The following is a 72089-nucleotide window of genomic DNA, read 5'->3' on the forward strand; positions in this document are numbered from 1 at the left end:
AGTTGAAATGACCATGGCAACAAGAAGGGGGAATTGCATTAATACAAAGAGGGTGATAGGAATACTAGCCAAGCAAATGACAGGTTTGAAAATCCATGATTGTTCATGTAGCATAAGTAAAAGTGCAGCACAAAAGGTTGTCATCATGGCTACAATAGAGAAGAAAAGGGTGGAAAGTCCTATTATCATCTTTCTAGGCAATGACTTGAGGAAATCTTCTTTTGCGTAACAAGATGTGAGGATTCCCAAAAACATCAAGACTGAAGTTGAGGAAGAAAATAGTGAGAGAGCATCGGATACTATAAAGACCATAAATAATTTTTTATTTAAGAAAATTGGGAAGCCATTATTTTGGTCCTTACCACCTGGAACAGTAAATACTGCAGCAAACATAATGGTAACAATGAGAGCACTCACCACGGTACAAGAAGATGCTGTGTCCTTCATCCATTTTTCTCCCTTGCTCATCATGTCCTCATGGTTCTTTGTAAACAATTGTCGAGGAGTCAAACCCATTATGTTTAGTTGTCCATGAACCCTAGAAGGGACAATGCTCTCCACCTCCTGCATTTGTTGCACAAAGTCTTAGAAACCAAAATATCGCAATATTAGAAAAGACAAAAATTTGCCTCATAGTATAGGAAAAGTAAATATTAACATTAATGTTTAATATTTCCATAAATATCATTAAGGCGAAAATCACATTTTAGTCCCTACATTTTTAGGCTATTCTCATTTTAGTCCCTAAATTTTATTTTTACCGCTTTTAGTCCATATTCTGAAAAACGCTTCCGTTTTAATCCTTGCCGTTACATCAGAAATGGAAAAAGCTGACGTGGCAAACGGCAGAATAAATAATACCTAATTAATGTCCACGTGGCTTAAATTAATAATAAAAAATGCCACGTCAGCATTTAAATTAAAAAAATTAATTTATTAATTTTAACTAAATAAAAAAAAATAAAAATAGAATTAAAAACTAAAAATAATAGGAATTAAGATCTAAGTGTGTCTTAACAAGAACACAAACTCAGATCCAAGAAGAACACAAACCCAGAAATTAAAAAAAAAAAAAAAAAAAAAAAAAAAAAAAAAAAAAAAAAAAAAAAAAAAAAAAAAAAAAAAAAAAAAAAAAAAAAAACAANTAAGATATGAGTTAATTAATAATCTCACAAGTAAAGAGATATACATTTGGTTAAATTTTGGAGGGTTTTTTTTTTTTTTTTTTTTTTACTTGGTGGCCTTAGGCAATTGCTTAAGTTGCACATAGCTTCAGTCGGCCTTCTTTTCATAATATGATAATCGCATGGGAGAGGGGGGGGGGGGTGGTTGTTCACTTAAGAGTTGAGACTAACAGATGTTTTACACTTGCCCTAATGGTTTAGAGACCGGTTTTACTTCTCACTTTGGGCCTATTAAATGAGAGTAATACATTTGTCAATCTCAACTCTCAAGAGACACCCCCCCCCCCCTCTCTCCCAAGTTATTGTATCACCAAAACTTCCAAGATGATGAAGTTATCCTTAAAATTATCAAAATCACCAAATACCCTTTTAATCTTCAAAATAATCAAAATACCCCTACACCCTTTGAATGATTCAAATATCCCCTTAAAATCTCCAAAATGACAAAATTCCTCTAAAATTTCCAAAATTATTAAATTACCCTCTCAAACGAGTCAAAACCTTCAAAATGTCTCTGAAACTTTCAAAATAACGAAAATACCAGTAAAACCACTAACATGATGAGAAAAAATATACCCATTGAAATCCTCTAGAATAAGACCTAGTAAACTTATAAAAAGACAAACATACCTCTAAGATTTTCAAAATAACCAAATAATAATAATAGAAACATCCAAAATAATGAAAGTAACTTACAAAGTGACCAAAATATTCTTGAAGCCTCCAAATGACCAAAAAATACTTTCAAAAACCTCTAAAATCGCTTAATTTCCCCTACAATCACCCAAAAAAAAAAAAAAAAAAAACCAAAAAAACCCTCAAAAACCATTGAATGACAAAAATGCCTTATGAAATCTCCAAATTATCATGCTATTCCTCAAAACTTAAAGAATCGCCCCCAAAACTTTAAAAGTAGCTCAAAAACAACTTTCAAGTGTCCTTTTATAGGTTTGAAATGTTTGTAATTTTGCATGTGGATGTATAAGTTTATTTGATAGTTTTTATTTTAGCATTTCTTTGTTGTTGTACTCTTATTTTGATTGTTGTTATTTTAGTTGTGTTTTTTTACGTTGATTTTAGTTTTCTGTATTACTATTTTAAAGTAATGAATTAAAACTTATTATCTAATATTCACATAAAAATATAGAATTTTTTTGTAAATTTCTGTACCAGCGAAAGTAGTGCAACCAAACACCAAAAAAATATTCAAAATGGCCACAGTAACATTTTGTAGCCTAATGTACGTTACTTCTTGATTGAAGACTTTAATAATTAATAGTTTAGGTGTAACATATAGCCAATAGATAAAGACCAAGAAATTGAAAGTGAGAAAGATAACCTTAAACCATTGTAGTTCTCTTTGCATTTGTAAAGCTGCACCTGCGATGTGATCAAGTGATGTAGAAGATGCTGACATCCCTGCCATATGTAATAAGGGATTGCCGTAGGAGGAATCTGAAGCACCCGCCAAAGCGTTTTTCATATTAAAACCATAGATAAGGCCAAAGATTTTGGCTCGACGATATTGGACAGCAGCCGAAAAAATGTTGCTTGATTCTGCATCATGGCTGAACACAAATATGGGATCCGCTTTCACCATTTCAAATATAAACTCAAAAATCCCTTCCTTGGTTGCACGGACGATGGCATCTCGAACGCGACCAGTCCGCATTTGTTGAATATTTGAAATTGAAAACTGTTCCTTCATGCGACCCAGGAGTTCATTGGATTGGAAGTGTCAAGTGGGTCAACTTCATTTCATATAGATGCTTGATACCTTGGTGAATAATCAAAACATTGAAAAATTAACTATTATAAAACCCAAAAAAAGAAAAGAAAAAAAAGTCACAATCTCTTTTGCTCGTACTTATCTAAGCGACCTTAAATATTAGAGTACTCCATTTAAGGTGCGCTTGAGATTAATATCTACAAGTCTCATTTACTTGTTTCCTTCATTTACTTAGCAAAAAGAAAACAATTTCCGATCCCATGGACTTAGTTTAATAGTGTTAAGAAGTGAGTAAGCACGTGTGCTTATAATAAGTAACAAAATTACCCAATAAGTTAAGAGTATTATTTTTGAGGTGAGCTTTTAAGACTAAAACCTATAAATCCTATCCACTTGTATTCTTCATTTTCATTAGGTGATAATAAGCAAGTGAAAAACTGAAAATATAAAAGAAAAAAAAATTTGGAGGGAATGTAATAAAGAACCAATTGAAGTGAATGTGATGTTAATATTTTTAAAATGGGAGGAATATGAAAGTTAGAAACAAATTTTAAGTTTCCATTATGACGGGAATGTAACTTTGAAAAAAAAAAAAACAATTTAAAAAAAAAATAATTTTTTAATAAAAAATAATTAAATTAGAAAACAATTAAAAATTAGTCATATTATTCTTAGTTGATGTCAGTCTTTGAATTTTGAATCTTCAAACACACAGAAAAATTAAACTTAGATACAGTTTTTTAAGTTTAGTACATTAGGGTTTCTAATTAAATTTAAGCACATAGTAATTAACAAATAAAACATAAACAGTGTTATTATTTCAAAAAAAATATAACCCAATACAATTATATGTTTGAATTTAATTATGTAATTTAATTATTGTACCTAAGGAATTATAATAAATTGAGTTCTAAAGTACAATACTCAAGAGAGTTTGGAGATTTGAAACTAGTCAGTTCAACGAAGATAGCCCTGCAATGTAAAAACCTTGCTAAATTGTAAATTTGAAAATTATTCTCATAAAAAGAATAGACAAGATAAGCATTATATATGTAAAATCATAAATTTTAATCCTAATTTCAAATTAAATACTAAAATTTAAATTTCATTATTTTCCATCTTATAATTTCACATTGTTATGAATGCTTTCATTACAGTTTTTTATGATGAAAGGGAATCATGGAGTGGTAATTATTGAAAAAAAAAAAACTCACAATGTCTTCCCAACACATCACCTAAATAAACATTTTGTTAGCATTTACACTAGCTTATGCAAAAATTACTATATATTTTAGAATAAAAACCATTTTTAACTGTTTTGGCTAACTATTTCTAAAGCACTCTGATATTTTATTCTATACTTTATTTCATTGAAATATCATTTTTCTTGATTTTTAAAATTTTTTTCTCTTTGTTTACACACAACAGCCACCATCCACTTTGTCTCTCTTCACCACTGGAAAAGGCCCAAAATGTATATATATATATGTGTGTGTGTGTGTTTTGTATAAGCTACAGTTGTTTGTATATTTGCCCAAGCACATTTTGGCAAGATCATATTTTGCATAATCGGTTCATGATATGATGTGGGTGATTTTTGGACTTCATTGAGAACTTTATGCTATTTTACATGAACTGGTACAAATGCAATACTTCTCTATATTCAGGAGAGCATTGTTTATTCCCAAACTCTTATATATTATTTTTTGTGTCTTATAACAGGAAAAAAAAAAGGGTGCTTTGCATAGCTTTAAAAACTGGAATGGTCAAAGAACAAAAAAAAAAAGTACCAGTACTTGGTTTTTTTACTAGTTTTGGAGGTTTTGATTGGACCGAATTATAGTTCGATTCTCAGTTGAACTTGCCAGTTTAGTTCGGTCCGGTCTTGTTTTTAAAACAGTGGTATGATATTTTGAAAAGTGGGTTGAATAAAAAAAATTAAATAAGTAATCTTTTTATAAAATAAAGTATAAAATAGGGATTCTGATGTGGATGTTTTAAAAAATTGTTAGCTAAAACAAGAAAAATAAATTTTTATATAAAATTTGGAGAAAAATTTAGAGACACAAGATGACTGCTCTTTCACCACCCAAATCTTGAGAAAATGAACTTTGGACAATGACATACCTGATCCACTAGTTTCGTTATCATTGCTTCGATTTCCCACTAGTTTTTGAATGTTCAAACAAGTTTCATTGATCGGACCCGCTGATTGAATATGAATACCTTTAAAGCAAAAAAAAAAAGCACAAAATTATATAATTCAAGCTTCACTATATCTGTTTCTAAAATAATAATTAAAAAAAAGCTTCACTATATCCTAGGATAAATTGATATTTTGAAAAAAGAAATAATTACAATTTGGCTATATCTTAGGAACAGTATTTATTACATACAAACTATTTTATATACTTTTACACACACCCCAAAAAGTTATTGAAATCGTGACATGAAATCATGATTTCCAACTTACAAGATATATGTAAAACTATAAAATAGTTTGTGTACAACAAATTAACTCTTATTCTTCTCACAAAAATAAAATAAAATAAAACTCTTATCCTAAATTATTAACTGCAACGTTCAAAAGGAAACATATATAGAATCAAGACAGCTATAGATTATATTAGGGGATGATTTCTTCAAACAATTGATTGCCACAATTTAAATCTTGAAAATTTGGAATCCAAAGTAATACGGTGAAAAATATTAAAATCTTTAAGTAAGGGACAAAAATTATAGTTGTGGTGTTTTTCATAGAAATAAAGTTATAGTTGTGGTAGGAACGTCCCATTAACAATTCTGGGTGCTACCTATTTTATGTTTTTTTTTTTTTTTTTTTGATAATTCAATAGCTTGAAAGAAAGTTTAAATTTGGAATGTCTTTTTAAAAATATAAAAATGTACGAGTCACAAGACTTTTGGCCAAAATGTTATCCATCTTAACACGTACTTTTAACTGCCTTAATAAATTTATAAATAACATAAACATCTCTTAAATTCGGTTAAAATTATTAGTCCAAAGGCTCTCCCCACCCTCCATTTACATTCAAAGTAGCCATGCATATATGGGCAAATTAATATAGAGAGGACCTATTTTTTGTGTCAAAATTTTTTACACATTTTTTGGCAAATAATCTAAATTTTAGTTCAAGAAAACAAAAGAGATTTTAATGTCTGTTTTTAACTGTTTATCTAGTTTTTTGCTAAAAGGTTTTTGTTGAAAGTACCATAGATAAAAGCCAAAATCTAAATAAAACAAGCTGATCAATTTTTTGCTAAAAGTATTGTAGCAGAAAGTGGAGTGGGACACCGGGATCTACAATAAACAAAAAGAAGAAAAAAAAAAAAAACTTGGTATTTTGAGCAAAAATCATAAAATGAGACCTACAAAAAGTTAATTGGAGCTGACTTTTTGGCCAAAACTTTGCTGTAGAATACGTGTAACGTGGAACGCTAAATGTGAAACGAAATAAGCTTGGGTTTTTGTGGGACTCACTTGGAGCCAATAAATAGTAAATAAGTTTTAGCGAAAAGCTAGTAAAAATCGGGTGCCAACATATCCTCATCCTTTTATATCACATTTGATATAAAAGTTACCAAAAACTATATCTTTTGATAAACACTATACAAATAAGCTACTAAAATAAGTAAATTCCAAACGGACATATTAATATAAGGACAAAATTTAGTTATAAAATTGGTTGTAACTTTAATCTTACTCAATATCATTAACATTGCTACATATTTTAAAAATCTAATAATTGGATTGTATGTTCTTTACGCTCTTAATACACATGTCAAATTTTGTGCCAATCGAATATTATTTACTAAACGATCTATAAAATTATATTTTATGCATAATTTTAAACTATAGAAACTTGCAATTTAAACAATCTATTGATGACATAGCTATTAATCTTTAATTTTCTAGAAATTTTGCAAGCATGAAAAATATAAGAAAAAAATGTAATCCAATGGTGAATTTGTCAAAATTCACCTCTAATAAAAAGATATTAAGTAAGGTAGCTACAACAAATTTTGTAACTAAATTTTGTGCTTTATATAATTTGCTAAGTGATTATTATTTTTTTTTTTTAGAATCAACTTTTTAAGCAATATACTTATACAAAAAAAAACCTTTTTAAGTAATATAATTATGTGGTTAAGATATAAACAAGTTATTAATATTAAATCTTAGTTATATTCTGTATGTGCCGACTCACATTTTTTATCACTTTCCTTTTCATGTATAAAAATAATATATTATTAGAATGTTATATATGAGTATAAGTCCTTTTTTTACATTGATTTAAGTTGGGTCTCTTTTTTTTTTTCCATTGATTTAAGTTGGGTCTTACACATTATGCTTATGCAATATGATTTTGGATTAATGTCAGTGTTACACATCATAAAATATAAAAATATTATTTTGGACACACTATAAGCACATTAAAAGTATAGACACTCTATAACCAAAGTTATAAGAGATTTTCCCTAAAAAAAGTTATAAGAGGTTTAAAAATGCTTTTTTTAAAATTAAAATTCGATTATAAAAAATTTCTATATATCTAAAAAACTTATTTATTTTAAAATATTTTGATCATTTATCATAATTGTTTGTATTAATAATAAAAATTGGGTATTGTGCTTGTGCTATGCAACTTGACTTAAGTATTATCCATTGTAAACGTGCTTTTTCAATGTATTGCACTGTAAATATTAAAACTATTAAGTTAGTTTGTTATAAATTGAACTCTACTTAAATTTTTCAAGAAATTTAAAATACAATTCCAATTAAAATTCAATTACTAAAACTATCAAGAATTTTAAAGAAGTTTCACTATTTACTATAAATTATAATCTACACTAATTATTGGTTTTGATAAAGCAAAATTTACACAATTTACTATTTAAATAATTTAGGTAAATTACATTTATACCCAATAATTCTATTATCTATTTAATGTTTTAATTTTAAATATTTTATTAAAATATTTTCTTTAATTTTCATATAAGTTTGGATTAACCAGTACTTTGCATACAAATGCTATAATAATTAAAATGAAGTCATTTCACTTGTCTTTTTTTAACTGCAACGAGTTTCTAAGAATTCTAACAAATTTAAAATGACTCACATGCCAAAAGCCTTTTAACTCAATTAGTTAGTATTTTGGTGTTTTCAACACATCTAGGATTCAAATTTTTCCTCCCTGTTCTAACTATCAAATTATTCCCCCAAGAAAAAATTCACGTTACAAATTCACATTACATTCAAATTCTCAAAAAAAAAAATATATATATATATATATATTAATTTAAATAAATTAACATCATTCCTAAAAAATTAAATTAGGATTTCTATTTCAAAATAGATACACACAATTATTGACTATCGAAATAATTTCTTAAAAAAAATCCTCTTAATTTTTCTAATTCTTGCATGTTTTTTCCATAAGCATGTCAAAATTCATTCTTTGAAATGCTTATTTTCAATTATAATGCTATCAAAGAGATCAACAATTTATTAACATAAAATCTTACTTTTTAATTTCAAGTAATGTTTAAGATTGTTAATACTACTTGATTTTTTAGAATTTTTATTTTATATTTTGGCTTATGAATCATATGGATAGTCTAAAATATATTCGTATTTCAATTGATTTATCAATATATATATATATATATATTCATATTTCAATTGATAAAAATCATTTTCATTAGATCAAAATGGCAGTATAGTACCACTACATGTGTTACCTAATGCAGTATTAATAATGTTGGGTGTTACAACCTATTAGATATGCTGTTTAACATTCAAGATTTTTGTAACTCAATTGGCATCTCTTTATTTATTTATTTATTTTCCTAATTAATTTGATAGTTACAATAGGGATGGAGGGTTTGAACCCTAGTGTAATTAGGTGCCAAGGTGCCAACTTGTTAAGCTATAAGGCTCTTGGAAGCACCTCTTTATATATTTTTTTAAAACCATGCATCTGTAGTTCAAATCTCTCTTCCCTTAGTGTAACTATCGCTTTATAAATAGGGGGGCGGGGGGGGGGGGGGGGGGGGAGAAATGGGATTTGTAAATTTAGATATGAAGAATGAAAAGATATGATATTCCCAGTTTCAACCAATTATTTGATGATTTAAAGTTGAAACACTTTTACCAAAAAAAAAAATCAAACACACCTCCTCCCTCTCTTTCCCTCTCAAATAGGCCTCTTGTAATGCCTGGAGCATTGCACCATCTCTTCTCTTCTCCTCTATTTTGGCCTAGATTGGATCTACAGATAGAAGAGATGGGCTTGGTCCTTAAGGGCCCCTCTTTTCATAGGTTTTTATTTATTTCTCTATTTGTCGGGACATGTGGTGGCTCTATTTCTTCATGACGTTTATTATCTATGTTTACTAGGGACACTAGCTTATGTTCCGGCTCTATTACCTTTGTTCAGGAGTGGAATTGTCAATGACAGCATGTGTCGGTGACTGTACAGTACACCAGCCAAGGCAAACATGAGTGCTGACCTAGCTAAATCCATACCTTACACGTGGACAAGCTGTGAGGAAAGAAAATGGGACGTTAGCGAAGAGAGGGTATCCATGGATCAGCCAATGGCATGATTACCCTTGGGGAGAGAGAAGTCGTGCCTAGCATGGACACCTAGCACTAGCGTAAAAGGGAGATAACGACTTCCTATGGTCAACAGCTATAGAACACTCCTCATTGACTGAAGCTATGTTGGACCACTGATAAGAACACGTGTATCACTCCTGACCTCCTTGATGTCCCTTTCCTTGTCTATTACTTGTCCTTCACAGTGTCACAGAGCCACCCTTCATCCCACTACACTGACATCGGTGAATTTTCTCTCTCTTCCAGCCATAGTATAGTAAAGCAGTTGTATTAGGGTTTGAACGGAGGAATGAGAGCTTGACACCCGTTTTTATGTACCTAACAATATTCCTCGTACTATAAGAGGAACATGTTGCTGAGCAATTAGGGCAAGAGACAGAAACAACCACAACCACAACAACCACTACCACTATCACCACCCCCCAAAACTACAACTTCCAATTACCAAAATCACAACCAAATCACAAACCCATAACTGCATCACCACCATCATCTGGAAAAAGAAAAACAAAAACGGAAATCAATTGGACCACAAAGCCCCACTGAAGCACATATCAAACCACCATAAATATGATCGGACCACCGTAAATCCAATCGAAACCCAACCCAACTGCTACAAGCCAACCTAAGAAAGGAGAGTGGAACAAGATAAAGTGAGAAAGTTGATTTCAGTTGAGAGGGAGAAGGGGAGAGGCTGGGCATGAAGGCGTGGGTGATAGAAAATCAGAAACAGGGGAGAAGCAAAAAGAGAGAAAAGAAAAATAGCCACAACAACCATTGCCACTGTCACCACCATCCAAAACCACAACCCCCAACCACCAAAATCACAACCAAATCACAAACCCAAACCCACATTCGCATCACCACCATCAACCGGGAAAAGAAAAACAAAAATGAAAATTAATCAGACCCATGAAGCCCCATCGAAGCACATTTCAAACCATCATAAATCCGATCGGACCATCGAAGCACACATCGAACCACCGTAAATCCAAACAGAACCCAACCCAATTGCCATAAGCAAACCCAAGAAAGGAGAGAGTGAGAAGATAGAGTGAGAAAATTGATTTCAGTGGAGAGGGAGAAGGGGAGAGGCTGGGCATGAAGGCATGGGTGATAGAAAATTAGAAATAGAAGAGAAGCAAAAAGAGAGAAAAGACAGGAGAGAGAAGTAGCACGTGAGCCAAATAAACAACATTATTTGAGTTTAACTTCCAGCTACAGTCAGTTGCTAAAGATGGCAATTTACTGTAGCTAAGAGTTGAATTTTTTTTAAGTATAATATCTTTGATGTTGTGGGTATTTTTAGCACCACTACTATGAATGCTCTTACAACCCAAATCTTGAGAAAATGAACTTTGTACAGTGGCATACTTGATCCAATAATTTCTTTACCATTGCTTCAGCTTCCATTTCCCACAGGTTTTTGAATGTTCAAACGAATATCATTAATGAGACCACCCGATTGAATATGAATACCTAGAAAAAAAAAATATATACACACATGCACAATTATATAATTCAAGCTTCATTAACTATTGCAATTTGGCTTTATCTAAGAGTAATGTTTATTCCATACAAACTATTTTACACAGTTTTATACACCCCCAAAATTAACTACAATCATGACTTGAGTTTGTGTACAACAAATTTAACCCTTATCTTAGATTAACAACAATATTCAATAGGCAACACATACAGAATCAAGAAAATTACGGATTGGATTAATGGGAAATGATTTCTTCAAACAATTGATTGACACACTTTAAATATTGGAAATTTGGAAACAAAAGTAAAACTGTAAAAAATATTAAAATCTTTAAGTAAGGGACTTACATTATAGTTGCGGAACTAGTAGGAGCGTCCCATTAACATTTGTGGGGTGTTACCCATTTTTTGTTTAATTTTTATCTGTTTTTGTATAATTTAATAGTTTGAAAGGAAGTTTAAATCCTAATTGTATTTTTTGGAAATATAAGAAGGTATGAGTCAAAACTATAAAATTTTTGGCCAAGACGTTACCCATTTTAACATGTACAATTGGAATTGTTTTTGGTTCAAAATTAATTCAATAAATTTATAGATAAGACAGACATCTCTTAAAATCAGTTAAAATTAATACAATCCAATGACGTTACCCATTTACATATATGGGCAAATATAGACAAACTATTTTTTGTTTCAAATTTTTTGCAAATAATCTAACTTTCATCTTTTTTTGAAATAAAGAAGTTTTTAGTGTCTGTTTTATAAGAACAACTTATCTAGTTTTTCGTTAAAAGATTTTTGGTGAAAGTTTTGCAGCTAAAAGCTAAAACCTAAAAAAACAAAAGTTGATGTTGAAAGATTTTTACCGAAAGAATTGTAATTAAAAGCTAAAAAATTTATTTTGAAAAAAAAAAAAAAAAAAACCTAAAGCCCAAGCTGTTCCCAATCTGGTTTCTCAAAAAAATAAAATAAAATAAAATAAAATAAAAAAGTTAATTGATTTTTTGTTGAAAATACTATAGCAAAAGTGTAAAGTGGAACACTCGACTCGCAATAAGCAAAAAAGACTAGGTATTTTGAGAAAAAATCATAAAATGTGACCCATAAATACTTGATTGTTGTTAACTTTTTGACCAAAACTTTGCAGTAGAATACATATAACATGGAATCCTAAACTTAAGCCAAAATAAGCTTGGGTTTTTTGTGGGACTTGCATTGGCAAAAAGCAATAAGTTTTAGCAAAAAGCCAATAAAAAGCTGGTGCTAAAAGCAGCCTTAGCCTTTTACAACACATTTGATAAATACTATGAAAATAAGCTATTAGGAATAAGCAAATCAAACGGACATATTAATATAACTTTCTAAGTGAGTATTGTTGTTGTTATTATTATTATTATTATTATTGTTATTATTTTGAGAATCAACTTTTTAAGTATTGTATTGATCCAAAATTTTTTAAGTAATATAATTACAAGGTTAAGATATAAACAAGCTAATTTATAATAAATCTTAGTTATATTCTATATGTGCTGACTCACATTTTCTGTCACTTTCTTTTCCATGTCTAAAAATAGTAAATTATTAGAATGTTATAAGTAGAAGTTTATTTTTTTTCAACATTGATTTAAGTTGTTCTTGTGCAATATGATTTTGGTTTGATGTAAGTGTTACACGTCATAAAATATACTTTCACTGTGGACACACTATAAGCACATTAAAATTATAGAAACCCTATAATCAAAGCTTTAAGAGGTTTAGAAATGCTTTTCTTATTAAAATTCTATTATAAAAAATTATATATATATATATATCTAAAAAAATCATTATTTATTTTTAATTTATTTTGATCATTTCTAATGATTTTTTGTATTAATAATAAAAATTGGGCATTGTGCTTGTGCTATGCAACTTGACTTAAGTATTATCCTTTGTAGGGCGTGCTTTCTCAATGTACCGCACTATAAAATTAAATTTATTAAGGTAGATTTTTATAAATTAAACTCCATTTAAATTTAAATAAATTTAAATATAAAAAAAAGACTTCAATTTAAATTTTATTATCAAAATCTATCAAAAATTTTAAAGAAGAGCTTCACCATTTATTATAAATTATAATCTACAATAATTTTGGTTTTGATAAAAGCAAACTTACACAATATTTATTTAAATAATTTGGAAAATTATTTTAAACCTATAATTCTATTATCTATTTAATTTTTAATTTAAATATTTTATTAAAATATTTTCTATAGTTTCATATAATGATTAACCAGTACTTTGTCATAAGCATACTATACTATAATAACGAAAATTGCATCATTTCACTTGTATTCCTTTTAGCTACAATGATTTCTAAGAATTCTAACAATTTAAAATATGACTATCATATGCCAAAGTTTATTTAGTTAATTGGTCATTCCTAAAATATTAATTCAGGATTATCTATTTCAAAAATAGATATCATGCAATTACCGACTATAGAATATCTCGAAATAATTTCTTCCAAAAATCCTCTTAATTTTTCTAATTCTTGCATGTTTTTTCCATAAGCATGTCAAAATTCATTTTTGAATACTTATTTTCATTATAATGCTATCAAAGAAATCATTTATCAAGTAAAATCTTACATTTTAAAAAAAAAAAAAAAAAAAAACAATCACAAATACATAAAATGTTACAATATCCTTCTATGAGTTTTCATATTTTGAAATCATTACATGATAATTCATTATCAATTGTTATTATTTATTGTCAATGAGGGTAGATATGACCATTTTATTTTTATGCAATTGTCACTATCTATTTGTCATTGTTTTTATAAAAATATTTTAAACTAAATGACAAAACTCATCTCACTTGCATTGTATGAATTATTAACTAACACAATCACACACATCCATACATCAAAAATACACAAAGTGTCTACTTAACTAATCAAATGCTTGAATCTCTCTCTCTCATGAATCTCATCTCATCTCTTTTCTCTATTTGACTATCTCAATATCTCTAATTCTAAGAGTAAAGAATGAGTGTTTGTTAGTTATGCGTATGTGTATGATTTGTGCATTATTATTATTATTTTTTTGTTATAAAGTAATTTGTGTGAATTGTGATGTGTATGAGTATGATATATACATATATAGTGTAAATATAATATAACTTAATATAATCTAATATTCAGGAAATACAGAGAGTTTGATACATGTATGTGTATTGTTATCATGTTATAATAATTTTTTCTTATAAAGTTAGTGATTTGAGGAAAAAAAATAGTAACGTTGATATGTGATTAGGGTGTGCAAGATTTAAGCCACGGTGTGCAAAAATGTTTTTAATGATAAATTAAACCGGGACCTAAAAAAATACAAAAAATACAAAACTAATTTTAATGATTTTTATGTTAAAAAGAAAAATGTTTCAAAAAAATATGTTAACCAAAAATCTGGAAAAGGTAAATGTTTTAACTGTGGAAAACCTGGTCATTTTAGTAAAGATTGTAAACAAAAACCTGGTAAGTTGGAAAACAAGTTTAACATGTTAAACATTGGAAATAATGATCAAGAAGAATTATTCAGAATCCTTGAATCAAACAATTCGTCTGATTCCTTGGAAGATAATTTTTCTTCTTCAACTAATTCTTGCTATCAATCCGCTGACGAATCTTCTGATATTAAACTTAGTTGTAGAAATTTATGTTGTAATGCTACTAAAACTATTAATGTTCTCACTAGAAGTGAAGAAAAAACTTTGGAAAGATTTAATAAAAAGAAACCGAAAGATTTAACAGTTAATGATTTCCAACATGAAATTAATGTTGTTAAACAAGAGATAAGTGAATTGAAACATGTGTTTAAAAAGAAAAATGATAAAAATAGTGATCAAAATAAGTCTAATAATGAACAAAATGAGCACAAGGATAGAGATGAATCCTGTCAACAAACTCTTCTTTCTGATAAAGGTAATATTGATAATTCTCAACTTGCTCCTGTTAATAAAACACTTCCTCCGAAATGGTTTACTAAAGTGAGAATTGTTGTTTCTCATGATTATCATTTTTTTGTTATTGCTATGATTGATTATGGTGCGGATATAAACTGTATCCAAGAAGGATTGATTCCTTCAAAATATTTTGAAAAATCAACTGAGAAATTGGTTTCTGCTAATGGTTCTCATATGAAGATTAAATATGAATTAAACAATGCTCATGTTTGCCATGATAATATATGTTTCAAGATTCCCTCTGTTTTAGTAAAAAATATGACTGATAAAGTGATTCTTGGTTTGCCTTTTACAAATGCTTTGTATCCTTTTCTTGTTGAACATGATGGTATTACTACTGACCTTTTTGGTCAAAAAGTAAAATTCAAATTTGTTTCAAAATCTGAGATTATACTGATAATGCTTCCAATCTGCTTTATGCTAAAATCAAACATCTTAACTTCCTTCAACAAGAAGTTAAATACAAAAAAATTGCTGAACAACTTTCCAATAAATTGTTGCAGTGAAAAATTGATAATTTTCAAAAATTGTTAGTTGATGATGTTTGCTCTGATATTCCTAATGCCTTTTGGCATAGGAAGAAACATATCGTTGACTTGCCTTATGTTAAAGATTTTGACGAGAAAAACATTCCCACTAAGGCTCGTCCAATTCAAATGAATGCTGAAACTGTTGAGTTTTGCAAAAAAGAAATCCATGATTTGTTGAAGAAAAAACTTATTAGGAATAGCAAGTCCCCTTGGTCTTGCTCTGCTTTCTATGTTCAAAAGAATGCTGAAATAGAGAGAGGAACTCCTCGTCTAGTTATTAACTATAAACCTTTAAACAAGGTTTTGGAATGGATTCGGTATCCTATTCCCAACAAGAATGACCTGGTCCATAGATTGTGTGAGGCTGTTGTATTCTCAAAATTTGATATGAAATTAGGATTCTGGCAAATCCAGATTAGTGAGAATGATAGGTACAAAACTGCTTTTACCACTCCTTTTGGACATTATGAGTGGAATGTTATGCCTTTTGGTCTTAAGAATGCCCCCAGTGAGTTCCAAAACATTATGAATGATATTTTCAACATCTTTAGCCACTTCACCATTGTTTATATTGATGATGTTCTTGTTTACTCCAATTTCATTGATGAACACTGGAAACATTTGTATTCGTTTCTAGATACTATTAAAAGAAATGGTCTCGTTGTCTCTTCTAAGAAAATCAAACTGTTTCGAACAAAAGTTCGTTTCCTTGGCTATGATATCTCTGAAGGACAAATTCGTCCTATTGATAGAGCCATTCAATTTGCTGATAAATTTCCTGATGTTATAACTGATAAAACTCAGCTCCAAAGATTTCTTGGGTCGTTAAATTATGTTGCTAATTTCTACAAAGATATGAGAAAACAATGTAAACCTCTCTTTGATCGATTAAAGAGCAATCCTTCACCTTGATCTGATGTCCATACCTCTATTGTTAAACAAATCAAGTCTCATGTTAAGACACTCCCATGTCTTGGTATTCCAACTGTTGATGCTTTCAAAATTGTTGAAACTGATGCCTCTGATATTGGTTATGGTGGTATTTTAAAACAAAGAGTCTCTCCAGAGTCACCTGAACAAATTGTCCGATTCTATTCTAGAATATGGAATAATGCACAGTTAAATTATAGTACTATTAAAAAGGAGATTTTATCTATAGTACTATGTATTTCAAAATTTCAAAGTGATTTGTTAAACCAAAGATTTTTGCTACGTATTGATTGCAAAAGTGCTAAATATGTTATTGAGAAAGATGTTGAAAATATTGCTTCAAAACATATTATTGCCAGATGGCAAGCTATTTTAAGTGTTTTTGACTTTGATATTGAATATATTAAAGGATCTCAAAACTCCATCCCTGATTTCCTTACCCGTGAATTTCTGCAGTGTCCCAATGGCAAGTAGAAGGTCTAAGGACAAGACACCTGCCACTCCTAATCCAACTGTTAAAACAGAACCTGTTTCCTCTTTGGACATTGTTAACCGTTTCACTCCACTAGGTACTATCCCTAAGCCCAATTACTCCTCTGTTCTTGCCTCATGTTATGATCCTTATGCTATTACCCCTGTTAACCGACCTATTAAGACTGTTTACCCAAAAAGCTCCAACATCCCTCAATACATTAAGAAACAATATTTTCAAAACATGTTTTATATTGAACCCAATAAAGCCTCAATTTCTGATCCTCTCAAACTTGCTAAAAGCTATTTTCCTCCAAGATTTCACTGGATCCCTAAGCATAAAGATAAGAATTTGAATTATTATTCTGATCTCTTGCGCAGTGAGAAATCTATCATTATTAACACCATTTCTGACAAAACTGATGCCTCCAAAATTATTTACCACAATGTTTACATTGTCAATGTTATAACTGAAGAAGAATGGGGTCATTCCCCTAGTATTACCAGAACAATGTCTTCTTCTCCCATCCCCTATTCTTACTTTGATTACATCAATGCTTGGTCAAGATTTATGCTTCACCAGAATGAAAACATGTCTCATTCTTGGTTTGTTAACTTTGATAAAAATTTCACTGAATCTCTGCCCCTTTGGTTCATCCATTGGTGGTTTCAACATGACCCTCTTGATGAAATATTTCCTGAACCATTACTTAATGTTTTTGAATGTTTCAAGAAATTTTATAAGGTTAATGCTCATGATGCTAAGTTCCCTCCTTTGCTTCACTTTGTTAAACGCTTCAAGATACCTTGGATATTAAAATGGCAGTATGAAAAAGATGGTGATATTCTCTCTAGACATTGGTATGTGAAATGGTGGGGTAAATTCCCTCATGTTCAGAGAATTATTGCTACTGTCTCCAGAGATTATTCATCCCCGGATGTTCTCCCCATTGCTAAGGATTGTTCACTTGGTCAATCCCCTGTCCTTGAGGCACCTGATTCCTCTTCTAAAACTGTTAAATCATCAGCTAAGCCTAGAAGAGTGAGTTCTCCGTTGGATGAAATCCGTAAGGACCCTGAAGCTCTCAATGCTCTCATCAAAATGTTAAAAGCAGAAAAAGCTAGTTTGGATGATGAAAGGTCCTCTGAAGGTTCTGTTACAAAAGATCCTTACTACCCTTACAACGAAGAGTGGTTTGGACATGATGAAGATGGTGATGATGACTTGGCACAAAATTGATTGATTTACCCTATTGGTCTGGCCTGCCTAATGGCCAACATGTTACTGTTCCTTCCCATGCTAAAACGCTACTCCTGAAAAAAAGATTCTTCATGTTTCCAAGACTGCTTTCAGATATTCCGAAGTTCACTTTCGGCATGCGTTTTACTGGCTATTATTCAATTTCACTATTCACCTGTCACTGTTCACTTTTTACTGTTCACTTTTACTGTTCATGACACTGTTTACTCCGAATTTTGCCTATTTAAGGGGGCTGTCCCTTAAGTTAAACTCAAAAGTTTTTTGAGAAGTTTTTTGTTAAAGAAAAGTTTTTGTTAGAATTCTTCCTAGAGAGAGCTTTCTTTCCTAGAAGCCTTCTTTGAGAGAGTTCTTTGTTCACTATAACCTTGTTCACCTACTACCTTGTTCCTACAAACCTTGTAACTAGGACTAGTTCAAGCTTTGTAACTGTTGATCTGTTCTGAGATCTTGTATTCACTACTACTACTGTAAGTGTTTAACTCTACTTTCAATAAAGAAGTATTTTCAGTTAACTTTATGTTCATTATACTACTTGTTGCTACCGCCACCTTGGACGAATTACCGCCATACCGGACGGTTCTAAATTGCTAAATTGCTTTCATTATTTACTTTGAATTATTTTGTTATATTGCTTGGCTGGTTCTACCACCTTATTATTGCTTTCATCTATTTTGCTTAACACTACTTTCAGGCTATATATTACTGTGTTTCCGTCTCCATGTCTCTTCCCTTCAGCTGTGCGTCCCCTTCCCCCTTTATGGTACATATATATATATATATATTACTAGGAAAAAAATTGGAGTTTATGTATAAAAAAATGCATGCTAAATTTTAACTTAAAAGTGGGGAAAGAAAGAAAAAAAGTATGTGGAAAATAGTGGGGAAAGGAGTGTAGGGCAAAATGGTATTTGGTATTTACCATTTGCCCTTTCTTTTCTCTCCTATTTTTTGGGGGTTGAAATTTGGTGAGCCCAAAGAGAAAATCGCTAGGCCTCACCATTTTCTCCCCCCTTTTCCCTTCTCATCTAAACACTCCTCTCTCCCATTTTTTTCTCTCTCTTTGTTTTCGACTCAACCAAATGGACTGTAAGCATTTTTTTTTTTTTCACAATGTACCACTAACCTCCATTCTTGTATTAGACTTAGCAATGGGCTTGAGGCTAAATGACTAAGGTTTGAGTCACCCTTGTCTATGAGTTTCATCTTATCAAACCTAACCTTTTTTTTTTCATTTAATAACTAACTCATTCAAAGAATTGGTCTATCTTATATAAGCAATTGATGAATATTTATGGTTATATGATCATCAAGTTTGGTAGACTTGGATATGAACTAGACCCATTTAGATGATTATACATGTCCAAAAATGAATACATGGCATCATTTGGATGAGTTTAAGGCAACTGAACACTAAACTCAATCCTTAACCCTTGTGTTGACATGGATTGATTGGGATTGGTTAAATCACAATCTTTAGGTTGTAATATTGTGGGCCTTGATGGGTATGTGACCCAAGCCCACATGGAAAAGTAACTATTCCTACACACATGGAATGATGAAAAAGGCCTAGTAGTAGTTGGGCCACCCTTTTCTCCATTTTCTGGCCAAAATGGCCCTTTACCATCAATTTTCGAAATATTTGGCAAAAAAACACTCTTTCGGAAATAAACAGGAATCTACCACTTTTTCAAGTACTCGAGTTTGGTGAACTCGAGTACCCTATTTTATAGTTCCACTGTGGCTGTTGAGCTGGAAATTGGTGATTAAAAAAAATTAAGTGGTACTCGAGCTTGGAAAACTCGAGTACCATGCAACACAATACTCGAGTATACCAGGCTCGAGTACCTTTTATAAAACAAATACAGAAATTTTTTTTTCTATCGTACTCAAACTCGAGTACTGTGTAAATTTTTTTTTTTTTTTTTTTTTTTTTTTTTTGTTTTTGTTTTTTTTTGCTTGAGGATAATTGACAAATAAACATAAGGTAAAAATAAGTAGCTTTTCTATCTTTTTATTTATTTAAATGAAGCATTGTAAGATATAGAGATTTTAATTTCGAAATATGAATTTAATTTCTACATTGATTAAAATTGTTCATTTTTTCTCATAAAAATTGTTCACTATTTTCTGTATAAACTATTTCTACGATTTTACATAAAATTATTTTCTGTTTAGCATTATTTAAGAAATTGTTCGCTCTCTTTTTTGCATAAATTATTTTCTGTTCACTATTTAAAAAATTGTTCATTGTTTTCTCATAAAACACCTAGTGAAATTGTGTTTTTAAATTTAAACCCAAATCTGAATGCTTTTTCATGTTTGAATTTCACAATAATCGAATATATTTTTCTCATTATAAAATTGTTTCTACATTTATAAATTTTCTCTCTGAACATCATATTTACTGTATATTCAAATTTGTTATTGCATTCATAAAATCTGTTTTTTGCATTAATTAAAACTGTTCACTGTTTTGTCATAAAAATTGTTCATTGTTTTTTGCATTAACTATTTCTAGCATTGGCGCAGTTATTGCACTTAAATGGTTTTTGTGTTTTTCTAAATTTGTAACCATATGAATAATGGACAAACTCCATGAAAGAAAAATGAATGATTCGTATAAATCACCTAATGGTAAATGCCTCGAAAAATTGAATTAGTTGAATGTAGAAATTTGAGAAAAATCAATGGAAAATCAATGAACGTAGCAAATCGTGAATGTGTAAATAAGATGTACAGATAGTCTAGACTTGTTGAGAAATTTGATTTCGTTGAAAGTACAAAATAATGAAAATTCAAAGGAAAAGTATGTATGTTAGATGTATAGATCGTATGAATTTGTTTAAAAATTTGAATTCATTGAATGTACAAAACTGTGAAAACTCAAGGAAAAATTGTATACATTAGAGGTACAGATAGTACGAATATGTTGAAAAATTTGAATTCATTGAGTGTGTAAAATCGTGAAAATTCAAATGAAAATTGAAGAGCATACCAAATTGAGTAAACTTAATGGAAAATTAATTACATTAGATGTACAGATCATCTATTTTTTTGCATTGATAAAATCTGTTTCTACATTAATAAAATTTGCTCTCTGCACACCATCTTCACTGTTTTCTTATAAAAATTGTTCACTATTTTCTGCATAAACTATTTCTAGCATTTTGCATAAAATTATTTTCTGTTCAGCATTATTTAAAAAATTGTTCACTCTCTTTTCTGCGTAAATTATTTTCTTTCACTATTTAAAAAAAATTGTTCACTGTTTCCTCGTAAAACACCTAGTGAAATCGTGTTTTCTAAATTTAAACGTCAAATCTGAATGCTTTTTTATATTTAAATTTCACAATAATTGAATTTGAAAAAGCATTCCGATTTGGCATTTAAATTTAGAAAACACGATTTCACTAGGTGTTTTATGAGAAAACAGTGAACAATTTTTTAAATAGTGAACAAAAAATAATTTATGCAAAAAAGAGAGCGAACAATTTCTTAAATAATGCTGAACAGAAAACACAATTTCACTAGGTGTTTTATGAGAAAACAACAAACAATTTTTTAAACAGTGAACAGAGAATACTTTACGCAGAAAAGTATATAACAAATATAGATTCTATTCTCTCTCAGCCCCTAGATAGAGGGAAAGTATATGACAAATCTGATATTGAAAGGCTTTAAAGAAACAAAATATTCGGTCAAGAACCTACTTCGAAGTTGTATGTGAAAACTGAAAACCAACCTACCACCTTTATTTGATCAGGTGGATGTAGTTTCTGTTTTTTTTTTTTTTTTTTGGTTGGTTGGTAATTTATGCTACTTATGACAACTTATTTAAGTACAGCAACAATGCCGTTCAATTTTTTATTTTGGCAGTTCTTTGGTCTTGATTTCCTACAATGTATTTTGTGGCATAGATTTTTGGATAAACCCAAAAATGTTTAACTTTTTAGATAAACTAAATAAGGAGTAATAATAATAATAATAATAAATGTAATAAAGGGAAATTTTCAATACATTATGATTCATTGTATTCAAATCATCTCTAATTTCTACTCATTTTGTCACACTTGTTCTATACTTCTACATGGTAGACTGTAGGTGAAGTAGAAAAAATAGTGAGTTTATTAGAAAGAGATAAACAACCAATCACAATCTATCATTGTTGGATAATTTTGACAAAGTGTGTATCAAAATAGATTTTATCAATGCAGAAAAATAGATTCGATTATTATGAAATTTGAACATGAAAAAACATACAGATTTGGATTTTCAATTTAGAAAACACAATTTCACTAGGTGTTTTACGAGAAAACAGTGAACAATTTTTTTAAATAGTGAACAGGAAATAATTTATGCAGAAAAGAGAATGAACAATTTTTTAAATAATGCTGAACAAAAAATAATTTTATGCAAAATCGTAGAAATAGTTTATGCAAAAAACAGTGAACAATTTTTATGAGAAAACAATGAACAGTTTTAATTAATGTAGGAAACAGGTTTTATGAATGTAGTAATCAGATTCGAATATAGAGTAAACATGATGTGCATAGAGCAAATTTTATTAACGTAGAAACAGATTTTATCAATGCAGAAAAACAAATTCAATTATTGTGAAATTTAAATATAAAAAGCATTCAGATTTGAAGTTTAAATTTAGAAAACACGATTTCACTAGGTGTTTTACGAGGAAACAGTGAACAATTTTTTTAAATAGTGAACAGAAAATAATTTACGCAGAAAAGAGAGTGAACAAATTTTTAAATAATGCTGAACAGAAAATAATTTATGCAAAATGCTAGAAATAGTTTATGCAGAAAATAGTGAACAATTTTTATGAGAAAACAGTGAAGATGGTGTGCAGAGAGCAAATTTTATTAATGTAGAAACAGATTTTATTAATGCAAAAAAATAGATGATCTGTACATCTAATGTAATTAATTTTCCATTAAGTTTACTCAATTTGGTATGCTCTTCAATTTTCATTTGAATTTTCACGATTTTACACACTCAACGAATTCAAATTTTTCAACATATTCGTACTATCTGTACCTCTAATGTATACAATTTTTCCTTGAGTTTTCACAGTTTTGTACATTCAATGAATTCAAATTTTTAAACAAATTCATACGATCTATACATCTAACGTACATACTTTTCCTTTGAATTTTCATTATTTTGTACTTTCAACGAAATCAAATTTCTCAACAAGTCTAGACTATCTGTACATCTTATTTACACATTCACGATTTGCTACGTTCATTGATTTTCTATTGATTTTTCTCAAATTTCTACATTCAACTAATTCGAATTTTTCGAGGCATTTACCATTAGGTGATTTATACGAATCATTCATTTTTCTTTCATGGAGTTTGTCCATTATTCATATGGTTACAAATTTAGAAAAACACAAAAACCATTTAAGTGCAATAACTGCGCCAATGCTAGAAATAGTTAATGCAAAAAACAATGAACAATTTTTATGACAAAACAGTGAACAGTTTTAATTAATGCAAAAAACAGATTTTATGAATGCAATAACAAATTTGAATATACAGTAAATATGATGTGCAGAGAGAAAATTTTATAAATGTAGAAACAGATTTTATTAATGCAGAAAAATATATTCGATTATTGTGAAATTCAAACATGAAAAAGCATTCAGATTTGGTGTTTAAATTTAAAAAACACGATTTCACTAGGTGTTTTATGAGAAAACAGTGAACAATTTTTTAAATAGTGAACAGAAAATAATTTATGCAAAAAAGAGAGCGAACAATTTCTTAAATAATGCTAAACAGAAAATAATTTTATGTAAAATCGTAGAAATAGTTTATACAGAAAATAGTGAACAATTTTTATGAGAAAACAATGAACAATTTTAATCAATGTAGAAATTAAATTCATATTTCGAAATTAAAATCTCTATATCTTACAATGCTTCTATTTAAATAAATAAAAAGATAGAAAAGCTACTTATTTTTATCCTTATGTTTATTTGTCAATTATCCTCAAGCAAAAAAAACAAAAACAAAAAAAAAAAAAAATTTACACAGTACTCGAGTTTTGGTAAACTCGAGTACTGTAGAAAAAAAATTTCTGTATTTTTTTTTATAAAAGGTACTCGAGCTTGGTATACTCGAGTATTGTGTTGCAAGGTACTCGAGTTTTCAAAGCTCGAGTACCACTTAATTTTTTTTAATCACCATTTTCCAGCTCAGCAGCCACGGTGGAACTATAAAATAGGGTACTTGAGTTCACCAAACTCGAGGACTTGAAAAAGTGATAGATTCCTGTTTATTTTCGAAACATTGTTTTTTTGCCAAATATTTCAAAAATTGATGGTAAAGGGCCATTTTGGCCCCATTTTCTAACTGAACTAGAGATTCTTTTGAATAGGGCCGGTTCATTCAAGACCATGGTTTAAGACCCTCTTTCCGATTTCTCAAATCTCGATCTCATACTTATCTCTCTCTCTCTCTCTCTCTCTCTCTCTCACGCACACGCACATCCAATCTCGAACCTTAACACCATCACTCCCATGGGTTCCAGGAGGAACGACAACCCACACTACGGCGATGGCGCCAGTCCTGGGTTCGTTCTCTCTCTCTCTTTGTGCTATAAATGTCTATGAGCTAGGCCTATGGTTAATGGGTTTTTCTGGGTTTTGATTTTTTTTTTTCTCTTTTTTGTTTTTTTTTTGGTGCAGTAAAATCTTCATTGGAGGCTTAGCCAAGGACACCACCTACGGTAAGAGAGAGCATTCTATTCTTTTCTATGATTCTCTTGATGGGTACTGTGTTTCTCTTGATGGGTGTTTTTGAATCTGTAATGGGGGGGGTTTGCTATTGTTGTTGTGTGTGAAAAGTTACTGTTTTTGCGTGTTTGTTTCTGTTGATGGGTTTTATTTGAATGTGTGATATATTATATATATGATGTAGTTCTTGTTGGTATTTGACTGAGTTCAGAAACCTTTGTGAGTTACTTTGAGAAGTATGGAAAGATAACAGATTCTGTTATCATGAAAGACCGGCACGCACATCGACCAAGGGGATTCGGTTTCATAACCTATGAGGATCCTTCTGTTGTTACCAGATGATCCAAGAGACCCATGTCATCAATGGCGAGCAGGTTATTCTATGTTCTCTTAAATTGTTCGATTCTACTTGTTTTCTTGTCTATAACAAATTATTAAATTTTATATGTATGTGTGTGTTTGAGATCCTCTTAGAAGTTTGCTGCATATTGGTTTCTCTATTGCAGTGATATATATTTTTTTTGGGTGGATAATTGTTGAGGTGTTTAATTGTTGAGGAATTCGATAACGGTATTAGATTCACTAAATACTTTTCATAATAGCTTTGTCATTATCAATATAATTCCAAATTTGTGACAAATTTAAATATCGTCAATGATTATTATTGTTATTATTAATTACTACTACTACTTTGGTGTGCAACATTATAATTTTTTTTTTCCTTTATATCCCTATTTTGCAAATGATATTTTGAGGTTTCAATATGCATAATCAGAACTTTGTGTCTTTTTTTTTGTTCCTTTCCTTCCTATGAAGACAAGATATGCATATTTAATTAAAGGCTAGTTTGAAGGACTAACGGTTTCTCCTATGAATGATATTCAGAAATAACTCCACTATGGGTAGAGGTGTTGCCGGGAAATGGCAAAGAGAGTAGCTTTAGGCTCCTTGGTTCTAATATCTAAGGGATTGAGAGAGGTTACAATAGGAAATGGACTCGCAGACCTATATTTACAAACGCAGAGGGAAGAAATAAAACCACCCAGCAAAGCAAGCCGAGCAACATTGGGCATGAAATTTTAGATGGAGTGGTTTCAAAAAGTGATACATTTAGTGTAAATAAGACATAGATTAGTCAATTCCAAAATATTGAAAACTGTGATATTCAACAAAAGATTGCTGAGAATAAGGACCTAGTAAAGCCTCAACGCTATGTGAATGTGAGTTTTCTGCAAGGAGGATGGACAGTTGTGCACACGCGCTTGGTGAGGAGAGTAGGGATAACCATCAATTCTGAGCTGGAGGAGTCTGGATGAGTTAGACGTGGGCTAGAATGGGCATTGTTGGGCCTTCAGTACAAGGTGGACTAAGGTAAAGGGAATATGAGATAAAGAGTCAATGAGCCTTCTGCAATGTTTCCAAATTTTGCTTAGAGGAGTCTAAAAGAATTTTAAGTTATAAAGATTTTGCTGGGATGTTTGGTACACACCCACATACTGAGAATTTAACTTTATAAAGGGTGGTTGGAGTTTGGGCTTGGGGACATTTGTGTTAAGATATTCCAAATTAGAGGTGGTCCACTCACTCTGATACTTGGGCTAGTTCACCAAGTTTCAGTCCACTTTATCCCTTCCATATTTCTCACTCTTTGGGCTAAACAATCACAACTTTCTTTTTCAATTTTCTTTTTCTTTTTCTTTTGAAACCAACTTCCTTCAAATTTCTAAACGAAGGGGTCTGGCACTTAAAACCAAATGTCAAACAACAAATTTGGTGACACAAATTTTTACAATTGTTGATGCGAATTTTTAAAATTATTGCTATATAAAAGTAGTGTTAATGATGAATCCATTCGAAAGTAATATTACTCAAATTATAACTATTTAGTTTTATGACCGACCTTATAACTTGTGTACGGGATGAACATAAATAAAACTTTAAAAAATCATTAAAAACATCTAAATACTAATATATATGTGTGTGTGTGTGTGTGTGTGTGTGTGTGTGTGTATTAAAGGAACAAACAGTGGCAAAACCTTTTTTTTTCTTGTGGGACACTCAACAAAATTGATAAGTTTTCAGCTTTATGGCCTGAAAAAGAGAAGAAAAAAAAAGGGGATAAAAGTATCTTGCAAGATTACTTCTTACATAATAATATTCTTGCTTTCTATTCAATTTGGTATACTTAACTTTTGTAGTGAATTAGGTAATAAGTTCATCCTACATGCCCTACGTACGATCTCAAGCAAGGCATAACCACACGTGATGCTTCCCTTGTAGAGCATATGCAAATCTTCGGGTTACAGTTATACCATTGACTGTATCAACTAGCTAGTGCAGTACCAGGATTGGTGCCAAAAGAGATTTACATGATTGATGGAGTTCATATATTCTCTTTTCTTTTCTTCATAAAGGATATAATTAAGAACTAGACAGTCTGAACATTAGACACATGGTGCCTATCATAATACATGCCAAGTTCGTCCAAATAAAGCAATAACAAAACATCATAGGGAGGAGAATCACAAGTCACAAAATCCTGTTGCTGTCTAACTCTTATGTCTAGAGTGAATGACTAATGGACTTAAAAGTCAATGGGCCTACTGCAGAGTTTTCCACATTTTCCTTAGAAGAGTCTAAAAGAGTTATAACTTAAAAGGAGGTGTAGCCCATTCCTAGTTCAGGCTTGGCTGGGACGCTGGGTACTTTACAACATACTGAACATGTTACTATATGAAGGGTGGTTTGGACATTTGCATTAAGATGCTACAATACAAATTAAGGGTGACTCAGCCACTAATACTTGGGCTAGCTCACCAACCATTATTCTCACTCTTTGGGCTAAACAATCATAGCCATAGCGCATATAAGACTTAATAGCTATGCAAGCCCTTCAATCATAACTTCATTTTTTTGATACATATATTATTTATTTTCTTTTGAAACCAACTTCAAAATTCCATATATTGAGATACATGTCAATGGCTCTATAGAGGTTATTATCACACTGATGGTCATCTTTTGGCATGATTTCTGCAAGTGACTGAAAACTTTTAGCACTAAGGTTCTCATCCCTTGCAACTAGCATAAGATAACCATCTATAAATCTTCCAATAGCAAATATTTTTTTGTGCAGGTTTGCTTGAAGGAAAATAGACATAAGATTCAACCACCCTTATAACAATGCCCACAACATAACTAGTTTCATGGTCTCCATAATTCTTAATCAAGAGATCTGTAACATGACACTGCTCCAACGGGGAATCAATTCTTACTAGCATTTTCAATAATTTCAGAATTAATTTTCATCCTTAAAAACAACCTTGAGAAGGTGTAGAGAAAATTGCAAAAACTAAATTTTCTGCCACTTGGAGCACATTAGACCAACATTTAGTTGTAACTCTTTGTAATTGGGTGTTTAGATGTTTGGGAACTAAATTGTGAAGCTCAAAAGTGATCTGGGAAAGCCATTTTGCAGTCCAACGAGCTCTTCATGGTCCTACAAACTGTGATCTCATCCCTTTACTTTTAGTAGTTTGAATGACTTCATTAAATGATCTATTCAAAGAAATGAAACATCTTCAAACCACCAATTATCAAGTTTGTCTTCAAGTTTTGAGTTCACAACATAATTTGCTAAAAAATTCAAGTCTTGTACATAATCATCACCATAACTAAGTTCTTTTGGATTTATGCAGGTCTTCTAGGCAATTGCTTTTGAGCATCCTTCCATGAGTTGTAACTCTGTAAAACTTAAGTTTGTCTTCAAGTTTTGAGTTCACAGCATTATTTGCTAGAAAATTCAAGTCCTGTACATAATCATCACCAAAACTAAGTTCTTTTGGATTTATGCAGGCCTTCCAGGCTATTGCTTTTGAGCATCTTTCCATGAGTTGCAACTCTGTAAAAATTAAGAAGTTAAGAAAGGCCTCAGCTTTGGACATTAGATTTACTTGTTCAAGATTGTCACTCATTTCCGAGGAATGAGCACGACAATATAATGGAGCAGCATTGGAGTTAAATCAACCTTCCATCTGTAACAAAATCTGACTACTAATTCAGAAGTTTTGGGTCCATGGTTCACCTAAAAGATTGTCTAGTTAAATAATGGGGATAGTCACTTGCGTCTTTTTCACCAGCTTGGGGTAACGGCGCAGCTAGTGAGGTTCTCTTGAATATCTTAATTTTTAGTTGATAAGAATTCATAGCCAACCCAAATTTAATTGGGATTAAGGCTTAGTTGAGGTGATTTAAATGTTAAGTAAAAGCAATTAAGATGTAATAGTTAAGGTTTTTAAAATTTTAGTTTGGGATACAAACAATATAACATGGTTTTTAATGCAACAAGAGAGGAGAATGAATTCATTCATCTGCCATTTTTGTTTTTCTTTGACTGAATATTGGACATCATATGAACATGAGTCAATATTTGTAATGAAGATTCTAAGGGCTCAGGGCCAATTATAAATTTGTCACACAAAGAATATTGATTCTTCATCCTTTATTAAGAATAGAGTAATTGAGTGCACCTTGTGCAAATAGGAATAAACGGAATTCTTTGTCATAAAAAGATCATGTATGTGTAACTATAACCACAAGTACATCATTGACATTCCATATAAATGTACGCATAGAGAGTAGGATATCTTGAAAGAGAGAGGTGGGGAGGGGTTTTTTTTACTAGTCCTAGTTCTTCTTTCTAGAGCTTTAGCAACCAAGCTGACATTTGTTGGAAAAATGACACATCTGTTACGCTTCCCACCAGATATTGACCCACAAATGAAATTTACTCTATCAAGACTTTGCCTTACCACTGTAAAGCATATCTTGTCCTAGGATGTCAAACTAATATGTCATTCTTTGTTTGAAGCTTCACCTGTTGTATATTTCTTGTTGCTCACACAAACCTGCACATACATATAAAAACAGATTGATAGGACTTATCCTTTATATATAAAATTAGGCATGTGATAGACATAGGCACTGTGCTAGCCTTCTCACTGAGATTGTGTATTGTGTAAAATTTTGTTTGAAGTGGTTATGTTATTAAGAAGGTCTGCTTCCTTTTTCCATCTCCTGGCATTTAAGTTATAAGTGAAAAGTATGGATAGAATGAAGCCAACACCTTCATATTATGTATGTTCTAGTTCTTCAATCTCATCCACTTACACAGAGACAATAAATCTTCTTTTTCCGTTAGTGTAACTCTATATTGCATTAGAGCAAATCACTCAACCAATGGTAAAAAGAATCTCTCATTAAAATTAAAAAGAAACAAAGAAAGTTGTACTAGTCATTCGATAGTTTCATGTTTTTTGAATAAATAATAAGAACCAATCATCATGGGGTTATGATGATGGTGCAGGTAATAGGGTTGGCAAACTAGGCTTTAGTCTAAAAAGGAAGTGAGAGTTGCTTAGAGAAGCTTATAGGTGGACAACACCTCTGCATAGAGAACTCATCTCTAAATATTAGCATTGAAGGCTAAAGGAAATTCTTATTTATCAACAAAACTGATTTACAATTGGAATTATACTATTAGCCACACAAGCAGCCAAGCCTTGCTAAGTGGTTACTGCTATAATTAACTTCTGTAACAGAATTAGTTTTTTCCTAACTAACTAATAGATCACCTAATACATGCGTGTGCACTAAACGACAATGAAAACACTGAAATGACACTAAAAACATCACTCAATCCAGCTGTAACTTTCATCAGCTGCTGCCTTGAAAAATATCCAATGCTGTTGCTGCATTTTCTGCCCTGCTGCTGCATACATGAAATTAATACTGGCTGCTGATTTTGATTGTAATTCAAACTTCATGACATAGATGCTGCTGCATCAGATGTCCTCTTAAAAATTGCATATAATCTACTGTACCAAGTTTGAAAAACCAAAAGAGCTTAGAATACGCTTAGGTCCAACGAAGCATTGCCCTAGGTTTATTCACAACAAACATTAAAGACACTTAACTGGTAAAAGACAGACAACCGTTAAGCAAGTATTTGTATTAATAATTCATTAATTCTTAGTTTGGTAGGAGAAAGGATTGCTAACATGTTTAGAATAGTCCCAGAAAAATCCCACATTCCTCCCTAAGAGTAGAAGTTCTAACTAGTACACCAAGATGCGGCTCTGTAGTTATCATTAGCAAATAAGAACTTCTTTTAGCCAGAGGTGGTCTAAATTCTAACTGATCAAACAACCACCACTTTATATAAACAAAAGAGTTCAATTCCCCATGAAAATGCTCACTAACCTTGTGAGACCCCCTTAGAGAATCCAAGAATCATCCCTGACATGCTCAAATGTCATATCTCAATTTCCATAGCCAATGACATATAAACATCTCATGGTGTCAATCTCAACATAAATTTCCATGCACCATATTCTAATGTAATATTAACGGTCCGTTTGGTTCCCGTAAAATATTTTCCGAAAAATATCTATTTTCCAGAAATGCTATTTTTCGGAAAAGGAAAATATTTTCAAGTGTTTGGCAGTATTATTTAAATTTTCCTAGAAAATGTTTTCATGTGTTTGGTTGCATTTCAAAATGCTATTTTCCTATTACTTTCTCACATTTTCTCAGTCATTTTCTCAGTTTCCAAACAAATTTTATATCACAAAATCCACCACCACCCACACATCAGCACCCACAGAAAATCCACCACCACTATCCACACAAAACCCACCACCACACAACACAAAACCCACAGAAAATCCACCATACACACCACCGCAACAACAAAAAAATAAAAAATAAAAAAAAATTTCAGAGGAGGACGACGAGATTGATAGGGCGGCATGATTGAGACGACGATGAGATCGAAGATGATGATCTGACCCAGAGGAGGACGGTGCGATCTCGCAAGCACAAACTTGGTGCCGTGATCGCTATCTTGGCACGATCGAGAGGGTGGCGTGATCTTGGCGCAATCGGTGACGAAGGAGGCGACGAGATCAGGGACGAAGGAGGTGACGAGATCAACGACGAAGGAGGCGACGGCGACGAGGACGGTAATTTGACTGGCGAGGATGTGCTTCAAGTGGAGTGTGCTTGGGCTCTCTCTCACTCTCTCTCTTCGGGTGTGTTTTCCGGAAATCCATTGAAGGTAAAATAAGAGTGTAAAATATTTTCCGTTCTTATTTTCCGGTCAACGTGAATCATATTTTCCGTTGACTGTATTTTTCATAGGAACCAAACACCGTATTTTTCAGAAAATCATTTCCAAAATCAGTTTGAAGCCAAAACAAACGGAGCATTAGTAGAAAAAGAAACATCCATATGATCTCAATCTAATTCAGGTATTAGTGTAGAAAAAGGTTACCAACAAAACACTTCCATCAAACTATCTTTCATTTTACTTAGATATGCTGACAAAAAAGGCTATACCCACCACTAAAGTGCCCAAAGGAGGACATTTCCTCAAACACCTTTTGTCCAATAGGCCACCATGGTTCAAAAATCAAAAAGCAAGACCATATTGAATATCACGCCTTGAGAATTAAATGGCCCACATAATAGTCCACATACTATTTCACAAAAGGGAGGAAAAAAGGATCCCAATATAAATAAATATAGCATCTTATAACATGTGTATGTTACTATGACATGATCTAAATACCAAGTCATTATAGAATGAGATAAAATGAGGAGCTCTTCAACTCACCTCAATTATAAACTGAGTAACACAGGAAATGAAGGTCTAAAGGTTGGTTGTAAAATACGAGTGTATAGCAAAGTGTGCAAATAGCATTCTTTTCCTAACATTAGCGAATAGCATAAAAGTTCAACTATCTATGTGTCAAACAACAATAGTTTTAATTTTGAAAGTGCTTATTAACAATGTAGATATACACACCATTCAAATTGACAGTTTTACTAAATACCAAGACAGTCAATACTAATAAGCTCATTAACTTCATTTTGGATGCCCCACAGAGCACTTAAGCAGAAAAGGAACATACCTCTAATCAAGTTCACCACCATCATCTTCAAAATGATTCTCCATTTTTTGGCCTTCTTTGTTAGTATTTACAAAGTCAAGTTTTGCCTCCACTCTTAAGCTCTCTCTATTATTTATGATCTCATGCCAAGTCTTCCTTTTTTTTTGCTGTCATTGTTATTTACAATGCCCTTGGTTTATGCTGGCATTTGAGGACCATGTCATTCAGTTTATTCACTACCATTATGAAATTCTGCCCCCACAAGATTAATTTTCATTTTGGGAATTATACAAGACGATGGCCAAGGCAACTTTAAGATTCTACTAGCAACACAATCTTTGGAGTGTGTAGGCAAATGATGACCAACCAAGATGTCATGGCAGATGCTTTGAATGAAGAAGACGCTTGGAACTTGTTTGTGCAGAATGCAGGAGATATAGTTTTAGCCAGAATATAAGAGAAATTGCTAGGAAATGTTGTGGTCTGAAATTGGCAATCAAGTCCATGGGTAAGTCCATGAGGAACCAAACGATAAGTGAGTTGCGGAAGAATGTGCCCAGCCCTGCAAAGCTGCCACTAAAATTTAGCAATAAATCATTGGCAAGTTAGAATTTTTAAACATTTTTTTTTTCTTGTATTGTTATTCAACTCCTCTGTCTTTAAGTTTTCCATCAAACCACGACCCATCTTCACTACTCTCTCCCACAAAGTTGGCCTTGAAGTATCTAAAGTATTATAGCAATCAAACTTAAAGGACTCTGCCAAGCAGAAATACTTAATACAAAAATAGTTCTTGTTCTCCATTATTCTTATTTTGATTAACCCCATTACTTAGATCCAGTACAACCTTTTTTTGTTCTCTCTTCAAAGCATTCTGCTTCAAGTGATAATAATCATACCCTTTTTTTTTTTGCTTCTTCCATTGTTCATCTGACTCCTCTATCTTTGAGTTTTGAATCAAAGACAAGCCCACCTTCTTTAAAGTGCCAACATACATAGCCAGATAATGGACAATGTTGGACTATGACCCATAATTGTTATCCACAAAAATCAAAATTGAAAAACAAGAAATATTGATTGAAGCACTCTCTAATTTTAGTCTGGATTGTTGCAACATAACAGGTTTATAAAATGAATCCATTAACTGCACAACTATTTCAATTTCAGTGTTGGCATCTTGGGAGCTCACTAGTGAGATATATATATATATATATATAATGGAAAACTAAAAGATTACACAACAGCATGCTATCTTCATTTGCAAAAATTAAAGCAATGCTAAATTACAAAATGTTTTTCAACTGGTGGGCTTCTTTGTTTTCATCATGAGTAAACACAACGTGAAATCTCAGTTGAATTGTACCTATTATGTCTAGTTATAAAAATACTATATAGACACAATGAGGGATGAAAAAGTACATCATATTACTATACATAACTTTCCATTTCACATGTTTTTGAAACTTATTTTCTTCATTTCAGGAGCTATTTTGATGACCATAATTGCCTAGTTATAAAATCTCAGTGAATGTTCCCAATTAGTCATTAACCCACAACACGCTCAAATGTTGTTCAAAACACCCACACGCACTCACCCAAAGCAAATCGACCACAAACCATCACAATTCCATAGGAAAAAAAAAATGGAAATCAAAAAACAAAAATTGAGGGAGAGAGAGAGAGAAACACATCTCAGGTTGCTGATTTTGAAGATTGTTTATTAATTTCACTAATGAGTTAAGCAACTCAACTTCCATTAGTGAACTAAAATAGTATACAGCCCTAATTACAAACATTAGATTTAACAATAAAAAACTAAGGCTCAACCCAAAAGGAAAATACAAAAATTAAAATTAAAATCACATTTATCATTTTTATAATAGGCTAAGGGGAAAGCATTGGTCGTACAAATTAAAATCAGATATCTACTTAGGAAGTTATTCAAATGCAATGTATGTCTACAATAAATTTTATAGAATAGTTTCATGCTTTCATGGTTAATGTTTATAGAAGTGAATATGCATGTGGATTTGTGCAACTGTGCATGGCAACTACCTCCACACATGCATCAAAGTGGACACAAATGAGGGATGGTACCTAACAAGTAGATATGATTCTGAACTCATTGGATCAATAGTGCATATAAAATTATAAAGCTAAAGGTAACCACAATAGTTGTAACACAAATCAAACTTAACTGATACAACTTTCCCAACTTAGATAAAGAAACATCGCTAGCTTTCTAAAAGGACAAATCTGAAATATAAAGATTGAAATGGTAGTTAATTAAAAGCTACAGTGTGTAATATTGCCTAGCATCTCATTAACAAGACCCCAATATTAGTACCATATCACGCCATACACTCTGAGAATTACCAAACACAATATACTAGATATAACATGGCAACAGTTACAATACATTTATCTTGAGGAGAAATGACAGTGCCACCAATAAATAGATCTTGAACTTGATATGTTGCTCATACAACGGAAGGGTTCAATTTAGAAGTGCAGCTCCTAAAACCAAGTAATCTCTTCTATGAACTCTATTGATAAAACATGAGAAAGATACATTGTAGGAGAAGCTTCAGGATATATATGATCTTCTAAAAGATAAAATATAGGAGCAGGTAAGGAAATTCTAATAAAAAAATCATATGTAAAATAAAACATAAAATTACAGAGGATTAAATCTAACAGTGAAGTTTAGAATGCACGAATGAATGACTTTTGGTTAAATTCAGCTTTTTTACTCATACTAGAGCTGCATATTTTGACTATAAGATGACTGCAAAATCATATGATCAGTCAATAAAATTCTAGCTTTGATGATTTATTGCTATAAATTTAAATTTTGTTCACAATACAACTTTGAGGTCTCATTTTTATGTTCTAAACAAAGTTCATGTTGTAAGTAATGTCAAGAAATGGAAAGATGACTTGTTTGAATAAAAATAGAAATTCACACTAACAGCCTCAACTTAATGTTATAAAAGGTGAAAGAGACCCATTTTTTACTGTCATAATAATACATTCATTTCAATAATAAGGAACTAATGCTCAACCCAAAAGGATAATGTAAACATTAGAATTAAAACCACATTTGTCTTTTCTATAAACAATAATAGTGGGAATAGAAATTACACTGGGCACATTGATAGATCAACTCTTTGCAAGGATCACCACAATTGTTACATGGATGGTGATCTTTATTTTCCTCAATGAAAGTAAGGGGGTGTTGGTGACAATCAAATGTGTAAGCGCCTCCAAACTTTAAATTTGAGTATTTTCCGAGAATACATTTAGGATATGCGGGATAAGTGCAATATGCACAGTAGTAGAACCAGTGGTTTAGGTTTCGTTCTTCTTCACAGATATCACAGTAATATTCACCAGAGTCATCTTCGGCTATATAACTGAGAGTGAAGGGATGCTTGTGTTGTTTATAGCTTGTGGTTTTGGGTAATGTCGCACATTTAAAGTCAAGTACAAATGCACAACTGGTACAACGAAATACTCGATTTCTTCTAGCACCACAACTACTGCAACTTTGTTCAATGCTTGTGTAGGAGAGGATGAGTCGGTGCTTATGACCTTCATGGGTAAGGATTTCTGGGACCAAACTACATTGAAGATTAAGATCAAAGTTGCATGACTCACAAGTGTACAAGAAGCCATTAGAACCCTGGTAACAGGTATCACACCGGGAGAGTGCCTTTCCGAGAGTAAGTGGGTGTCGATGAAGTGGGTGCCACTTTTTCATTGGTAAATTAGCACAAGATTTATGAAGAAAGAAGCTACACTTGACACATCTATAAAAAGGAGGGAAAATGGCTCTTATGCACCCGTCACATTTTTCTTTATTGTGAACCTCTTCATCAATAAGTTTTAGGTCATGCTTATGACTAAAGTGTTCAATTTCTGTGGCTATTTCAGTTCCGTCCTCTCCTACTTTGATATTTTTGACTTTGTAAGCTGCTGCTGACTCAATAGATTGATCAAGCTCTGCATCTTTGTTCTCCTCATCTTTAAGTTCCAGCAAATTTATGTGCTCCCTGTTTCTCTCATCTATAGCACAATTGAGGTGGGCAACGATATCGCATCTAGAGCAATAGTAAAGCCCGTAGCGTGTGTCCACCTTTTGAACACATAGTAGACAAAATCGGGAGTCAGATTCACTTAGTTCAAGAGAAGAATGGATAAGGTGGAGAGGGTGTCTGCGAGGTACAACTTTGACTCTGCGTGGGAAATAAGCACATTTGCTATGAATCCAGAAAACACATGAGGCACATAGATAGGGCACACCCTTGCCTTCTTCACCGCAAATGTCACAAGTGAACGTGATCCACTTCCAAAAGGGAGTTAATGGGTGATCATGGAATTCAGGTTCAAGTTGTAGAACAGCACATTTGATGTGAAGGTTGAAGTCACAATGGTAACAGTAATAGGTGTATTCATTACGAGATTCATTATAGACTTGGCATCTGCTCTTTTCTTTCTCTTCAGGACATACAGTTTTTTCATCAAAAAGAATAAGAGGATGTAATGGGTGCAAGGGATGGTGCAACCCAAGGGGTACTTCTGCACATGATTTATGATGCCGGTACCAAGGGCAACCACCTATTGGACAAAAGTAGATAGGACCATAAACTGATTCTTGGCACCCACGACAAGTATCTCGACCTCTGTAGTCTGGATGGTAGACCAAGGGATGCTTTAAATCACAAAAATGTGGAAGCTGTTGTTGCTCCATCTTCTTGTATGACATGCAAAATTCACAAACAAAATAACATCCAATTTGTTTAGAGAAAAATAAAAACATGACTCCATACAACAGGGCTAGTAAGCTGAATCCAAATCTATATATCATATATAGATGAAAAGTAACAAAGAAATAGAAATAGGCGTGAGAATTGCTGCCTTTTTAGTTTTGTAAGCATTTTTTTTATTGCTCGATTTTGATTTGAAACACCGATGTTCTTAATTTAAGAAAAGATTGAAGGCTTCTTTTGGTTGGGATCAAACGTTTAGGAAGGAGGAGTATCTACAGAATTTGGGTGTGAGTGAAAGCAACACTTGCACATGAGGTGTTTGATTTTGTGTCTAAGAAGCAAGTAAAGTAGTTTAGATTTGGGCCTGATTGTTTAAGAGGCATGAGTGTGAATAATTTTATGGTTGTGTAAAAAAACTACCGTTATGAAAGATGTTGAAATCATCTCTTGTAAAGATCTAGGCAATACAATATGTAACTTCCTCTAGTTAAAGATATTATTATTATTATTATTATTATTATTATTTTGCAATCTCAAAGTGGAAGGCAATGTTAAACTTAAAAGTCTGGAGATAGAGACTAATTTTTTAAAATTGTATTTTTTTCTCTTTTTTTAAATATGATTTTTTTTTTTTTTTTCAGGAAATCCACCTACAAAGTTAATAAATAATAAGAATACTTTAACAGCAAAGTTCCAACCATGTCTTTAATTCTTCCCCCAATTCTTCAGACTAATTTATTTTTTACTTTGTTCCGCTTATGTCAATTCTTACCATTCATTAAAAAGTATCTAACCCAAGTCTAAGTTTTCCTTTATTCTATATATCAAGAAGGGAGTGCATCTAAGTTTGCTTTCATATCCGATATGGTTAGTTCTTTATTATGCAACTTTTTACCTAAGTCAGGTCAGTCACTACAACTCAAAACAAAGCCAACCCAACAAAACTTCCAACAAAAAATTTAGTAGTTACTATAGTTTGAGGATACAAAAATGAAAGAGCAAAGCCTTTTAAAATAATAACTTTCAATTTTATCATTTCAAGTAAATTTAGTAATAATTGTATTTGTATATTCTTAATTGAATAAATAGGCTGTGTCTCTTTTTGTCTTTTGATCATTCTCTTTATTTATTTATTTATTTATTTTTGAATGCTCAATCTATTACTATTTTAATCTTTATGTTAGTTAATATTTTGTCAAAATTTTTGTAACTTAGTGGTATTATTAGATGTTCTTCATGAAGAGAACTTAGGTTTAAATCCTCTCTTCCCCATGTGTGATAATTAGGAAAATAAAAAGATTTAATAACATTTGCAAACGATAGTTATTACTATTAATATGAAATAAATGATTATTTGATAGCCAAGAGCTTTGTAGCTCAACTGGTTGGCCCTTTTAGTATGTTCATGACATTCAAGGTTCAAATTCCTCTTCTCTCATTGTAACTTTTGAAGTTTAGGTTCAAATTAAACCGTGGATAAATTTTACAAAAGTTATATTACTCAATACCTTTTTTTTTTTTTTCCCATGATAATAGTTTGCTAAACCCATAGTTACCAAATATTAATGTGGTCTATTATTCTTTTTGAATATCAAGGTGTTAGGCATTAAAAACTCACCACTCTATAAAGAACTCTTATGGTTTTTTTTTTTGGTATTTTAAATATACTAAATGGCTAACCTTATAGATTTAACGGTAAATGGCAACTTATTATTTTGAAATTTTGCATGTGATTAACTTATAAATTGATATTAAATAAAAGCATGGATTCAAGAATATAGTAACATAAACCAAACTATTTAGTGGTAATATCTCACAAAAATATAGTATTAATCCAAGTGCAATAAAAATTTACTACATTTAATATCTATATGACAAATTTTAAGCAAGCAACTTACTGTTTATACAAAAACACTTATATAAATGAACAAATTTGCAAAGACAACTATCAATACTTAAAGTAAGAAAAATTCAATTTTGGCTTCAAAACACACCTAGGAAAACCTCCAAGTTAGCCTCAATTTCAATATTGTTAGCCTTAAGAATAAAAACTAAATGCAAAATGAGTAGTACTAGTGTAAATTTACATGATTATTGTAGCAACTATGTAATTTTACATAACTTAGCATTACCTGGTGTGGGTGATCGTGGAATTCAACTTCAAGTTGCAAAACAGCACATTTGATGTGAAGGTTGAAGTCGCAACGGTAACAGCGATAAGTGTATTCTTCACGAGATTCATTACAGACTTGGCATCTGCTCTTTTCTTTCTCTTCAGGATAAACAGTTTTTTCGTCAAAAAGAATAAGAGGATGTAATGGGTGCAAGGGATGGTGCAACCAAAGGGGTACTTCCGCACATGATTTATGATGAAGGTATGGTAGGCATCCACCTCTTGGACAGCAGTAGATAGGACCATAAACTGATTCTTGGCACCCACAACAAGTATCTCCACCTCTATAGTCTTGATGGTAGACCAAGGGATGCTTTGAATAGCAAAAATGTAGAATCTGTTGCTCCATCTTCTTGTATCACATGCACAGAGTCACAAAAAAAAAAAATAACATCCAATTTGTTTAGAGAAAAATAAAAGCGTGACTCAATACAACAGGGCTAGTAATGATTGCTGCATTTTCAATTTTGCTGAATCCAAATCTATATATCATATATAGATGAAAAGAAACAAAGAAAGAGAAATAGGCGTGAGAATTCAGAATTGCTGCTTTTTCAGTTTTGTAGCACTTTTTTTTTTTTTATTGCTCAATTTTTGACAAAAAAATTAGTAGTAAACAACTAACCTTATTGATTTAACGGTAAATGACAACTTATTATTTTGAAATTTTGCATGTGATTAACTTATAAATAAATATTAAATAAAAGCATGGATCCAAGAATATAGTAACATAAACCAAACTATTTAGTGGTAATATCTCACAAAAATATAGTATTAATCCAAGTGTAATAAAAATTTAGTACATTTAATATCTATATGTCAAATTTTAGGCAAGCATAGCAACTTACTGTTTATGAATAATAATAGAAAAACACACGTATATATTGTTAAAGATTAGCCCTGATACTATGTTAAATAGACAATATTATTAGCAACGTGATGTGTTATACTATGTTGTGTATGCTAGAGTGGATGCGGAAGAAAAAAGCATAGAATAGAAACACTGAGAACACGAGAGTTATGTGGTTCAGCCTTAACGGCCTACATCTACGGAGGAATCCCTTAAGGGCTACATCTTTATTGTATAAGAGTGTAGTACAATAACCTGTGTTACAATGAACCCTAACATGAGTATATATAAGAGACTAAACCCTAGACTACTAGTACAAGTAGGAATGGACTTGGGCCTATTACATTGGGCTAATATAACTAATATATATCTCTAACACCCTCCCTCAAACTTAAGGCGAAAGCTCAATGAAGGCTTGAGGTTGGATAAGCATGAGAAGATCACTTGAAAAAGCCTTAAAGAATGCCTTTAAAGAAACCACAATGAAGAATGTGTCAATTGACCAATTTTGGAGTTGTAAATGAAGAAACGGAGTCCAAAATTGGAATCTACGCGAAAAACTGAGTAAGATAGGCCCTTCGAAAATTTTAACTTTTGGTCAAAGGTCAACGCAAAAAGTCAAAGTCAACTGGTCTAAGGTCAAAGTCAACGGATACTGGTCTGAGTCGGTTTCGGGTTATGGATCGGGTAGCAGAGCCACTGACGTCATCTTATGACATGTCGATGACGTGGACTAGGGCTGATGTGGACGTGCTGCGTGGCTGCTGACGTGGAGTGATGACGTCATCAGGTGACGTCAGCCGCAGTTTTCGGCGCGTGGCAGGAGCGTACGATGTTCATCGGCGCATGGAGTAGAATCCCGAAACACTACAACAAAAGTGGGCTATGGTGACGAAATATAGTGAGGATAAACAATTTCGTCACCAAATGATAACATTTAGTGAGGAAAAGAAGAATTCGTCACCAAATATTACAAACATTTTAAAATTGGTGATGAAATCAATATTTCGTCACCAAAGATGTACCAGTTGGTGACGAAATCAATATTTCGTAACCAAAGATGTACAAATTGGTGACGAAATATTTATTTCGTCACTATAGGTTATTGAAAAAAGGCAAACCTAGGGTGACGAAATATTCGCATCACCAAAGACTTACCAAAGGTGACGAAATTCTAAATTCGCCACCCAATATTAGGATGTAGGTGTTTTTGGTGACGAAATAAATTTCCGTCAGCTATTGTTTAACCAAAGACTAACCAGAGGTAACAAAATTCCAAATTCATCATCCAATATTAAGATGGAGGTGTTTTTGGGGACAAAATAAGTGTGCGTCACCTATTGTTTACAAATAATTAAGGATGGCCAAGGGTAGGGTATACCCATATATACCCGACCCAATTAATTTATCATTGGGTGATGTAACATTTTTTAGAGTAACATCAGGTGTAACTTGAACCCAGCCCTATATTTCTTAATTCAATGTGAATTTTGATAAATCTACCGTTGGATTACATTATATCCATATATTTTTCATGCTTACGAAATTTCATGGTGATCAAAGATTAATCGACATGTCATCAATCAATTGTTTAAATTCAAGTTTTTGTAGTTTAAAATAACGTATAACAATTGAGTTCAAAGATCAAATGGTAAATTACACCCGACAGGCATGAAAATTGGCATGCATGTTAAGAACATATAGATCATGTAATCCAACGGTTATATTTTCAAAATATGCATTCAATAACAAGTTATAGGGTGGTGTAACATTTTTTAGAGTTATATCAGGTGTAACTTGAACTCAGCCCTATATTTCAAAATTCGATGTGAATATTGACAAATCTACCGTTAGATTATATTATATTCATATATTTTTCATGCTTACAAAATTTTAAGGTGATCAAAGATTAATAGGCATGTCATCAATCAATTGTTTAAATTCAAGTTTTTGTAGTTTAAAACAAAGCAAAAAAGATGAGTTTAAAGATCAAATGGTAAACTACATCCGATTGGCATGAAAATTAGCATGCATTTTAAGAACATATAAAATATATAATCCAACGGTTGGATTTTTAAAATATGAATTCAATAATAAGTTATTCGGTGGTGTAATATTTTTTTAAGTAACATCAAGTGTAACTTGAACCGAACCCTATATTTCTTAATTCGATGTGAATTTTGACAAATCTACCTTTGGATTACATTATATTCATACATTTTTCATGCTTACAAAATTTCAAGGTGATCAATGATTAATAGTCATGTCATCAATCAATTTTTTAAATTCAAGTTTTTGTAGTTTAAAATAACTTATAACAATTGAGTTCAAAGATCAAATCCATGCTCCATGACCAGCCCTAATGGATAACGCGTCAATACGAGAGTCTCAAGGAGACGAGGGGCTCTCGTAGCCGAGGCCCTAGAGAAATCTCTTCTTCTTCCCATTGACATGGCTGAGTTGGAGAAAATGAGTGGGGTAGAGGTTGTCTTCGACCTTAAGAAATATCTAGGCATGGTAGGTCCTTTGGCAACCATTCTTTTTACTAGAAATTTTTGTTGCTTAGTATTTTTTCTTTCTCTTTATAAAGCTGCTTGTTTTCGCTGGCAGGCTATCCAGGCCCTTTTTAGGTTGGGCGAAGAGGTTGACGACCATAGTCACACCTTGGCGCAAGAGCGCGATAAGTTCCTAGAAGCGGCTAAAACTCTTAAGAGATCTGAGGCCGACTGAAAAAGCGACCGAGGATCTGGCAGAAATGGCGAAGGCCAGGGATATGCTGTTTCTGACCTAGCCGTGGTCAGGAAGCAAGCTGAGGATCAAACTGTCCACTTGCAAGAGGTTGAAAGTCAATTACAGAAGGCCAAAGACGACATTTCCTACATGAAGGGGAGTTTGACCAAAGCAATCCACGACAAAGGTGTTGCCGAGTATGCCAGGGACGAGGCTGTGAGAGCCAGGGACGAGGCAATTTTTGCAAAAACAGACGCTGAGCGCTCTGTGGACGAGGCAAAGAAGAGGCTTTCACAGAAGGGGTGGCTAAGACTGAAGCCACCCTTCGGGCTCAAGTTCCTGTTGTGTGCAGGCATTATTGTTCTCAAACTTGCATGAAGCCCTCAACCAAGCAGGGATTGATGCTTCGTCTGATCTTAGAAGGGAAGACAGGGTGTATTACCCTACTGCCATTCGCGAGATTACACCTGCTGCTCCTGAGGAGGAGTCTTCTTTACCATTGGTTGAAAGTCAAGACAAGACCGCCGAGGATGCTCGTTAACTGATCAACCATCCGAGGAGGTCGAGCCCGCGAGAGCGTTGGGGGAAATCGTAACTGAGGGTCAGGAAAGACCTCAAGACGTGGCCAGTCCTCCGACGGACTTTTAGAGATCTAGCTCTTGAGCTTTGGCCTAGCCTTTTGATTTACCTACCGAGTTGAAGGAACCAGTATACGGCCTAGGATAGCTCTGTTTATTTTTTCTTTGATATTATCTCGTTTCCTGCCTCAGTGGCATTGTAAGGGAGTCGTGTACTTTCTTTTTGAATCGAATACTTGAGATTTTGCTTTCATTTAATGATACTTTATTTTGTTTGTTTTGCTATTGTATTCTACTCAATATTTGTATTCCATTCTGGAGTTGGCATCATGGAACCATCTGTTATCATCCAAATATAAATCGAAGGGTTGTATTATCGCCTGACATTGAGTAACGCTTTGGCTTTTCTCAGAGCAGTTATTTTCTTTATGGGTTCGAGTCCGAAGACCATATACTACCCTGGTAATGCATAATACTTATTTAGTTTTCCATAGGTTTGGGTCCGAGGACCATGCAATACCTTGGTTCTGTCTAGTACCCAGGTATAATGGTGTGTGTAGTTTACCATAGGTTTGGGTCCGAGGACCATGCAATACCTTGGCTCTGTCTACCACTTCAATTTTTGTAAGTATTGATATAATTGGTGTGTGTAGTTTCACCATAGGTTTGGGTCCGAGGACCATGCAATACCTTGGCTCTGTCTACCACTTCAATTTTTTTTCTGTAAGTATTTAGTTTCACCATAAGGTTTGGGTCCGAGGACCATGCAATACCTTGGTTCTGTCTAGTACCCAGGTATAATGGTGTGTGTAGTTTTACCATAGGTTTGGGTCCGAGGACCATGCAATACCTTGGCTCTGTCTACCACTTTAATTTTTTGTAAGTGTTAGACTTAATCGGTGTGTGTAGTTTTACCATAGGTTTGGGTCCGAGGACCATGCAATACCTTGGCTCTGTCTACCACTTCAATTTTTTTGTAAGTATTGGATATAATCGGTGTGTGTAGTTTCACCATAGGTTTGGGTCCGAGGACCATGCAATACCTTGGTTCTGTAATACCCAGGTATAATGGTGTGTGTAGTTTTACCATAGGTTTGGGTCCGAGGACCATGCAATACCTTGGCTCTGTCTACCACTTCAATTTTTTTGTAAGTGTTAGACTTAATCGGTGTGTGTAGTTTTACCATAGGTTTGGGTCCGAGGACCATGCAATACCTTGGCTCTGTCTACCACTTCAATTTTTTTGTAAGTATTGGATATAATCGGTGTGTGTAGTTTCATCATAGGTTTGGGTCCGAGGACCATGCAATACCTTGGCTCTGTCTACCACTTCAATTTTTTTGTAATTAGGGATTTGCCCTCAGATCGCTTTACTGGAGATGATTACTCTTTGCGTCAGATTAGTATCTTTACACGTGGCATTGATCTCACCTCTAACTCGAGGCCCATCTTTTTCATTTATGAAGCGCCCTTTGTCTGTTCGAATTCCGCGCTTGACGCTCCGGTGCACGAAACGCGCCTTCATTACTGTCCTTGTAAATTGACACGAGTCCAACCGTCCGTGGTCTCCTTGGAAATTGGCGATTTCATTACTGACCCGCTGATAATACCCTCCTCGAACTCTGCATGAATTAACTCTCACCAAACTTCCATCCCCTATATAAAGTAAGGGGACGGTTCCCCCACTACCCACGAACCTCTCAACATAAACAGAGCAAAACACTTTCTTGCAACTTTCCACTCCCTTTTAACAACCCGCCAGAATTGTCACCGGGACTGATAAAAACCGGCATGGCCGCAGCCCCCACTGGGCTTTCGGTGCGGCGGAGCCTAGGCGTAACCCTGATGGTGCCCTTCGAGGTATCCCAGAGGGATGTTGTTAGAGAACCTAAGGTCCTTCCCCGGAGCACACCTCCGACGAGGAAGACGTGCGAATTCACCTCATGGGCGGTGCTCGAGTGTTGCCGTCTCCAACGGCCAACACTTGAGAGGAACGGAGAGAATCGAGGGAACATCATGGGGGAGGGTATCCCGGAGCCCCTGTACCTGCTCCTCTCTTTGTTCCAGCTCTGCCCAGCCGAGGAGGGAGTGGTTGGGGGCCTGAGGGCATGATTGTCCTTCACCTCCTCCACCATGTGTCAAGCTCTCCCATTCTCTTGGTGCCAAATAAAAGCACGAGTTGACACTTCCCTCCGGCCAGTTCTCTCTTGGGGCGGCTCCACCTGGGCCTCTGATTGTAGGAGTAGCTAGGACTAGCAGGTGGCTATTAGCTTGTAAATTTACTTGTAACACAGGCCTACCTGAGCCTCTGATTGTAATATGTAATTTTTCTACGTTTGAATTAGTAATATCAAGATCTTTTGTTTTTCTCTTTCGTTTTTTTTTTTTTTTTTTTTGTACAATAAATACTTAAAATTTAGAACTCTTATCTTATTCAATCTATTGTAAACAAATACTTAGAACTTAGAACCTTATCTTATTCAATCTACTGTAAAACAAATACTTATAACTTGGAACGTTATCTTATTCAATCTACTGTAAAACAAATACTTAGAACTTGGAACGTTTACCTGGTGCACCGGCCAGCACCCTAATCCTCCCCACAGACGGCGCCAATTGTAAGGACTCAATTTGAATTGAGTGTTGGGTTTTCAGCCCAACAAGCCCAAACAATACATTTATAGAGAGTGGGCTGACAGGCTTAGGTGCTGGCCGTTGATCACCATGCCCAAACTTATCTTTAAAAATGGCTAAGTGTTTTCTTACAAATGAGGGAATGCTCCTCGGCCTGTGGCCGAGAAGGCCTTTCTTTCTTCCTCTCCCCCCACTTCTTTGGCTTTACTAGCTCTTCTTTTATAGATTTCATCTTCCTATCTTTTGCTTCCATCTGTTGATTGTCTATTCGCCTTTTTTCTGGTCGTCCATCCCATCAGAGGCTTTATCGATACTCAAGTGGCTCACTCTGACCAACGTTATCCTGCCAAGGGGTTACCTCTCCATTAATGCGGCCAGGAGGGTTAGTTGAGTGCATTAAATGCGAGAGTGACAGCTTACTTTTGGGTTAGCCACTCCCTGAAATCACTCTTGTCAGGCCGAGGACAAGGTATCCTTGGCGTGGATTCAAGAGAATAGGCTTCCCCCCTTCTCCTCAGAAATAGCTTGCGCTCCTCGGCATGGGCCTTGGGCCTGCTATATGATGGACCGAGGCTATCAGGCCCACGGACCCCACAGATTACATTATATTTATATATTTTTCATGCTTTTAAAATTTCATGTTGATAAAAAATTAATAGGCATGTCATCAATCAATTGTCTAAATTCAAGTTTTTGTAGTTTAAAATAATGCATAAAATATGAGTTTAAAATAAAATTGTAAATTACACCTGATTGGCGTAAAAATTTGTATGTATATTAAGAACATATAGATCATGTAATCCAATGGTTGGATTTTTAAAATATGCATTCAGTAATAAGTTATTGAGTGATGTAACATTTTTTCGTGATACTTTTAATTTAGATTTAATTACTTTTCTTCCAAATTGACCATCACTTATGTTGAATTGTAATATTAAAAATAAAATATTTATTATTTATTTATATGTGTGTATATATATATTAATGAATTAATGTTAGAGAAAAATTAAGTACTTTTTAAATTTATTTACTTAATTAATTAAAATTACTTTATTTTTTTTCCTAATCATAATTATCAAGTTGTAGTGGTAATATATATATATATATATATTATATTATAAATGTTTTTGGAAAGTAGCAGTACAATGTACACCTAACCCAAAAAAAAAAAAAAGAAGTGAATTACAGTGTTGCAAGTAAGACAAAAAGTAAAAGTAAAGGCTTAAAAGGAATAACACGATTGTGTGGCTCTCATTCATTCTATATTAAAAACTAAAACATAAAGGTGTGGCTCTCATTGATTTGTTGTATATACAAATAGCATTAGCAGACTAGCAAAGTAGACGTCCAGTTTTTTCTTTTGATCAGTGAACGGCGCGTAGTGAATTTTTTCGATTTCTTTTTGCGCGGTGAACAATTTTCAGGCGGGTTCTAAATTTTTTTAGGTTTTTATTTTTATTTTTTCATTATTTTTTATTAGATAAAATTTATGTATAGTATTTTAGGTATTATTGCTTAAGTTTCTTTTTTATAATTTTTTTATGTGGCTACTTAATTTTAAAAATTCATTTTCATCTATGAGAAAAAAAAAGTCACATAATAAAATAGGGGGATTTGAGTAATAGTATCTAGGTATTGCAGTTAAGATTTACTCATCTTTATTTGTGTAAACAAAACACTGTTTCTCTCTCTTTCTCCTCTCATAGGCAGACCCACGCCTCTCAGCCTCTCCCAAAAAGACTGGTAAGCTCTCTCTCTCATTGATCCTCTCTCTCCAAAAGTTTATAGAGTTAAATATCAGATCTGATTTTTTGTGTGTGCCTTTTTAAAGTATGGATTTTGGGATTATTTTTGAAGTCTTGCATAGTAATAGCAATATTTGCCTTCTGATTGATTGCCCAACAATTTTTGTACATGAATAGTAATTATTTGCTCTATGGATCCATAACATTGTGTAGTGTTGTGTACGTGTATGTGTTTAATATATTGAGTTATCATGAATTAGCAAAAACCTTGGTATTTGGAGATTGTATTGTACACTTTTTAAAAAAATAAATAAAAATCTATATAATAGTTTGTTCTTATTTATTTATAAGGTGTTTGGATATATAATTTCACTAGCCGTGCGCAGATTAATTAAAATTCCTATCTAAAATAAGACCAATTCATTTTATTAAAACTATAAATTGCGGGAGATGAGCAAACCTATTTAAATAAATAGGTTTAATTTCTTTTCAGATTTTCCAAACTTTTAATAATACAATTTTCGTGTAAATAGTAATTTAATCGTACTGGAACTTTGGCAATAGAGGTTTATGTAAATTTAAATTAACTTAATAAATTTAATCTGTTTAAAGTGTAGTGAGAGCATAAGGGGAGGGTATTTTCAACTTAAAACCACACCTTTTAAGACATTTTGGTATATAACATATGATATTATAATCCTTGCATTATTCTAGGCCTCTTTCCTAAAAGTACTAAATTAAGAAGTATGTGGTATGCACAGCTTTTTTCCTTAGGCCTTGTATTGTTCACCTTTCTTATTTTGTTTGCGCTGCTTGTTATGGACAAGTCTTGTGGCTGTTTCATTTTAATTCATTTGTTTTTTTTATTGGTAATTTACACATCTTTTGAATGTTGTCTGCTTTTCAGATGAGCTCTGTGCCAACGCTGCATACATGTCTTCTGAATTTACATCTTATTTTTTTTCAGTTGTTGTTCTTCTAATTAAAAGTTCATATGTTGGTATATGGTAGGTTATAATGCCAGTAGTTCAGATTCAGACGAATTGAAGGGTGATTCTTAGAAAATCCTTTAGGCCTGTGAATCCGAAACAATCAAATGTAAGTTGATATCCCTATTACGTTTGGCCTTATCGTACTTAATTTTTCTCATTGCCTTGTACTTAATTTAGAATAGCAAGATGTTTACATGGCCTTATTGTACTTAGTTTTTCTCATTACCTTTACTTAATTTAAAATAGTAGGACCATGAGTTATTCACTATCAATTGTGTCCTTAACATGCCCTTTTGTGGAAGCAAGTCGCTTGTAGTTAGGGTGGATGAGGCGGTGTGTTATTTCAATTTTTCAAAAACTTAGTATATTACTTGTTGTAATTAATTAACTTTTCTTCTAACATTGGAAAGCAAACTGATCATAAACGAAAAAATGGAGGTCATATTCCAAAGTTGGCACAACTCTACTATGATACCCACTTCAATTCAAAGACAAAATAGTGGGTACACCCTGATTGCGAACATACATATGTATGTAAATCAGTACATGCCTTGAGTTTGCAAAACTAGAATATATGTATTTTTATTCTATATGTGTTTGCAAAACTAGAACATATGTATTTCTGATGGTTTCTATTATTTGAAATGACAGCAAGAGATGTTAAGAGTACAAGATGAGCATTGTAGCAGTCCTGAAGCACAGACTTTGACCGAAGATGAGATATCTATGATGGTTCTTAAGTCGAGATCTGACTATGTAAAGGGACTTGGCATGAGGCCTTTCTCATCTCTTAAGACTCCTGCCTCATCTTCCTCAACTTAGTATACTCAACAACTTGAGGGTCGAGTAGAAGAGTTCTAGGATGTAAACTATAGGCTGGAGGGTCGATTAGAAGAGTTTCAGGATGAAAACTTCAGGTTGGAGGAGAAGATGGATTGCATCATACAATATTTGAGGAGCAAGGGTGACAGTGACATTTGTGGCAGTGAGGGGAGCTCATCTACTAACTAGAACATACCTTGGTTAGTGTTTTATTTTCCTGCCTAAAAGCATTAGTATTGGGGCTTGTATATGGTATATGTTGCTATATTGTTTAATGGTGGTGGTGGGTTTTTTGTTTGTGGTGGTGGTTGGATTTTTGTTTAATGGTAATGGTGGGTTTTGTGTTAATGATGGTGGCTGGATTTTTTGTTTATTGTGTGGTTGGGTTTTTGTGTTTATGGTAGTGGTTGGGTTTTTTTGTTTAATGTTGGTGATGGGTTATTTGTTTATTGTGATGGTTGTGTTTTTTGTTTATGGTAGTGACTGTGTTTATGGTGGTGGCTGTGCTTTTTCTTTAATGGTGCTGATTGGGTTTTTGTGTTAACGGTGGTGGCTAGTTTTTTTTTTTTTTTTTTTAATAGTGTTGGCTGGATTTTTTATTCGTTGTGGTGGTTGGGTTTGTGTTTATGATAGTGGCTGGGTTTTTGTTTTGTATTTCACTTTATTTGTTTTGTTTTTAATTGGGATTTTTCTGCGTTCTTTATGATTTTTCCATGGTTTGTAATGTGGGTTTGGTTTTTATTTGATGAGAATGTTGGGGCTCTTCTTTCTTTGATAGTTTGGCTTCATATGATGTTGCATTATGATTATTTTGTCTAGTTTGTTATTGGGTATTCTATAAATTTTTTCTGCATTGTCTTACTAATAATAATCTTTTTTTGTTGTTGTAATATATCTTATCAAGGATATAAGTTTGCAGTCTAGTTTGTTATTGATGTATTTTTTCCTTTATACTTGTGCAGATATGGGATTGGTGGCAAAAAGATAGCTTTTGTGGGACTACTTGAACTCAAATAATTTTCTGTAAAGTTTGGAAGCTAAGACATCATTTGTATATAAATGGTTGTAATTACTTTGTGATCATCTTTATTGCATTTTTAGATTGTATAGATTTTTTTTATTATTAAATTTTATGGATTTGGTTAGAAATGAATGGATGTTTGTTTTTATGGATTTGGTTAGAAATGAACAGGTTAATGTAATGGCAAGTAAATGTAAAGAATATTCATAAAAAAAAAAATAAAAAAATAAAAAAATTGGTGATGATAATTTTCGTCACCATATGTATTCGGTGACGAAATAGGGACATATTGTGATGAAAGGTTTCGTCACTATAGTCCACTTTTGTTGTAGTGAAATCCTAGAGGCACATGAGGGTGCGTACAACATCCGATGAGCTCCAGATTTCTTAGTTTTGCAGATTGGCAGGCTACAAGGCTATCAGGGCGGTGCGTGTAACTACAGGAGGATCTAAACATGTGAAATCCTTGGCGGCGCATGGAGAAGTTGGTAGAAACTTCGTTAGCGCATGGAGGCGCGTGCAGTATTCAGTAGTGATCAGACTTCTAGGTTTTTCTCGCTGGATGCCGTGGGGCACATCTGTGTGGTTGGTTTCATGAGGCAAAGCTTGAATTTGCACAGATCTAAGATTGATGTCACGGGTTTGCTTGAGTTTGTAGATTTTGAACATAGCACTGAGCCATGGTGGCTGCGAGATGCCGTGGGGTCTAAATCCAGCAGACAAGCAAATGACTTCTAATGGTGGTGTGCACTGAGAATCTTCTTTGCATGCTAGAGATGTCTGTTTGAATGCCAAGATCGAAGTTTGGCTCTGATACCATGTTAAAGATTAGCTCTGATACTATGTTAAATAGACAATATTATTAACAACGTGATGTGTTATACGATGTTGTGTATGCTAGAGTGGATGCGGAAGAGGAAAGCATAGAATAGGAACACTGAGAACACGAGAGTTACGTGGTTCAGCCTAAACGGCCTACATCCATGGAGGAATCCCTTAAAGGCTACATCTTTATTGTATAAGAGTGTAGTACAATAACCTGTGTTACAATGAACCCTAACATGAGTATATATAGACGACTAAACCCTAGACTACTAGTACAAGTAGGAATGGGCTTGGGCCTATTACATTGGGCTAATATAACTAATATATATCTCTAACATATATGAACAAATTTGCAAAAGCAAATTGAATGACGGAAATTGAGTGATGAAAAAAAATGATCCAAACAACCTCTCAGCCACTTTGATACTTAGGCCAGCTCACCAAGTTTTAGTTTGCTTTTTCCTGGTCTTTAGAGCATTCAAATCAGTAGATGTAAAATTTTTGTAAATTTACACATTTAAAACCTACTTTTTCTATTTTATACTTCCATTTTTACAAAACATTTACACCAGTTTGTTATACACTTCGTTTTATTTAAATAATCATTATTATTATTATTTTATTATTATATCTCTCTCTCATCTCAATCTTTGACTCACGGTGCTTTCTTTCTTCTAAAAAAAGTCATGGTGCTCTCTTTCTCAACTCTCCTTCTCTGCCTCCCGCTCATCCCAAGCCCCCACACAGAACATTATACTGATGGCTTTGACGACAGATCCAAGGTTATATCGGCGGCACTGGTGGGTTTTGAGTTTTCCATTGCATTTACTTATGGATTTAGTTGTTTTTGGGATGGGTTTTCCAATGGCAGCATGCTCTCCATGGCGGTGGCGACGACGGCTGCTTTCTTTGGGTTTGGGTTTGATTTTGGGTTTGGTTTGATGGGTTTTGTGTTGAAAGTTTGATTTTGAGTTTTAAGTTGTTGAGTTTTCCATTGATTTTGGGCTTGGATTGATTTTTGGTTTGATTTTCCTTTGTTTTTGATTGATTTTGTGATTGGAATATCATGGATTGTGATGAATTGTGGTGGTGGTGATTGGACGGTGGTTGGGCGGTGTGGGGTGAATTTGCTGCAAATTGGGGATGAACACAACCAAGGAAGAGAGAGACCATGAAGACAGAGAGAAATTATTAAAATATTAAATACAAGTGCTACAGTAGCTGTGCATATGATTACTGTAGCAAATGCGCAAATATGCACAAAGCTCTGATGTGGAGCATTTTTAAAGTAAAATGTGTAAAATTTGTGACTTTTTCTATTATGCAAAACTTTGCATCCGTGGATGGCTGAACAGTCATAGCCATAGCCCATGTATGACTCAATAGCTGTGCAAGCCCTTTAATCACAACTTCCTTTTCTATTTTCTTTTTCTTTTGAAACCAACTTCCTTCAAATTTCTAAATAAAGAGATTTGGCACTTAGAACCAAATTTCAAACAATACATTCGATGACACAAATTTTTACGATTATTGACGTGAATTTTTTTAAGCTTAGTGCATAATAGAAGTAGTATTAACGATGAATTCATTTGAAAGTGATATTTACTTCAATAATTGACAATTTAACAAATTTCGAAAAGTATTTTTTCTAGTATTGCTCAATTTCAAATGTGTGCTTGAATTAATATGGGGAAAAATTGTATGACTTACCCCTATAGGATGAACATCAATAAAACTTGAACAATTATTGATAGTTGATACCATTTAAATACGAGAAACGCGCCGCGGGGGGGGGGGGGGGGGGGGGGGGGGCTTGCACTTTCTTAGCAGCCAAACACAACCTAAAAACACAAATCATGAACCCACACATTGTTCACCAAATAACCGAAGAAGAAAAAGTAAATTTGACCCACTACCTCGATCACCAAATCACAAACCTCACAACCCAGTTCATACCAAACTCACAGCCCATCAAAAGTCCCACGCTAGAAACACATTTCAATCCAGGTGATAAATTTGAATTCAAGCAAAAACCCAATCTGTAACCTGGACAAGAGGAAGCTACATCATCCAAAAGAAAATTGGTGTGGTGTTGTGGGACCGTGGGATGCTTGGGTGGTTAGTGTTTAATGATAATTGTCCTGAGTAGGCAGGTTGCAATGTGTTTACCATGGTTGCAATATGTTAATTGGGTTCACGGTGGGGTTTATTTGATTTGAAGTTAATGTGATCTGTCTAGTAGGATCTTTTATCTGTGATGGATAATTGTTTGGTTTGACTTGTGTGTTTTAGGTTGTATATGGTTGCTAAGAAAGTGCAAGAAAAGCTGGATTTTTTTAAAATAAAATTCACCATTTCAAGAGTTTATTTTATTTGTCTTACGTAGCTTATTTTTTTTTTAAAATTTATGATGTGGTATTTTTAATTGCAATTAAATATTATTTTATCAACCATGTGTGTCAATTGTGCACATCGTTTGTCATGTAAGCATTTTTCGTTAGTAGTTAATGGTAAGGACTAAATTAATTTTAATTTGAAAATAGCAAAGATTGAATTGATTGCTACCAAAATGTAAAGACCAAATTGACTGTGATCCTAAAACATAGGGACTAAAATAGTGTTTTCCATAACATAATGCATAATAATATTCTTGCTTTATAGGCAGTTTGGTAAAACTTTACTTGTAGTGGTATTAGTTCTATGATCCTACCTGCCCTGTTATCTCCAGCAAGGCATAATCACATGTGATGCTTCCTTAGTAGAGCATATGCAAAACTTCACATTAGTCATTACAGTTATACCATTAACTTTATCAACTAGCTAGTGCAGTACAAAGATTGGTGCCAAAAGAGAGCTACATGATTAATGGTGTTGATATATTCCTTTGTGTGTGTGTGGTTATAAACGATATAACATTAAGAAGTAAACAGTCTGAACATTAGACACATAGTGCCTATCATAATACATGCCAAGTTTGTCCAAATAAAGCAATAACAGAGGAGAATCATAAGTCACAAAATCCTTTCCTCTCTAACTCCTCTCATGTCCAGAGCATGGCACATTTATTGGATGCTCCTAATTAAGTCTCTGCAATCACCGACAATGGAAGCAAATTCATCAAGGATTCAGAGGTACTGTTTAATAGACAAACATTGCATGTGCATCCAGTTCAATTTCTATAGCCTCAAAGCTAGGAGACACAGACATGGATTAAGTGCATATGAGAGCAATGGATTAGCCCATCTCTTAAACCCCATTCCCCATAGCTCAGTAACTATGCATGGTGTGTCCTATGGCTCGAGAATAACCCTTGAGCACAATTCCCTTCACCATCTCTAATTAAACCCCCACCGCAAGCATGTCCAAACAAAAAGCTGAATTTTTGGAGGAGTGGGTATGTTCCATAGCCAATAACCAGGGAAATTTGAGTACATGGAGTATTGCTTTCATGAAAGTAGCATTTGACACTCAAGTTTGCTGCATTTGGTTTATCCTTGTTAATGTGAATACCATCATAATGGAAACTATTATTGTACTACCTTAGAGCGCTATGATATAAAGCAGTTGAGAGCATAGTTGAAGACACATGCAAGGAAGACACGCTATGTTTAAGGTGCCATTTGAAGATACACGCCACATGTAAGACACACAGAATTTTATAAGGAATATGAATGTGGATACAGTTGTAGATTGAACCAGTCGCCTAAAGAACATAAGGTGTGGGGGGAGATTTTAACTATTTTGGTCTAGGTTTCTCAGCCACTAGCAGGAATAATAATAAGTAAACGATTTTGAAAGAAAAATGATAATAATAAGAATAAAATTTCTTAATAAAGTAAAGAATTGATAGAGACGCCATTGGAGGGTGTGTATAAAAAAGAAAATAGTTAAAATAAAAAAAAAAGTTGATTTATTTTTCGAGTTTGGGTGAAAAAATAAAGAGGTTCTTGGAGATGCTCTTACTCTATGTATTTGTTTGTGTGAGTGAGATATATATATATATATATTTTTTTAAATACTAAGTATTTTTAACACGCACAACATATACGCATGGAGAGAGAGGAGAAAGTCTTAAATAAACTTACTAATTTTCTTGAAAGAGACTAATTTTCTCATTAATTCTTTGTCTTGCAATATCCATTGATGAACACATCATGAAACTTGAAAAATTAGAGATGAACACTTTTATAGATCAAACTAAATATCTTTATTACAATTTTACTAACAATTATATCAACTAGCATCATAATTTCTTCTATGCAGATCCATCCATTTTCATTATTCTTTTTGTCAGCTTGCTTTCAAATCTTTTTTTTTTCTTGGCTTTCAAATTCTTTTTCAAGGAAAGACATAATCCAATAGTTGTTTTTCTTGGCTTCCAACAATCTACCATTTTTCACCTTCTTAAGCAACCAAAACTTAAGACTAATCTATTTCAAATGGTAGAAACAATTAATCTACACATTTGAAAAAGACAAGTTGAGGAGAACATTTTAGATTCAAATCCTTATACAAAGTAATCACGGTCAAATAATACTTTATTGCTATTGCAAAATATAAACTAACGAAATCTATAATTGCAGACAAAAGGTTCATATGAAGCAGTTTATCAAACGGAACTAAATCATGATCAAAGTCTCTGTATCGAATTCTCACATAATTCATGAACTGATCTGGGTTTTCGACTTTATAACTACTAGCAATGGCAGAAGTTGTCCAAGTAGTATTAACAAAACAAGTAGGAACATGAAATGAAACCCTTACACAAAAGGGGAGACAACAAGTTGGAACATACACAAATCTGGTGGGTAAAGCTGCGCATGCATTTCTTCGCATCATAGGCTGCCGCTGCTTCCTTTCTCTCAAAAATAGATAGATCTTAAGGAACACCAAAAAATATATATTTTAAGTTTACATTACTAATAATAACATTCCCCCCACCCCCCCTCCCCCCCAAAAAAAAAACCTACATGTCGTGGACCATGTCAAGTTATCAGCCTCCTTAAATGCACATGTTCTTATTGTATTTAAAATAATAGTAAAGTTTAAAAGAAAAGAGTAGAGGCAGAGAGGAGCTGATTGCTGTTGAGCAGTGGAGGCGTAGAGTGAAACACTCTGTCTCCAAGACCGTGAAAGCTCTTAGGTGTGTGACTGTGTGAGTGTCTCAGTGTCTGTGTGTGTGTGGTGTGTCATGTGTGTGTTAGCCATTTAGTGGTTTGTGGACTACAGCTACAAGCTCTTAGCCATTTACTATGTTAGTGACTTAGTGTACTAGTGTGAACTGTGAAGTGTCTAGTCAAATTGAATGAGAATTGGCAAAATTTTTTATTTACTAGATGGGTTGTCTCATGTCTATAAACATGCTATCTATTGGCTCCGGCCGCATGCTTTGTGCTTTATGCACTTAGCATTCAGGACGTAGCCTAAATATTTTTTAGCAAATTTTTTTAAACGGGTCGGGTCACAAGTTATTTGGGTTGAGTTGAGTTTACTGGCAAAAAAATCGGGTCGGATCACGGGTCAATCCGTTTTTGCTTTAAGTCAAAAAATTTGGGTTCAGGTCAAGTATTTTTCAAGTTGAGTGCAAATTCTAACCCGTTTTGCCATGTCTACCTGAAATTCTATGCCTAAGCTTCTGGATATTGAACTTTCAGGCCTAGTTCAGGCTTGGCTGACACAACCACATACATATTAGGATTTAACTATATAAAGAGTCTTTGGTCTAGCTCACTAAGTTTCAGTTCATTTTATCCCTTCCATATTTCTCACTCTCTGGGCTAAAGAGTCGTAGCCATAGCCCATATAAGACTCAATAGCTATGTAAGCCCTTCAATCATAACTTCCTTTCAATTTTCTTTTTCTTTTGAAACCAACTTCCTTCAATTTTTGTTATCAAAAAAAAAAAAAAAATCCTTTAATTCTTTTTAAGAAAGCGTATAAACCTGTGGCGTCTGCTCCTAATGATAGCTCTTTATCATCAGACCAAAACAATAATAAGTTTTTGGTGTAAGCGGGGATTAAACTCTAAATCTTTTATTCAACCATCAGAGACTTTACTAGTTAAGTTAACTAGAACCCACAACTTCCTTCAAATTTCTAAACAAAGGGGTTTGGCACTTAAAACCATATTTCAGACAATAAATTTGGTGATGCAAATTTTTTACAATTATTGATGTGAATTTTTCTAAGATTAGTGCATAATAAAAGTAATATTAATGATAAATCAATTTCAAAATGATATTGCTCAAATTATAACTTTTCAACTTAACAAGTTGTGAAATTTTTTTTCTCTAGTACTACTCAATTTCATATGTGCGCTTGATTTAATTTGGAAAAAAAAAAATGGTATGACTGACCTTGTAACTTGTGTACAGGATGAACATCAGTAAAACTTAAAAAAAATCATTAATAACATTTAAATACTACAAAAATAAATAAAGCAACAACAGTAGCAAAACCTTTTTTTCTCAGGACACTCAACAAAATTGATAAGTTTTCTGCTTTACGGCCTGAAAAAGAAAAAAAAGGGATAAAGCATCTTGCTATGCTAGATTACTCTTGCATAATAACTTTCTTGCTTTCTAGGCAGTATGGTAGACGTTACTTTTGTAGTGAATTAGGTAATAAGTTCATCCTAGGTGCCCTATTATATCTCAGGCAAGGCATAACCTCACTAAAGGAGTTACATTTGTCTCTTGGTGGTTTATTTAACCCGTTTGATATAGCTACTTAAGGTGAAGGGAATATGAGATTATATAAAGTCACTCTTCCAAAGTATTTGGATTGGTCTGGCAGATTAAATGAGTAATGTTTTGTACGTCAATGTGCCGACTGCAAAGTTTTCCACATTTTCCTAGCCTGAATTCTTGTGCCCAAGCATATTTCTATGAAAAGGGTGGTTGGAGTTTGGGCCCGCTGACATTTGTGTTTAGATATTACAAATTAAAAGGGCAGCTCAGCCACTTTGATACTTGGGCTAACTCACTAAGTTCTAGTCCACTTTGTCCCTTCCATAAAGAGTCGTAGCCATAGCCCATATAAGACTCAATAGTTGTGTAGGCGCTTCAATCATAACTTACTTTCAATTTTCTTTTTCTTTTGAACCAACTTCCTTCAAATTTCTAAACGAAGGGTTTTGGCACTTTGAACCAAATTTCAAACAATAAATTTGGTGATGCAAATTTTTGTACAAGTGTTGATGTGAATTTTTCTAAGATTAGTGCATATTAAAAATAATATTAATGATAAATCTATTTAAAAGTGATATTACTTCAATCATAACTTGTCAGCTTAACAATTTGTAAAAAAAAATTTCTCTAATATTGCTCAATTTCAAATGTGTGCTTGAATTAATTGGGAAAAAAAAAATGGTACAACCAACTCTTTAAAAGAAAACCCTTAAAAAATCATTGATAACATTTAAATACTACATAAAAAAAAAAAAAAAAAAAAGAATAGTGGAAAAACTTTTTTTTTCCCCAGGGTCACTCAACAAAATTGGTAAGTTTTCTGCTTTCTGAAAAAAAAAAAAAAAAAAAAGTGGCGATAAAGGCATCTTGCAAGATTACTCCAATAGTATAGTAATCCATATTCCATACTGTCTTTGTATTGCAATTGAGGGACGTGGGGAAGGAAAAAAAAAAATTGTTTCCTTAAAAAAGAGTTTGGTAAACGTTACTTTTGTAGTGAATTTGGTAATAGGTTCATCCTACGTGCCCTACTATCTCAAGCAAGTCATAATCACATGTGATGCTTCCTTTGTAGAGCATATGCAAAACTTCACACATAGTGCCTATCATCATAATACAGGCCAAGTTTGTCCAAATAAAACAAAGAGGGAGGAGAATCATAAAGTCACAAAATCTGTTCCTGTCTAACTCCTCTCTGCAGCAGTGCAAGATTTCTGATTAAGTCCCTGCAATTGTCGACAATGGAAGCAAATTCACCAAGGGATTCAGAGTTACTGTTTAATAGACAAACAACTGCTTCTGCATCCAGCTTAATTTCTATAGCCTCTAGGTGCAGATGGGAGCAAAGGATCAGCCCATCTCTTAAACCCCATAATAGCTCAGTAACTATGCTGGTGGTGTGTCCTATGACTCTAGAGTAACACTTGAGCCAATTCCCTTTGTCATCTTTAATTAAACCCCCACTGCCAGTCCCTTCCCAGATTTCCAAAGGAAGAGCCATCTGAGTTTAGTTTAACCCAATTGAGGTTGAGTAAGTCCCACCTGACTTGTCTGATACAAAGGTTTTTTGCTGGTTGCTGTCTTAGACACTACAGATAAATTCCAGCACTTGCTTTATTACAACAGTGTGAAGAGCAGGGTTGATGTTTTCATTATTGAAGCTGATTTTGTTTCTTTGGATCCATAAATACCAGATGCCAAAAAAGAAATACTTTCCCCAATTGTAGAGCTTTAGATCAACATTCTTCTTATCACAAGCATTGTATTTTAGCCAACTCAGAGTCAGAATATCAAAGTTGAAGAAATGATCATCCAAATGGTCAACCCCAGAGTTTAGCCAAAAATCTTGATGTAGGAGTCTAATGCAATACATGGAAGATGTTGACATGGCATGAAGGAGTGGCACATGCACATGCTAGATTTTACCAAGTTATTAGAAGTAGAAGCAAATTGAAGTTGAACTACAATTACAAATGCCTAAGGATATGAGCTATGCTGTCACTGCTAGAGTTACAAATGTCACATGTATCAGATTTCAAAATGCCTCTATGCATCTGTATTTGTTTGACAGGTAAACTATATGGGGATTAGCTGTGGCCATCTTGTAGGCATTTTGAGGATCAAAGGAACCATTAGTAGAAGAAATCCATCCAAGCTTGTCACTGGCTTGGAAAAATTTTCTGCAGGGAGTGGCTTTAACTAGCTGGTGTAGGAGAGTGGGAAGGACCATGGGAATTCCACTGAGATTCCATTCACCATTTAGCATTAGGACTAGATTTGTACCTCCAGCAAAGTTTGGCTTCCAGAGCAAGATTTTTTGGTTTGGCAGCTTGGATACCAAAATGGTATTGATAGATTCAAGACTATATATTATGGTGGCCTAATAAAGAAGTAAACATCATCATTTTCATTGCATTGTAATTATTGTTATTGTAATAGTAATTCTTTTGAGCATGTGTCAAGTAATCATTGTAACTACAAGGACTTTTTAATTGAGAAAAACAAAATGGGGTGAATCAATCATGACACTATATGGATACAGCCACACTAATTTTTATCCAATTGAGAAATCAATGTCTCAGAGACTTGAGCTACAACATGACTTTAACTCCATTTAGAGTCTAGAATCCAGAAGCATTCCCTATTATAAATTGAGCCTAATGATTTCAAAAGGAACAATCGACCTATTTTAAATTTTAAAAATATATTTATTTATTTATAATGGTTAGAAACATGTTTTCGTCCTATTTTTAACCTATCCATATACGATCTCCTGGTATATATTTATAGAACCCATCAAAGCAAATTTAATTTTTTTTGAAAATACGCTAACTTTTATTTTTTATTTTATTTATTTATTTATTTATTTTTCACATTTAGCATAAAAACTACCAAAACTATATATTTTGTATTACACTATACAAATAAGCTATTGGAAGCTACAAGATACTCAGAGGCACAATAAATCTAACAAATTCTTAAAAGTTAAAAACAAAAGACACAATAAGCAGTAGATGTCAGTGGAATTTGTTTTCCTTTATCATGGGATGATGCACATAAAAGTTCTGGCATCGTGTGATTTTCCCATTCTAGTCCATTTCTTATAAGTAAATGATTCATTAAAGAGCAGGGGCACAACCCATGTACAAGGTAAGCACACAAGAGATACACCAACAACTATTCACGATAATACAAAGATCAAGCATCTCAAGTAAATTGTACATAGAAAACTGTCCTGAAGTTGAAATTCTCTCAAATAAGGATCTAAGTAATGGAAAATGCTTAGAGTTTCCACATTTGATGAATCCTCTGTATATTTCATGTCTATATTTTGTTCTTCCAAGTCAAACCTCGTTTACACGCTTTTGTGTCCCTTATGCCTGCCAATTAAACATATAATTCTTGACTCATAAGCAGTAAGTCCATCCATGCTCACATCTAATCTCTAAACATACCTTCAGCGGTTCATCCAGTGCATTAATCAAATTTTTTTACCAAGATGCCCTTACTCTTGTTTTACAATTCCTCTTTTTCTATCAAATGCAGAGTTGCATTCAAAATTCTTCATTTGTTTCTATTGTTATTCCTTAATTCAATACAGGAAAAGAAAATGACTTATAGGCATCGACTAAGCCATGATCCTTTTTTAAAAGCTTTTAGGCTTGGTGTGTTTAGGATTGCTATACTAAGCTTGCTAGATATACATAATTTCAAAACTGCAAGTACATAGAAAAAAGATTGGGTAAGAGACCAACTCTAAACAGGATTCACATACTCAAAATACAAAAGAGTATAGATTGGTAGGAACTCATTACTATCTCACTTATAGTTATACCCGTTCAGCAACTATTTACTTTCCAATGCCAAGTTCTTTTGTAGTGTCTCTTGTCAAGCTAAACTGCAAGGTATTATGCCTTGGTAATAGGGTCTGAGTAACTGGAAGCTTCCTCCAAAGATCCTGCATTGCATTTATATGTAATAAAGGACTTAGAAATGAGAACCTAGAAAGATGGCTAAAGAAAGAAGGAAGGGACATCAACCTACCACAAAACCTAGTAAATATAATGAAAAATGAATATAAGCCATTTAACAACGACGAGCAGCAAGTAGAGAACCTCAAGAGAGGCCAAGCACTCTGTCTCATGGTGGCAAATAATGCTGGGTATGGAAATTCCAGTCATCAGGAGACTGAAACAAATATGAACATATTGCATCATTTAAATAAAAATTAATAACACAATTGGACAGTATTGGAATGCTTAAAAATTAATCCAGCAAAAAATAAACAAAAACATGGTTTTTTGAACACAAGTACACAGGTAAGTCACAAGAAATGTTTTTTACCTTGAAATTTTAGTGCAATGTAACAAAGACATTCTTCAAACAAGATTTGAAGCAGTCTCTTCACACAGCAAGGTTTTAAAGATTACCTAGGAGTACATTTAATTAGACCTAGATAACTCAACTAGCCAAGTTATTAGAGGATGGTACACTTGGTAAAATTCACAATCAGGCTGAGGTTGTGGATATAAGTCAGAATGGAAAGGCTAAAGAAGATTTAAATTTTGGGCAAGAATGGGATTAACATTGTTGGCCTTTAGCACTAGGTGGACCCAAAGAGAATACTGTGAATTTTGCGGCCCAACCAGTTGAAGCTGCAATTCAAGATTGGAGAATGCTTTTTTGGAGGGGAAAAGGTACTGAGGAGTAAAACTGTAAAGGAAAAAAATATATAGGGAACAGGACTAAACATTATAAATGGAATGCTTGCATGAGTATAATTGTCTAAGAATAGCAGCAGAGGAGGCTCTTATGAAACAAAAATCTAGAAATAGTTGGCTCAATTTAGAGGATAACAATGCTACATTCTTTCATCAAGCTGTTAGAGGATAACAATACTAAAAACTTAATCTGAAGAATGCTCTGGGAATAGGATAACAGATCCTCAACAGATAAAACAACTAGTTGTGTGGATACTATTATCAAAATCTGTTAGGCACCTCTAAGGGGTATCTGTCTCAAGAAATATGGGGAAACCTTCAACAGGTTTTAGACTTCCAAATTGCTGCAAATCAGACAGAAAATTTGATAGGGCAGTCTCAAGTATGGAGCTGTTTTCTTTGTATGGAGAGATTGCCCCTGGACTTGATGGGTTCACAACTAGTTTATACAAAAAGGTTTGGCCTGTTATTCAATCAGATGTCCATGCTGTTTGTTTTTAGACCCTTTAAAATACAACTAGATTAATCTAGTTAATTAGCCAAGTAATTACTTAGTCAAATTATGCAGATCTAGGTTAACACAAATATATCATATTATTGTAAAGTGCAGAAAATAAAGAATACAACAATATGATAACTCAGGAAAACCAAACCGGTAAAAAACCTGGGGAGGATTTAACCTAGCTATCCTCAAGGTAAACTGAATCCACTATGAAAGAATTGAAGTTTACATAATAGCGACTTAGACCAATAATATCCTATTGCTACCTCGAATAGGAAACTTACTACCACAACCACATGACAGCTCCAAGTCCACGAACTACTTCTTTCTTGAATTCCCGGCAAGTACAAGTACTCCCGCTTGTATATTTTTAAGCTCATGAATCTGCAACTAAATGATCATCAAGTTCTTGACATAATCTTGAATCTTGGAAACCTTAAGTGTATGTAAAGGCAACCACCTCTAGATCTCACAGAAGATTTACACACACAACATAAAGAGCAACCTCAAAACATGGCTAGGGTTTTCCCTTTTATACTTAGAGTAAAACATAAAACCCTACACGTCAAACGGGCTTGGGCTAAGTTGGAAAATTCTGCAGAAAATTGATCTGCACAACTTTCGATTGGTTGAGTCTAATTCTCGATCGATCGAGCCAAGCAGATTTACACAGTAAATCCTGCAGCTACTCAATTCCAATTTTACATACAACCACATACTTTGAGCAAGTCTAAACAAGACTAAAACGTTTTGATCATGGTTTGCTAACATTACAAAATGAAGTTCTAATACATTAATTTCTAATTCCTTAGAACCTAATAAACTCCCCCTTTGGCAATCTGTGACAAAACACAAACTTAACAAAATGCTCAAAGTTTACATAAACACAACCCATTTCAAAAATATTGCCCAACAGAACAAATCCAACCTTACTACTATCTATCGGTTGCAAGTGTAGACAGTAGTACGACTGAATCAACTTGTATATTTCCTGAAACACTCAACAAACGCATAAACACATGTGTGGAAAATACAAGTAACACAAAATAACTTCTTGATTTCACATAACACAAAAGAAAGACATATATCATAAATAACCTTATAAATATAAATCAATAAGCAATGTGAAACAAGAAACATATGTATCTCCCCTTATCATGGAAAACCAAAACAAAAAAAATCATGAGCTAAAAATGTAGATACACAATGAAGCACCTAGATACAATCTAAAAGCTCCACAACTCCAAAACACAAAAATCTCCCCCTAACAACAAAATCTCCTCTACAAATGTACTCTCCCTTTTTGTGTCGAATTGCTAAAGGGCACTCACTCATCATCAAAAGGACGTGGCGGAGGCAACCATCTAAAATGCTCCAAATCCGCTCACAAAGCACAAAGCTCATCAAGCATGTCCACCAAAATTTGACCATGAGCCGCTTGAATGGTCATAACAATCTCTAACAAACGTCGAATGTCTAAATCATCCAAAGTAGATGGTGGAAGAACAGCAACAGCAGCAGCAGTCGGATCGATAGACGCCTCAGTAGAAGTAGTACTTGTAGAAGAGGGAAGAGGAGGTGTGACACCAGAAGGCTCAACCCTAGGACGTTTAGAGCTCGGTCTCAACTGAGCAGCCCTTTGCCTAAGAAGGTGGCACCTATGGGAGCGATAATATGGACAGGCTCAGACGCTGGAAACTCATCCAAACCTAGATGTAACAAAATCTAGTGAATAAAAACAGGGAAGAAAAGAGCATGAGCAATAGAACTACTCCTATGAACCTCAGTCAAAGAACGAAGGAAAAGATGAGGAAAACTAATAGGAGTATCGGTAACAAGGGCATACAAAAATGCACAACACTCCAAAACAATGGTGTGCAAATGAAAGATAGGCCACAAGGAATGACAAGCAATCCTAAAGAAAAGATAGTGAATCTTAGTGAGCTTAGCAGTAGTTATCCTAGGTTCAGAACCCTACTAGATAGAAAACCTAGTGATGTAAGACATGATGTCATCTAAGGGAGGAGACTCATCATAAGGGTAGACAAGATGCTAGACCACAGGTACCCCAAGAGCATCAGCCACTACCGAAGGAGTAATGGTGTACTCTACACCTCGTATCCAACTTTTAACTAGAGTGTTGGAATCATAGAAGTGGATAGAGAGGTTCAAGTAGAACTCTCTAATCAAGGTAGTCAGAGGTGGATGAGAAATATCCAACAATGGCAACCAGTACCTACGCTCAAAGTTATGCTTACACTAAGGTCAAGCTCATCTAACAAAACCTTTCTCTCAGTCCAAATTTTCCTCTTAAGGTTAAGCTTCTCATACGTCTCTTGGTTTTTCTCACTCGGAAACCTCGCACTCTCAAAAGAAGGGACAGAAGATGAGGAGACATTCCTATTAGCTCTAGTCTTCCTAGGCATGATGCTAAGGAAAAGACAAGACACATAGAAAAGACCAAAAAGAGACAAAGAAAAAACCAAGGGCAAACTGCAAGATAGCACAAAAATTATAGAAACTAGCCGTGAACCCGCATGTTGCACGTGATAATTATTTTTATGGTAGTTTTATTATAATTTTTTTACAATTTAAACTAATCTAATAATAAGTAATGCATTTCGTAATTATATTTTTATTTATTATAGGAACAATCATAAATGTAATATAGGAACAATCCAAAACACCAAAAAAACTTAAACTAAAAAAAATTAATAAAATTTAACAATGATTAATTGAACCAATATTAGGATAAAATTTTGTTTTTGATAATCTATTAAGGTTATTTTCTTTGTAGAAATTATAATTTCGGCCACCCAGAACATATTATCAAATAAAAAATTATTAGCAAAATCTAAGAATTAAATTTCTATATAGGCATTGTTATAAAATAATAATAATTAAAATAAAATTGCAAAAGTTAAAATTTGTCACGTATACGATTATTTTCATTTGGCTAACCTTTACTTTTCTTTAAATGAATGGTATTATAGAGTACTTCTAATACAACTATTAAGAGTGCTTTGTCCACCACAAAAGATTAGAAAATAAACAAAAATTAGTAAAGTCTCATAGTTTAACATCTAAATTGAGCACTATAAAAAATCGTGCTATGTAACAAAATAAATACCAAATTATCCAAATCATGCTATGTAATAGAATAGTATTATATTTTTATATGTTATATTTAATTCTTTAGAATGCAATAGGATAACATTTAACAATCAAAGAGAATAAAAAATAAAAACAACAACAACAATTTAAAAAACAAAACTAAATCGCATTAACCCAAAATAAAGTTTTAAAGAATATTAAAAATTATCAACCTAAAGTAGAGATGCAAGAAAAATAAAAAAAAAGATCCACCAAAAAATTTATATATATATATATATAGAGAGAGAGAGAGAGAGAGAGAGAGAGAGAGAGAGAGAGAGAGAGAATTTTTTTTTGTGAGAGAAAACTATATATAGAATAGAAGAGATAGTGACAAATTTATAGTAAGAGGGTGTGAATAAGAAGAGACAAAAATAAATGAAGATGAAGGGAAAGAGGAATAATGATATTAATGTAGAGGGTAGTGAGAAGATGAAAAGGTAGGGGAGAGAGAAAGATTGAAGAAATAGTGGGGAGATGAAATGGTAAGGAGAGAGAGGTTGGAGAAGGTTTTTTTTTTTTTTTTTCCTTTAAGCTGAGAAGGCTCACACAAAACCCTAAAACTGAACTGAAAAAGTTTTGGATTGGGCTTGATAGTGGAACTAAATAAATAAGAAGTGGGCTGGATTAATTATACAGATTTATTATAGGGTGATAGTAGAAGTAAATAAATAAGTAGTGGGTTAGATTTATTATAGGGTAATAGTGGAAGTAAATAAATAAGTAGTGGCTTGCATTTATAGAGCTGAAAATTGTAAAAGCCATTTTAAAATTATAGGACAAATTATATTTAAAAAGAAAAAGAAAAAGAATGATGTGGCAGTTGATGTGGTGCAATGTGAGAGTAGTAGCATTAAACGCTACGCTTCAGCTTTTAGTAATATATAGATAGCAATTCTACATGATGCATGAACAATATAAGCAAATGATGCATGCTCTAATGCAGTGAGAAAAAGTTCAATTTAACTTTAAAATCATAAAATTGGCTTGAGTATAGAGTTTATACCAAAAACCCCAAAATTTTGAAAAACCACTTGTACAATTTTCAAGAAATTGACCAATTGATCATTAAACAAGATAGATAACACAATATAATGATCATATGATTCAATCCAACAAGCCAATTTCATCAAATTAAACCTAATTGAACAAAATCCCCAATTCGTGTAGTTTCAAGCCCTAGAAATTCCAAATTTTGCCAATTCAACAAACTGATCACATTAAACAAAAAGGATCATGTTTATAGCATCCCACAACAAAAACCCATTAATCAATTTTGAAAGAAAAGGCTTGAATCATGAAAAATCCCAATTTCCCTTAGGTTCGAAATTCTCCCTTAATGCATGACAAAAATGCATGAAAACTGAAAATAAAAGAAAAAGGAGGGGCAATAAGGTCTTACCGGCCTTAGATGAGAAAAACCTTACAAAAGGATCGGAGGAAAACGACAAAAATTGGCTTGGACCCCTTGACCGATCAAAGAGAGTGAGAATAGAGTTTGAAAAGTTTTGAAAAAGTGATGAACACGTGAAAACTCAAAGTTTTTAAAACACTCTCCACGCGATTTTTGATTGATCGAATATTAGATTCGATCGATCGAAAACGCCTTCAATTGATCCAACAGCGATCGACCACCGATTGAAACAGACAGAACCAAACTAAATTTTTAATCGCAATTTCGATCAGTCGAGAAACAGGTTCAATTGATCAAAATTTTGGAAAAATCAATTTTTTTTTTTTTTAAATCAAAGCATTTTATGCAAAAACTCCTCAAAGTATTGAATTTTATGAATAAAATGCATGAGTATGAGATGAAATGATTTTTAAAAACACTTGTTTTGAACCAAGTTTTCCCAAAATTAAGATTTTCAATCAATTCACCTTAAATTCTCAAATAGCAAACATGTTTTGCATAAAACTCAAGGAATTTTCAAACTTAGTTGGCCAAACCAAAATCACACACAATAACCTGTACAAAGTTTAGCAAAGAGTAACTTGTGTAGTGTGTGCAACTAGCAAAAACTTGAGATACATGTGAGGTGATATGTAAATAGAAATCAAGCACATTGTCTACAAAATTCATCACATATAATTTGAAAGAGACTATCACCTAAAGCGTTATATCATATAACTCTCACATCTCTCAGAAAACAAGCTTGCAATCATGTAAGTTTCTTGATTTGCCTCATATTGTACACACCAATTTTATTTGATCAGAAACTTATTAATAATAGTCGTAATAATGTACACACCAATTTTATTTGATTGATTTATTTAAAATCCAATAATGTACACACTAATTTTATCATTTAAACCGAGACTACACCTTATGTTCTTTTTGTGCATGTGCTACACTTTCTCGAGCACAAAATCTTACGATATATACTAAGGTGTTCATAATTGGCTAGTAAACAGTGGTAAGATAGTTATTTATGCATTTTTCAAAAAGTTCAAGTCCGACAATCAAAGGCATGCGACTTCAAGATCAAGACAAAATGATCAAAAACTATAAACATCTTCCCACATAACATGCACTACAAAGCTCAAACTAGTAAAATGCAATAAAGTAAGGTCATCCAAGGTACATAAACATGTTATGTAAAATTAAATTTGCCAACCTTGATTTTAAATCCAAGAAAAATAATGCAAAACACATTTTGCTACCTTTTTCCTTTGAAAAGTAATAAAAACAATCCTAGAATGAAATGCATGAATGTCATGCAATGCAAATCCTAGAAAAGCAGAGAAAACAAAATAACAAAAAAAATGGTCACAAAGAGTAGAGCGATGAAGCACAAGGACCGTGTCAGAAAGACTCGATTAAATTGAGCCTTTTGCATCCAAAACTTTTTAGATGCATCTCGAGCATTGGAGTTCTTTTTCACATTAGAATGATTTTCAACTCTAGGATTGGAATAAAGGTTTAGAATCTTTACCAATTCACCAATAAGCACTATAAGATCTTGTGCTTGAGGCACAGGTACTTTTGGTTTGTTTACTTACTTAGCAACTTGCAGCTTAAAACAGTTTGGATGTGCCCAGACTTTCCACAAAAATGACAAACCTATGCAAGCTTATCATGCAACTTACCCTTAAGAGAATTAAGAGCCTTAGATTTAGACTCTTAAAGATCAACCCTAATTTTCCTAGGATGTGTAACTTCTATAGATTTAGTAGCCTCACTCACAGAGGGTTTGACAACCTCACTCACAGGGGGTTCAGAAGAAGGAACAAAAGTTTGTGGAATGGGGTTCAGGCACAGAGATGCTTTCTACAAAACCTAAACCAGTTTTGTCAGGGGAGACTTTTGAACACTCAGTATGTGATCAAGTTTGGAGCTTGCAGACCTATTAATTTGTTCTCTAGTAACAGATAATTCAAGTTCCAAATTTTTAACTTTATCAAGCAAAAATATGTTCTCAGTCTTCACATTATTAAACAATTCATTAGTATCAAATAGTTTCACAGGCAGATTTTTCTTTTCAAGTTCAAGAGATGCAATTTTCTTTAAGCCTAAATCAACACTCATAGCATCCTTTGCAGCAACTTTGCAAAGTTTATTGTAGGCTTCTTGTAAATCTGCATCCTCAGAGAGTTCCCCATCAAACGGGTTCTCTTCAACAGCAATACTTTCATCAACTACAGCAGTAACAGTGAAAGCAATGAAGTTTCCATCCTCATCACTACCAGACTCATTGTTAGAAACTTTTTCATCACTAATTGTTACAACTATAGCCTTACCCTTAAATCTCAAGAATGTTGGACATTCAGATTTCACATGACCATACCCTTGAAACCCAAAACATTGTTGACCCATAGAATTATTAAAAGGTTGACCTACTTTCTCTTTAGGTTTTTCAGTGTTATTAACCTTAGTGGGATCATTCCTCCTAAAGTTTCTAGGTTTAGCAGTGTTCTTACCTCTTGCCCTTCTGTTATTGTTCTTAAGAAAATTTCTAAAGTTATTGGCAAGGTAAGTAATCTCTGTAGCAAAGAGCTCATCATCAAATCCACTCACATCAACATCATCAACAGACTTAAAAGCCATTGATTTGGATTTGCTAGTCTTAGGTAGGTCTAACTCTTAGGACTGAAGAGATCCTACAAGTTCATCAATAGGGATGGAGACCACATCCTTACTTTCAGTGATGGCAGTCACTTTGAGTCTAAAATCTTCAGTCAAAGATTTAAGAATCTTCCTAACAATTTTAGGTTGATCATAGATTTCACCCAAATTATATGCAGAATTAACAATATCATTAAGCTTAGCATAGAATTCATCAAAAGATTCATCATCAGACATCCTAATGCTTTCAAATCTAGTAGTTAATTGTTGCAACTTATTGATCTTAACTGTCTTTGTACCTTCATGCATAGTTTGAAGGATATTCCAAGTAGTATGAGCAACCTCAACATTAAAGATTCTCTTAAATTCCTCTATAGAAATAGCATTAAAGATAGCATTCATAACCTTACTATTAAAAGCTACTATTTCTTTCTGAGAAGTTTGCCACTCACCAATAGAAGTAGTGGGCTTCTCCCATCCGTATTCAACAGAGTTTCAGACCCTCTCATCAATAGATTTCAGGAATGCTTTCATCCTTACTTTCCAATAAACATAATTATTCTCATCAAAGTGAGGAGGAATAACAGGAGAGTGTCCGTGTTCCATGACAATTGGGGTTAAGGATCAGCTCTTAGATCAAAGGATCTACAACAAGAGAGCTACCAGCTCTGATACCACTTGTTTATTTTTAAACCCCTTAAAACATAATCAGATTAACCTAGTTAATTAGCCAAGTAATTACTTAGTCAAATTATGCAGATCTAGGTTAACACAAATATATCATATCATTGTAAAGTGCGAAAAATAAAGAACACAATAATATGATAACCTAAGAAAACCAAACCAGTAAAAAACTTAGGGAGGATTTAACCTAG

General features: G+C 33.1%; 1 protein-coding gene, 1 long non-coding RNA gene, 1 other non-coding gene and 1 pseudogene across 3 annotated transcripts; 2 read left to right on the top strand and 2 right to left on the bottom strand.

The window, feature by feature from the left end:
• Positions 1 to 24621: 24621 nt before the first annotated feature.
• On the top strand, positions 24622 to 25666 carry LOC112011167 (uncharacterized). The gene is made up of 3 exons (XR_010630825.1): positions 24622 to 24826; positions 24942 to 24982; positions 25201 to 25666. It is a non-coding gene; the product is annotated as an uncharacterized LOC112011167 (transcript).
• A 2252-nt stretch (positions 25667 to 27918) lies between these two features.
• LOC112011162 (root phototropism protein 3-like) lies at positions 27919 to 28722 on the bottom strand (annotated as a pseudogene).
• Positions 28723 to 36053: 7331 nt separating this feature from the next.
• Positions 36054 to 37694, bottom strand: LOC112011163 (uncharacterized). Its single transcript, XM_065778297.1, has one exon. The coding sequence runs from the start codon at positions 37692 to 37694 to the stop codon at positions 36054 to 36056; it is 1641 nt and encodes a 546-aa protein (XP_065634369.1).
• A 10298-nt stretch (positions 37695 to 47992) lies between these two features.
• On the top strand, positions 47993 to 51390 carry LOC112011156 (uncharacterized). Its single transcript, XR_010630826.1, has 4 exons — positions 47993 to 48421; positions 49435 to 49521; positions 50067 to 50437; positions 51200 to 51390. It is a non-coding gene; the product is annotated as an uncharacterized LOC112011156 (long non-coding RNA).
• Positions 51391 to 72089: the final 20699 nt, after the last annotated feature.

This window comes from Quercus suber, unplaced genomic scaffold, assembly GCF_002906115.3.
Source record: "Quercus suber isolate HL8 unplaced genomic scaffold, Cork oak 2.0 scaffold_179, whole genome shotgun sequence".
In the NCBI taxonomy this organism is placed as follows: Eukaryota; Viridiplantae; Streptophyta; class Magnoliopsida; order Fagales; family Fagaceae; genus Quercus; species Quercus suber.

Excerpts from the sequence above, each read along its gene's own strand:
- LOC112011163 (XM_065778297.1), bottom strand. The coding sequence starts at position 37,694 with ATGGAGCAACAACAGCTTCCACATTTTTGTGATTTAAAGCATCCCTTG.